This window comes from Bufo gargarizans, chromosome 2, assembly GCF_014858855.1.
Source record: "Bufo gargarizans isolate SCDJY-AF-19 chromosome 2, ASM1485885v1, whole genome shotgun sequence".
NCBI classification, from domain to species: Eukaryota; Metazoa; Chordata; class Amphibia; order Anura; family Bufonidae; genus Bufo; species Bufo gargarizans.
In genome coordinates, this window is record NC_058081.1 from 685,436,837 (window position 1) to 685,508,925 (window position 72,089).

At 44.4% G+C, this 72,089-nt stretch overlaps 1 protein-coding gene across 2 annotated transcripts; it reads right to left on the minus strand.

Moving 5' to 3' along the window:
* Positions 1 to 8,979: 8,979 nt before the first annotated feature.
* On the minus strand, positions 8,980 to 39,403 carry LOC122928973 (phospholipase A2 inhibitor gamma subunit B-like). 2 transcript variants are annotated; one of them, XM_044282336.1, is made up of 6 exons: positions 39,240 to 39,403; positions 32,567 to 32,683; positions 30,382 to 30,519; positions 27,685 to 27,825; positions 9,496 to 9,641; positions 8,980 to 9,228 (listed from the first exon to the last, which is right to left on the minus strand). In XM_044282336.1, exons 1-6 carry the CDS (start codon positions 39,295 to 39,297, stop codon positions 9,166 to 9,168), a joined length of 663 nt encoding a protein of 220 aa, XP_044138271.1. In that variant the 5' UTR covers positions 39,298 to 39,403; the 3' UTR covers positions 8,980 to 9,165. The 2 variants fall into 2 exon arrangements, with proteins under 2 accessions (XP_044138271.1, XP_044138272.1); XM_044282337.1 differs by lacking the exons at positions 8,980 to 9,228; positions 9,496 to 9,641 and adding an exon at positions 25,561 to 26,709 and having other exon boundaries at positions 39,240 to 39,394.
* Between the last annotated feature and the right edge of the window lie 32,686 nt (positions 39,404 to 72,089).

The window sequence follows — 72,089 nt, forward strand, 5'->3', positions numbered from 1 at the left end:
AGACCGCTGTCTAAAATGCAGGTCTTAATTTATGACCCCCAATATATTTTTTAAGGTTTGATTCCTCCTAAAAGTGATCTTAGGGAGAGAGTGGGGATAAGGTCTTTAAGTAAAGGGTCACATTTAAGAACATTGTGAATGTCTTGAAATATTTTTTAATATGTTTTTGTGCACAATATTAGTGGCAGAAACTCTATTTCAGTATGAGAAAAATAATAATAATCTGAGACCCCATGAATTGGAATTTAGTAACTTTACAGAATCCATCCTTTCCATCCCCAATCAAATAATGAAAAGGTCATCTATGAATCTATGAAAAAAAAAAAAATAAAGAAACATATCTTAATGTAAAATTGAGAGATATGAAGGGACTCCAGGCACCCCAAGAACAGATTAGCATAACTTGGGGTGACTGGAATCCTCTTCGCACAGCCCTTTTCCTCCTTAACCTCTTAGGGACACAGCCTTATTTCACCTTAAGGACCAGGCCATTTTTTGCAAATCTGACCAGTGTCACTTTAAGTGGTAATAACTTTAAAACGCTTTGACTTATCCAGGCCATTCTGAGATTGTTTTTTCGTCACATATTGTACTTCATGACACTGGTAAAATGAAGTAAAAAATATTATTTTTATGCATAAAAAAATACCAAATTTACCAAAAATTTGGAAAAGTTAGCAAATTTCCAAGTTTTAATTTCTCTACTTCTGTAGTACATAGTAATACCCCAAAAAATTGTGATGACTTTACATTCCCCATATGTCTACTTCATGTGTGAATTATTTTTAGAATGATATTTTATTTTTTGGGGATGTTACAAGGCCTAGAAGTTTAGAAGCAAATCTTGAAATTTTTCACAAATTTACAAAAACCCAATTTTTAGGGACCACTACAGGTCTGAAGTCACTTTGCGAGGCTTACATGATAGAAACCACCCAAAAATGACCCCATCTAAGAAACTAAACCCTTCAAGGTATTGAAAACTGATTTTACATACGTTGTTAACCCTTTAGGTGTTGCACAAGAGTTATTGGCAAATGGGGATGAAATTTGAAAATTTCATTTTTTTGTCTAATTTTCCATTTTAACCCATTTTTTCCACTAACAAAGCAAGGGTTAACAGCCAAACAAGACTGTATCTTTATTGCCCTGACTGCCGTTTACAGAAACACCCCATATGTGGCCGTAAACTACTGTACGGCCACACAGCGGGGCGTAGAGTGAAAGGTGCGCCGTTTGGTTTTTGGAAGGCAGATTTTGCAGGACTGGTTTATTTACACCATGTCCCATTTGAAGCCCCCCTGATGCACCCCTAGAGTAGAAACTCCCTAAAAGTGACCCCATCTAAGAAACCTTACCCCTCAAGGTATTCAAAACTGATTTTACATACGTCATTAACCCTTTAGGTGTTGCACAAGAGTTATTGGCAAATGGGGATGAAATTTCAGAATTTCATTTTTTTGCCTAATTTTCCATTTTAAGCAATTTTTTCCACTAACAAAGCAAGGGTTAATAGCCAAACAAGACTGTATCTTTATTGCCCCGACTCTGCCGTTTACAGAAACACCCAATATGTGGCCGTAAACTACTGTACGGCCACACAGCGGGGCGTAGAGGGAAAGGTGAGCCGTTTGGTTTTTGGACGGCTGATTTTTATGGACTGGTTTATTTACACCGTGTCCTGTTTCAACCCCCCTGATGCACCCCTGGAGTAGAAACTCCCTAAAAGTGACCCCATCTAAGAAACTACACCCCTCAAGGTATTCAAAACTGATTTTACATACGTCGTTAACTCTTTAGGTGTTGCACAAGAGTTATTGGCAAATGGGGATGAAATTAGAAAATTTCATTTTTTTTGCCTAATTTTCCATTTTAACCCATTTATTCCACTAACAAAGCAAAGGTTAACAGCCAAACAGGACTGTATCTTTATTGCCCCGACTCTGCCATTTACAGAAACACCCAATATGTGGCCATAAACTACTGTACGGCCACACAGCGGGGCGTAGAGGGAAAGGTGCGCCATTTGGTTTTTGGAGGGCTGATTTTTATGGACCGGTTTATTTACACCGTGTCCTGTTTCAACCCCCCTGATGCACCCCTAGAGTAGAAACTCCCAAAAAGTGACCCCATTTTGGAAACAACGGGATAAGGTGGCATTTTTTGGGGGACTATTTTTAGGGTACATATGATTTTTGGTTGCTCTATATTACATTTTTGTGAGGCAAGGTTACCAAAAATTGTAAATTCTGAAATTTCATCTCCATTTGCCATTAACTGTTGAGGAACACCTAAAGGGTTAATAAAGTTTGTATAATCAGTTTTGAATACCTTGAGGGGTGTAGTTTCTTAGATGGGGTCACTTTTAGGGAATTTTTACTCTAGGGGGCATCAGGGGGGCTTCAAAAGGGACATGGTGTCAATAAAAAAGGCCATCAAAATCGGCCTTCCAGAAACCATGTCGGTGCTTTCCTTTTGCAGCCTCCCTTTTACTTTACTTTTACTTTTTTTTTACATTTAGGTTTTTGACTATATTTTCCTTTTTGAAACAACATGTGGGGGCTCATTTGTTGCGGGATGAGAGGATGGTTTTATTGGCACTATTTTGGGGCTATATGACTTTTTGATCGCTTGCTATTAAACTTTTTATTACCGTATGTAAGGTGACCCCAAAAATATTTTTTTGCACCTTTTTTTTTTTTTTCTGGACCGTGTTAATCTGTCATGGGGTATTTTTATACAGGAGATTATTACCGACGCTGCGATACCTAATATGTCTACTTTTAATAAAAAAAATTTTTTTTTTTGGGTGTCTCAAGTCTGAGAACCAGTTTTTTTTATCCGATGTCAGTGCTAAGTTGGGATATAAATTTAGTACTAGTGTGATACTCCCTGAAGCAACTGTCAATGCAGAGGCCCGGATGATCGGGGCACGTGTCGCACTGAGTAGTGGTGTCCTTACGTATCCCCCTCCTGCGATACACTCTGCACTTTTTTGGGGTTCATCTCTTCTTTCCAGTATGGGGGACCACACCTGGAAAGTGTCGGCCAGGGATGCACCGGGCGCCTACAGTTCCCGAGGTACTCCGGCCTGCTCTTTCCCGGTCCGAAAAGATCAGGGGCTTAAGGACTGCCTCATAGAACTGGAGGAATGTCCCTGTGTTGCCAGCGTTTCGGGACAGCACAAAAGAGTTGTACATGGCAACCTGCACCAAGTAGACTGCAACTTTTTTGTACCATGCCCGGGTTTTGCACAAGGCGTTATATGGCTTGAGGACTTGATCAGAGAGATCAACTCCTCCCATATACCGATTGTAGTCGACGATACAATTGGGCTTGAGGACCGTTGCCGCGGTACCTCGCACAGGGACAGGGGTGATGCCGTTACCATGAATTGTGGACAGCATAAGGACATCCCTCTTGTCCTTATACCTGACCAGCAACAGGTTTCCAGTGGTAAGAGCACGGGTCTCACCCCTGGGGATAGGTACCTGGAGGGGGTGGGCAGGGAGGCCGCGCTGGCGGCAAGGGACTGGAACAAGGGGATACTGGCATAAAAGTTATCCACCTTGGGGGGGGGGGACATGCTGCATTATCGGAATAATGCAGACATTTCCGGATGGCCTCAAACCGGGAGTGTGTCATGGCCGTACTGTAAAGTGGGGTCTGGTAGAGGACGTCCCCGCTCGAGTACAGCCTGACACTCGGTTTCTTGACCAGGCCCATATGCAGCACTAGGCCCCAAAATGTCCTCATTTCCGCTGCACTGACCGGCGTCCAGCCACCGAGCCTGGCCAAAAAGGAGCCCGGGTGTTGAGCGACAAACTGTTGGGCGTACAGGTTCGTCCGCTCCACCATCAGATTTACCAGTGGGTCACTGAAAAAATGACAAAAAAAGTCATATTCAGTGTAGCCCACTGTGGAAATCTGGATTCCTGATTGGCCTACAAAATCAGAGCTACACGAGACTAGTTCTGGGCTACACTAGACTACACCAGACTAGTTCACCCGCAGGTGGATTTAACTGGTGGGCCGGGAAACCAGTACGAGCCCCAGAGCTGCTCGTACTAGGCTGGGCCACAGGGTCCCTAACATGGCGGTCCCCTTGCTCCGCCTGGCGGCGTCTCCGCCACCTTGGGGGCTCATCATCATTGCTAGATGATGAGGAGGATGCGGATGACAACAGGAATGTGGGATCATCCTCCTCCTCACTGGGACTCTCGGAGTCAGAGGCAGGCTGGGCATATGCCTCCTCGGCCGAGAAGGTCCGGCGGGCCATAGGGGAATGTGTGTCTGCGTGTGTATGTGCGTGTGTGGAAATCTTTATTTGGTGTGCGTGTGTGTGGGGCACGGGTGTTCACGAACTCACCCTAAAACTAACAGAAAAATAAATAAATAACTAAAAAAAAGGGCAAAAAATGTGATTATTTTTTTTTCAAAACCGTTGATCAACCGTCCGAAGTTGATCAGCGGTGGGGTGTGTGATGCGCTAACAGTGCCGGCCACAGTCAGCGTATACAAAAAAATATAAATAAATCCTGCACCCCAAAAAAGTTTGGGGGGGGGGGCAAGCGACAGCACCCCTGGGGGGTCTAGGGTCACACAGTGTGCTATGGACCCCAGACACCCTAACTTAGGGTGATGCAATAAAAGTTAACAAAACTAACTTTCCCTTTAGTTTCCCTGCCTAACCCAAACTTTCCCTATGCTTTCCCTATGTACCTGATGGGGGGTGCTGGGGCACAGATCGGGTCCTGGGGGCACAGATTGGGTGCTGCTGGCAGCGATCCACGAGACGGGTGGAGGCAGCTCCTCTCTCCTTCGGCTCCGGAACACAAAAGGAGGAGGAGGAGAGGAGCACCTGCATCATTTGAATTTCGTGCCGTCCCGCCCACCAACCAATCAGAGGCGATCCTGAGAGGTGATGTCACCATCACCTCTCAGGATCGCTGGATGGTGATTGGTGGGGTGAAATCACACCACCATCACCATCTTGTTCTTCAGAGACCCGAATAACCTGGAAACGCAGAAAACCGCAGGTCTGAATTGACCTGCGGTTTTCTGCGATCACATACATGGGGGCTCACAGGACCCCCCGGCACATTTGCCCCAGGTGCCTGCTCAATGATTTGAGCAGGCACGGGGTTCCGATCTCCGCCCGCAACGCGGCGGTGATCGAAAATACACTTAAGTCCTTAAGTACCAGGACATAAGGGCGTACCTGTACGCCCTATGTCCTGAAGAGGTTAATAAAGGACCTTTAATCGAAAAAATACTATAATAGTGAGGATTAATTTTTATTCTTCAAGAAAAACTTAGGTCTGAAGTGGGTGACTGCATATATCGTTACACCTCTGCCGGAACTATGCCGGTGGTGGGAAACTTGCCTTATTTAAAATTCCTAGTGAGCCGCCGTAGATATAAATTGATTGCACTGCAATAGTAAGTAGTGGGATCCTCAATCACCCATGAATAGTATTGAATATCGGATAGAACGCGATGAGGTTCCTTCAGAGTGTCCTCCTTTTTTAGTATTACAGCGACCTCCTCCCCACTGGCTCGTTGGAACATCACTTCAGAATTATTTGATATACGGGCTTAATCCACATTCTACCCTATTCACCATAAAGGTCACTTCATTGAAACCTTGCATCAGTTGGTTTTTAATGATTTTAGAAGCCTTGACAAAATCACAGCCTTTCTACACATTGGGCTATAGCCCATAATAAGGGTTCATCTCAATTAAATCTGTATACATTAGGAAGGAATCCCGAGAATGTCAAACATCATTCTGAAAGATTAGTGAATTGTGAATAGTTTTAGACTTTTAAGTTTCATTCCCCCGACCCCTGATGGGTTAAATGAAACTTGAGAGGCGGAAACATGGAGTATTCCTGGTATTATACTGCCATCTACTGGTTATTTTTGTTCAGAGCTGTGACTTAGTATCCAAATTCAATAACTTATTCTTTCTGCCGATTTGTGATTTTTATTGTCATATTTCTTCAAAGTTTTGGTGAATTTTTAGATGTTTATGTAACTGCTTAAAGTATAACTGTCATATTTTTTTATTTGCTAGATTTTTTAAAGCTAGGCATGTATACCTGAGTCAGTCTGTCAAAAGATCTGTAATTGCCTTATAATAACAGCTTTCATTAAGGCTACTTTCACACTTGCGTTGCCGGAACTGCCTGCCGGATCCGTAAATCCGTATCATCCACAAAGACAGATACAGTATTTTTTTTTGCACATTTTTAAAGGTCTGACCGGAAAACCAGATCTGTTAATGCAGCAATTTTAATGCCGGATCCGGCACTAATACATTTCAATGGAAATTATTGCCAAGTAATGGCAAGTGTTCTGTAATTTTGGCCGGAGAAAAAAACGCAGCGTGGTTCGCCATGGTGTCCCATAGTAAAACTTAAAATGGGGACCTATCTACTAAATTTTTTTTTTCCCCCCTCCATAGTCATGACTAACTGCACTTTATACAGTATCTAAGTAAAAAGGGAACCTTGCACTTGTTGAAACCCCTCATATTTGGTATAAGTGTCCTCTAATTGTTTTCCTTTTTGGGAAAAGATTAACAAAATTGTTAATGAGGTTTTTAAAACTAAAACAAGTTTTTCTCTACATCTGATTTTGTTTAATTGGTTTGATGTGTGTCATGCTGATATCAAGTCAGAGTTATGTATGCTTTTCCTCAATGCGGCCAAGATACTAATACCGAGGAAGTGGCTGCAGAAAGAACCCCCAACGCTGAAGGATTGGTTTCTGGAGGTCAAGAAAGTACAGAGTTTTGAAAAAATGAGGTGGACTTTAGCCCATAATGTGCAAAGATTTGAGGACACATGGGAAAAATGGACTTCATATCTGACACCAGAAAAGACAAATTTGTTCTTAGGGGACTGTGTTTAATTGTTTATTTGTGTTTATTTTGAGTCGAGTTAAACATACCATTCTATGTTTCTATGTTTCTTAGAGGTCTGTACATAGACCATTTTCTAAAAGGTTTACTAAATTGCTATTTTGACTGGTAACCATTATCTTCTCCTTTACCTGTTTTTCCTTTACCTTTCCTTCCCTCCTCCCTCCCTCCTTCCCTACTCTTTCCATGTTTGTCCTATTTTATTTGTTCATGTATCAACGATGTTACTATTTAATATTTTTTTTTATATGGATATATATGTATATTATTTTTCAGATATGTAGAGAAATCTTTACATTTATTCATTTGGAGTGATGTAACTCCACAGCATATATCCTTGAAATACCCTTAAAAATTAAAAATTTACACATAGCAGCTGCTATCAGGGGGGCCTGGGCTGCTCAGCATAGCCTGCCATACATATGTGCAGTGGCCAGGTACGGGGGGATAATATTCTGTATTTGTCGTGACGCCAATTGCAAATATATAATACAAAAGATAACTCATTTTTATTAGACTAGTAGTTTAAAATATAGTTACATTTACATACTGTATGTTAGCAGCATTACATTTACAGAAAAAAGTACCCACAGGACCACTACCCATAGTACATACAGGTAAAATGATCCTATAATTGCAGGGATAAAATAAATCCCAACAACAAATAAGTAAAGTACAAAGTGCTCCAGGCTGGAACGCACAGCATCCCTTCCGGCTCCTCAGGTGTCCGGACACATATTTCTTTGATATCCATCATAAAACACCAAAGAAAGTGGAGGAAATAAAACATAATTCACATACAAGCTGGGTCAAATAGAAATAATAAACCAAACAGAGAGATGGATCCGGACACTCCACGGAGGACCGCAGAACACAGACAGGAAATCCGGTCTGCGGTTCACCGTGGAGCACATTATCGCGATCCGCCCCTCCTAGTGTATAGGAGTGAATGCTGTCCCGCGAGAACACGGTGTCACGGAAGGTGTACAGGAAACAAGACAACACAAAATGAATATACGACTCACTGGATCCAAAACTAAGGAACAAAAAGGGAGACCCCTGCATAGACCTGGCACTCTCCCTGACTGCTCAGCCTATGCGAAAATCCCAATGGTAGATGATCGCATATCCTCGTTCCTCGACTGTATAACACCTGAACACCCTATAATAGTGAGGGGACACGACCACCGGCTCCCTACACTAGATACGGAGGGAGTCAGGGTCACCTGGGATCCAGCAAACAGAAAAACACAAATTAATGCACAACACTTATCTTGTAAAAGACTGGGAAGTAGGATCAGCATGCACACACACTCCAGGAAGTAATATAAACCGCAAACTGATGCACTATGGGGAGGAATTTAAAGGGATGCAATCAGTACAACTACATGACAGCTGAGAGAGGCTAACGAGATGAGGAACTGAAAGCAAAGCAAAGGAAGCTCAAGGAGGAGGTTCTGAAAGGCTTCTGTCAGAGCTTCTCAGATGTCTGGTGGTGACACACGGGAGCACATCAAAACAACCTTAGTCACGCGATCTCGCGAGATCACGGACCCGTGCCAAGAGATCTATCGGATTGCGTTCCACAATGGGACGCATACATTAGATGTGCCCTATATTCCCAATCCTTGTCTGGTGACAGAGCACCATTGATGGGGGACAGTGAACCAAAACCTATAGGCAAGGTATACAAAGTATCTAGAGAATATATAACTTGAACTTTAATCCCCAGGCAATGTTTCGACCTACTCAATGAGGCCTTGACAAAGGCCTCATTGAGTAGGCCGAAACGTTGCCTGGGGATTAAAGTTTGGGGTCATCACCATTTGATGACATTTGAATATATAACTTGGTGATATACAAAGGAATCAATACACACATTTAATAAGATCATAAAAGCACAATAAAAACAAGGGGGGCAAAAAAGAGAAAAAGGGGATATATAATAAAATAATGATGAAATATATATATATAAAGTGAGACATATAAAAAGGCATGATCAAACAAGTATGACATTCTAAGTGAAAGTGCAGGTGCAATACACACGTGAGGTGCCCCGTGCCAAGTGAAAAACACGTGATTATAATAGATGTATCCATAGATGGAATACCCTCATTTTACACCACCATTCAGGAATATTAAATATACAGCAAAACTTCTTTAAACCCATCCTGTTAAAACGACACTGATATTTTCCACGATCAAATACCGTACACTCCTTCAGAATATTTTCATGATCATGTACCAGATATTTTATTAGTCCACATAAAATATGTGCCATTGAGAATCCAATATGCAACCTAATGAAACAAAAGCATGAAAAAATATATTAAAAATTGACATAAAAACTATATAAAAAGGTCAAAATAGATGACCAGTAGAGGACAGAAAAAAAACGGGAAATGACAGAACTTATCCAAGAAAAGGAGAAAAACTAAGGGCCTCATTCAGACCAAACAGTATTACTGTGTTCAATTCAAAAATCCACTTGACCTCTTTCTGTGCTAGGAGTTTTTTTTCTAATCTCCACCGCTCCCGCCAATCAGAGCTCTATCAATCCCTCTTACCTTGAGGAGTGAACCATTACAGTTATGATATGCTTTAAAATGTCTGGGGATGGTATTCAAATTAGAGAGATCTTCTTCATCTTTAGCTCCAATGATCCCGAGGACGTTCTCTCTAGTGCGTCTTTTCAGTTGTCTTGTGGTCATGCCTACGTAAAGAAGATTACAAGGACAGCTTGCTATATATAACACACCTATCTTTGTACAAGAGATTGTGTGTGTGATCTCATAAGATCTCTGATCCGTGTTAACTGTGAATGTGGTCGTTCTCAGAATGTTCGGGCCGGCTACACAATCGCCGCACGGGCGGCATCCCTATTTTGGGCCTTTGGAGCCTAACAATTTGTTAGGGTTCTACCCAGGGGTGTAGCTAAAGGCTCATGGGCCCTGGTGCAAGAGTTCAACTTGGGCCCCCCTTCTCTCAGTGCTTTGTGGCCAGGGGCAGGGAAGCACATTGCCTTCTTGCTGCCTGAGGCAAAAATTGAAACTGCACCCCCTATCATGCCAAATTCTTGACCTAACCCCTTCCCTCCAGCCAAAGGTGTAACTTGACCAACATGCACTTTCTATAAAACAGGTGTCTTCTTATGTGGTTCAAGGGTCTTTGGGGCACCTCAGGCTCCTGGGCCCAATAGCGACTGCTACCTCTGCACCCCCTATAGCTACGCCCCTGGTTCTACCTCCATAATACCTGTGAACCAAGATGTCTTTGAGATTTTTTTTGCGTCTATATGCTAAATCTGGATTGGCAGGAAGATAATTGCAAAGTATGGTCCATTCGTAGAATGTTCCAGTGTTTCCTAAGAATAGAAACAATTTCTCTGTGCCCCGAATTATATGAAGTGATATATCTCACCATTTAGTCATCTTTATTCTGTTTAATCAGATTTTGTAGCAATTGGTCTCTTTTAGACGCTTTGCCGAAAGGTCGCTATAACCACGATCCCTGAATCTCTTGTTCAGATCATTGGGCCGCCTTTCAAAATATTCAGAAGAATTTGATTCCTTGTGGCCTGAGGGTGCAGGTATTTCCCTCCCATAATTTGGGTATGGAACAGCTAAATACTAAATAGGAAGAAGCCTGCAACCTTTGCTCCAGGACATTTATGCGGTTACTCATTACCACTAATGACATGATGCTTTCTGAAGTCGATAAGGAGTTGAGAACTTTAGATGAACATCTGAACCATGTTGAATGATACCGATCGTGAGACTTTTAAGTGTGAAATAGATGAAGCCTACAAAGTATGGGAAAAGCAAATAAAGCAACAAAAAACTAATACATTTCAAAGAGATTTAGAGTTCTGATTGGCGGGAGGGGTGGAGATTGGAAAAAACTCCTAGCACAGAAAGAAGTCAAGTGGATTTTTGAATTAAACACAGTAATACCGTTTGGTCTGAATGAGGCCCTTAGTTTTTCTCCTTTTCTTGGATAAGTTCTGTCATTTCCTGTTTTTTTCTGTCCTCTACTGGTCTTAGTGGCGTTCTCATCTATTTTGACCTTTTTATATTGTTTTTATGTCGATGTTTTATATATTTTTTATGCTTTTGCTTCATTAGGTTGCATATTGGATTCTCAATGGCACATATTTTATGTGGACTAATAAAATATCTGGTACATGATCATGAAAATATTCTGAAGGAGTGTACGGTATTTGATCATGGAAAATATCAGTGTCATTTTAACAGGATGGGTTTAAAGAAGTTTTGCTGTATATTTAATATTCCTGAATGGTGGTGTAAAATGAGGGTATTCCATCTATGGATACATCTATTATAATCACGTGGTTTTCAATTGGCACGGAGCACCTCACGTGTGTATTGCACCTGCACTTTCACTTAGAATGTCATACTTGCTTGATCATGCCTTTTCATATGTCTCGTTTAATATATATATATATATATATATATATATATATATATTTCATAATTATTTTATTATATATCCCCTTTTTCTCTTTTTTTGCCCCCCTTGTTTTTATTGTGCTTTTATGATCTTATTAAATGTGTGCATTGATTCATCTTTGTATTTCACCAAGTTATATATTCTCTAGATACTTTGTATACCTTGCTTATAGGTTTTGGTTCACTGTCCCCTATCAATGGTGCCCCCCTATCTAATGTACAGTTGTACCATCGCTAACGCTCCTTTTTTTCGCATAACGTTACTACTAAAGCGCGAGTTCTCACCCTTCGCTATGAACGAAACAATCACTGCAGCTGCAATACATAACGAAGCAAGTAGATGGCAGTGTTAATCTAAAGTTAACATCGGAACTCTGGATCTTGGGAGATTGTGCTATGGTGGGTTCAGGCGGGGAGAGTTTTCGATGGGGACATATTTATATATATATATATATATATATATATATATATATATTTGTGTGAGGCACTTACGGTAGTACAGTGAAGAACCTAGGAAATCAGGGAATAAGCGTAGTCGGTTGTGGTGTGCCGAAACCGAGGATGAGGTAGGCCTGAGAAAGAAGAGGGCCCACCCAAGGAAAGAGATGTGGAAGAAATGAGTTTGTTAAATGAGTGGAGTGGTGGGAGGGTCAAAGTTCAGACCTCGGACGGTGCAGGAGTCAGGTAGAGGGGTGCCCTAAATAGGCTGGAGGCGGACCTCAGCCCCTCCCACAAATCCAGGCCAAAGCCTTCACACTTGTGTGAGGCACTTACGGTAGTACAGTGAAGAACCTAGGAAATCAGGGAATAAGCGTAGTCGGTTGTGGTGTGCCGAAACCGAGGATGAGGTAGGCCTGAGAAAGAAGAGGGCAAAAATGAGATAAACCGTTTATTGTATTCGATATACAGGAAAACTCAACCCGACATGTTTTGGAAAGCATTCCTTAACTCCCGTGTTGGATTGGGGATGTAACGTGCGAAAGCGGACGACTTCCAGCGCCCCAATCTCTTAATGACATGAGCCGGGATGTTGGCACTGGAGGCCGTGGACGCGGCCCCGATCCGAAAGGAGTGCCCAGAGTAGTTGGATGCGTTGAGGCCTAGTTGAGTGAGGGATGACCTGACATAGGTCATGAAGGTGGTGGTGGTGAGTACAGACCCACGCAGTTGAAGTAGTGGCTGACAGGGTAGGAACTTGTGATGCTGTTTGTATGCGTCCAGAACCCCGACTGGGCACCATCTGTTCTGCGTAGGGTAGTATGGAATGTTCACGGGTGAGAGCTGACTGCTTTTGGAGTGAGGTAAGGTTAGGATATAATGATCCCCGTGTTTCGTCAAGTGGGAGGCTAGCAGACAATGTGTAGTTTGGGTCGCCGAGGTCGTGGTGAATTCCCCGGGCCTCAGGAATCCGTAGAAGGCCAGGTACATCGCTGTTTTGATGATGGAGTTGGTATCAGCTTCAAAAGGACTGGAGTCTAATAAGTCGGATAGTGCTTTGAAAATGTGACTGTTAATGGGCAGTCTCTGTGTCGGCCGTGCGGGTTCTGTCTTCTGAATGCCCTTGAGTATGGTTTTGATCTGGTGTGAGGCCATGAAACTGATGTTGTTGGGGTGTATGATTAGCATGTGATGTTGGATACCGGTGAGATAGAGCTTGATGGTGTTGTATGACAGTTTGAGCTTGAGGTGGCAAAAAGAAGCAAATCCTAGCAGGGAAGTCATGACAAATGGGTGCGTGATGCTGTGTTCCAACAGGAATTTGTTAAACAGTGCGAATGCTCTGTTGTATGACCTGCGTGTGTTGTCTGATAGTGCAGAGTGGGATAATGACTGGCTATGGCGCATGATGACATCTAATCCAGAATGAGCTGGTGAAATGACGGGGTGATGGAGGCCGTGGGTGACGCTGACGGGAGAGCCTGATGAAACGCCTGAAATTGGAAACGAGACAGATTGTCAGCTGCCGTATTGCACCTTCCCGGGACGTGGAAGCAGTGTATGAAGAAATTGTTGCAAGCTGCCAACCAAGTAAGCTTGCGCAGGAACCTCATGATTGTGAGGGATTTGGACCGACCCTTGTTAATGATCTGGCAGGTCGCCTGGTTGTCTGAGTAGCATCGGACCGACCTGTTTGCCCATGAATGACCCCACGCCACGGCGGCCGCCACGATAGGGTAGATCTCGAACAGAGCCGAGGTAGTGGAGAATCCTTCCAAACCCTGGACCGCAGGAGGCCAGCTACCCCACAGCCAATCGTTCCCACAAATGGCCGCGAAGCCTGTGGTGGATGCCGCATCCGACCAGACAGATGGGGAAGAGTCCGATAGCTGAGGGAGGAACATGCTCCTGCCGTTCCAGGCGGACAGAAATCTCCTCCACATACCCAGATCTGCAGTGGCGTGGGCATCCAGGGGCAGCCTGTGAGAGTCGTGAAGAAAAAGGGGGAAAAGGTGCAGAAGCCGTGAAATGAACGAGCGACCCTGGGGAATGATGCGCATGGCAAAGTTCAGGGACCCCAATAGGGACTGTAACTCCTTGCGGTTGCAGTTGCCGAGTTGAAGGTAATTGTCTATGTGGTTGAGAATAACCTGGATCTTCCCGAGTGGCAAACTGGCTTGCATGGAGGCCGAATCCAACTGAATGCCCAAGAAGGTGATGAATGTGTCCGGCCCTTCTGTTTTCTTGGAGGAGATGGGTACCCCAAGTTCCCCGAACAGCTTGATGGTGGCCCTGAGGCTGGCGGGAGGGGAGCTGTTTTCCTCCACGAGTAGAAAGTCATCAAGGTAATGCAAGACCATCGGGCATCTTGCTACGTTCAAGAGCAACCAGCATAGTGCCTCCGCGAATGTGTCAAAAATGGCCGGGCTACTCTTGGATCCGAAGGTCAACCGGGAGAAAAAATAATAGTTTCCGGACCACTTGATGCCATGAAGGTGCCACAGTGACGGGTGGATTGGTAGCAATTTGAACGCATTGGCGATGTCGGTTTTGCTGAGCCATGCTCCGACCCCTGCTTGCTTGATGGCGGTGATGGCGTGATCTATGGTGGTGTATTGGAGTGAGAATTCTTCCGATGGAATGAGGGAGTTTAGACTGGGGTCGGCTGAACCGTGTGGTGCCGATAAATCGATGATTAGCCTCTGCTTCTGGGAAGACTTCCCGGTGACGATGCCAATGGGATTGGTGCGCCATGTGGTGAATGGGGGTGTCTTGAATGGTCCTAGCACGAAGCCCTCTGCGACTTCCAGGGCTATGAGGGCGTCAATTGCGGTGGGGTTGCCTTGGGCGGATAGGAGATTTGGACATTCCAGGGTACCTGTCGGCATGTGCAGGATGCCCGTGTGGAAGCCTTCGGTCAGACCTGACACCAGGAAATCCGTGAGATGTCTGGATGGGTGCTGAGACATGAATGCTGTAAAAACCGGCATATTTATGGTCGATAGATACTGTTTGGAAAACATTTTATTTGGACACATTGATTTAGCATGTGCCCGGAAACAATTGGTACAAATGTGCAACAACTTACACCCGCTGTAATTGCAGGATCCCATATTGAAATTGTTGCAGATCTGGGACTTGCCCAGAAACTTGATTGGCCGCCCCAGCTTGTCCCGGGTTGATTTCTCCGTGACCCCGGAGGGGCCGGCCGTTTGAGAGGGGGCTTGTCTGTCCGCCGCATTCGGACAGAAATTGGTGGTGTGGGCCGTGGAGGAGCAGTGCACGCAAGCTGGCGTCCTCAGGCCTGCGAAGTGTCGGCAAAAAATGACGGTGTCGATTCTGGCCCAGTTGGAGCGGACTCCGTACTGGGAGAAAGCCCCCGCCACTTTTGCCGAAAAAGATCTATGGTAGTCATAGAATGCCGACCCTCCATATTTGTTGCCCAGGTCCACCAGCTTGTGCATGTAGAGGTCGAGCTCCTCCCTTCTGTTGGGGTAGACCGTGCAGATGACCTCCCTGTAGATGCCGAAAGCCAACACAAATTCTGGAATAGACAATTTCCTATTGAGGCGGGCATCCCTAGCTTTGACCACAACCGAGACATCGTCGTAGGCATACGTTTTGTTCTCGACAATGTCTTGAGAGGCAATTAGGAGGGAGGCCAGGTTCACATCCTTACCTTCCAGAATGTCCCTTTTCAAGTGCTCCGGTATCATGTGCGCCGGGCTGACTTCTTGGTCATCTGGGTTGATGGATGGCACGGCCACTGGCAACCCGGCTGGTGCCGGTGGCGCCGCCGGTGGTGGCACTGCCAAGGAGAGGGATGTGGTGACCGACTCCAGCTTCTCTAACCTGTCGTTGACCCTGGACATGGACGTCATCAAAGAGGCCAGCATGGCGTGTATGTCCCCCGTGCTGGACTGGCTGGGTCCTTCCCCTGCCTCCGCGTTACTGGCTGACGTGCGCAGTAGACGGAAAAGCTCAGCTTTCCTTGCCGTGGCGGGGAAGGGAATCTGCCGTCTCCTCAATTCTGTCGTGATATGCGGAACTGTCCAGGATCTGATGGCTGCTGGGCTGGAAAGATCGTCTCCCTGGGCTAAGGTGATGGATCTGGCCGGAGTGCCAGGAAGGGAAAAGTTCTCACTTCCTTCCAGAGACATGCTAAAACAGAATAGTTTGTTAGTGTGGGGAAACACAGGATCGTGCTGGCAAGCTAGCTATGCCGGATGGCGAAATAATTAAGCCTAAGATGGTGACAGATGAGGCCCTGCTACTTGCCGAGCGGCTTGAGAGGCACTATCTATGAGTTGGCGCGAGGGGTTGATGAGGCCACTGACGTGGTGGCAGGAGTGTGAGGCCTCTCGGTGACTTGTAAGACAGGACTAGGGAAAGGGAGTGACAGGTGAGGCCCTCTCTATGCAACAGCGAGGCGGCTTACTAACGAGTGGCGCGATGGGTGGCTGCCTCCGAGCGTGTGAGGCGGGGTGTTGGCCTCGCGGACCACTGACTGATGGCGGAGCCAAGAGGGGGATACTCTAGTGGGATTCCGATACCCCTAATGCCAGCACGCTGACCCTAACGGGATGGAGTGAAATGTAGGAAAAATAGACGATTGAGCAGGTGTACGTACCTGGTAGCCAGAAAAAAATCACAGGATACGTGCAGCGTAAATAAGAATGAGCTTGACCGCCTAAAAGAGGGGTAGACAGAAGTGTTATGACGAGAGTTTGACAGCGGTCTGGACGTTAGCATGACCTGAGAGGATTGCGCCGTGAGTTGCCATGGTGACCCGGTATGGTGGATGTGGTGTGAAATGTAGAAAAGAAGCCGGGGGTAGTTTGACTGTGATGATTCCTTTTATTTATTTTCCATATGGCGTTTTTTTTTTTTTTTTTTGGCGGGTTTAAAAATTGTGATGATTCCTTTTATTTGTTTTCCATATTGGTTTTTTGTTTTTTTTCCCTGTGGCGGGGTTTTGTTTTCCCATATGGCGTTTTTTTTTTTTTTTTTTTTTTTTTTCAAGTGGGGGTTTTTTTTTTTTTTTTTTTCATGTGGCGGGTTTTTTTTTTTTTTTTTATGTGACGGGTTTTCTGTTTTCCATATGGGGTTTTTTTTTTTTTTTTTTTTGTTATGTGGCGGGTTTCTGTTTTCCCATATGGCGAGTTTATATATTGGTTTTGTTTTTGTTTTCCTCTATTTTCCCATGCGGGTGTTCTGGTGCTTTGTGTGAACGTTTGAGGTTTGAGGATGTGGCGCCCCCCTCCTGAAGGTGCTGGCTGATGGAGGGGAGCGGTAGCCGAATCTTGAGGTGCCTGGTGCAGGGGTGTATGTGCGGCACCCCTCGGCTCCCCCTCCCCCCCGCACAGCGCACGTGCGCGGCATCCGGCCGGCCGCCGGTCACTGCGCATGCGCCGCGGCCGCGCACGCGCCGCGCCCCCGCCGCGCATGCGCAAACCGGGCGTCGGGACGCGGCGGACGCCATTGGCAGCGCGGCAGGAGGACGGAGATGCGGGGAAGAGAGGAACCGCGGCGCTGGTGTGGTGTGTGGAGGGGGAGCATGGAGCGGTCGGGTTGCGGTGAGCCACTGGTGACTGTGGGAGGGCGGGCGTGCCGCTGAGCTGGGCGAGGGGAGCGACTTATCCAGCAAAAGTAACAGAATGGTCCCCGCAAGTGACAGCATGATACATGTACATATTTGTGTGAGAGGGGAAGGAAAGTGTGGGATGATGGTGAGGAGGGGAACGGCGTTGGAGGCTGCCATGGGAGCCCGGTACAACGTGTTTTGGCAGCGCTGGGAGTGGGGATGTGGTGTGGTGACCGTGTGCATGCATGATCGGAAAACGTAGTAAACATGAAACCGTGACTGGAGTGAAACTGTGACATGGTTTGACAATGAAAAGGTGAAATGAACGAGCTGGTACAGGGGCAGCCGTGAGGCCCTGTGCTGTACCGTATGACAAGACTCACAGTTTAACGGGCAAAACGGGACCCGCAAGGAACCAGGTGAAGTCGGACGGATGGAACCGGAAAGCTCCAAATCCTGGACCCGCAAGCAATGAACCTCAGAAGAAAAACAGCAACTCGTAAGCAACTTCTCAGTTAACTCCACAAGTAACTCTCTCTCTCTCTCTCTCAAAGTTCAGACCTCGGACGGTGCAGGAGTCAGGTAGAGGGGTGCCCTAAATAGGCTGGAGGCGGACCTCAGCCCCTCCCACAAATCCAGGCCTAAGCCTTCACACATATGTAGCTGGCAATCGTGGATCTTGTGTAGTGGTTATCTGCTCACTACAGTGCAGTATAGTGTTGTATACAGATATGTAATAGAGCAGTGTACAGTATACAGATATATAATGTAGTGGATACAGAGTGTAATCCAACATTTAAACCTTACCCAGCACTGCTGCTGTATTGGTTTATTAAGATACTACTCCCACTATGATCCTGCGATGCTACTGTATTGATCAGAGTGTTTGGAGTGTGCCTTTATGATATTAATAAACGCTATAGCGAAGTTATATTACTGCCTCTGGACTTTTATCGTATTCTTATACAGTATGCACATATACATTCAACTCTTAAGTGCACAGACTGAATTATACCAGAATGTAATATTACGGATATTGAATCCACTTTGTCATCACTGCCTACTGACCATCACCCAATTCTCTCATCTCCAGGTATGTCTTGTCTGAAGCTTACTGCTACACCCAGCTTTTCCACAGTCTGATATTGTCCATCCCTCTCATCTCTCCTTCTAAATCCTGGTATGTCTTGTCTGAACTATTAATGTCTCTTTCCCTGCTGGATTTATTGAGTATTTGTTTACATTGACTATTTCACCCCTGTATCTGGTCCTCCTTGATTAGGACAAATGTAGCCCCCTCCCCTCTTGGTCACACCTGATTGAACACTGAGTGGTATAAATCTAAGGTCCTAGGTCTTTTCAGACCTTGGTCTTTCCAAATGCAACATCTCTCAAGTGCAACTCTTAAGTGCACAGACTGAATTATACCAGAATTGGACCAGAAGGGGACCACAGGTAATTACAGACATAGTCAATGCTAACAATGTTTACATTTTTCCTCTTACTCCTCCTACTTTTCCACAACCTCCTGAAATACCCCCACATCCATTCACCCAGCAAGGAACTATTCATCTCTTCCTCCATCTTACCTTCTCATCTGACCGCTTGCACAAACCTGTTTGCAACATAAAACACTTCCTTCCCAAACACACACAGACACCTCATGCCCTCTCTTATTCTCATCTATTAACACTTTCTCTGCTTCTCCTTACTGCTGGTGATATCTCTCCAAATCCAGGACCCCCTCAGCAAATCCCCACTATCACCTCCATGTCCCACTACAAATCTCCTTCTACAAATTTCTGCAACCCCTTAAACCTAATTACCATTCCTCTGACCCCTGCTCCTTTGGTTCCTCTTGCAGGAGCATTATGGAACGCGCGCTCTGTCTGTAACAAACTGTCGTACATTCATGAACTGTTCATCTCTCAAAACCTTTCCTTTCTGGGTCTCACAGAAACATGGCTGACACCCTCAGACACCTCCTCCCCTGCTGCACTCTCTTATAGTGGATTTCAATTCACTCACACCCCCCGCCCCGGCTGCAAACATGGTGGAGGAGTTGGTCTTCTCCTATCAGACACCTGCTCCTACAGCCCAACTCCACTGCCACCCTCCATTACGCTCACCTCATTTGAAGTACACTCTGTTCGCATCTACTCTCCCTCCAACCTTCAAGTAGCCGTCATTTACCGCCCTCCAGGCCCAGCCACCATCTTTCTTGACCACTTTAACACCTGGCTACTACACTTTCTTTCTGCCGACATCCCCACTATCATCATGGGTGACTTCAACATCCCTATTGACACCTGCCACTCGGCCGCCTCTAAACTCCTGTCACTCTCTTCCTCCTTCGGCCTATCACAGTGGTCTTCAGCTCCCACCCACAGAGATGGTCACACTCTGGATCTGATCTTTACCCGCCTCTGCTCCCTATCTAACCTTTCTAATTCGCCTCTCCCCCTATCCGACCACAACCTACTCACCTTCTCTTCACTGGTCTCTTCTGCAGCTCCCCCGGTCCACACACTAGCACACCCCCGCAGGAACCTCAAACATCTCGACTTTCGCTTGCTTTCTGACTCTCTTCTCCCACTCTCTACCATCTGTTGCCTCCAAGACCCAGAAGCTGCTACCACCCTATATAACACCACAATAAGTACAGCTCTGGACACTGTTGCCCCCCTCACACACAACAAAACCCGAAAATCAACAGACAACCCTGGCACACCAACCTGACCAAAAAACTCAGACAAGCTTCCAGGGCTGCTGAGCGGCGATGGAAGAAATCCCATTCTAAAGATCATTTCACCGCATACAAGCAATCCCTTCTCATATTCAAATCCTCACTCGCTGATGCAAAACAGGCCTACTTCTCATCTCTCATATCTTCCCTGTCACACAGCCCTAAACAACTTTTTAGCACTTTTAACTCCCTTCTCCGTCCCCCAGCGCCCCCACCCTCTCCTCTCTTCTCAGCTGAGGACTTTGCCAAATATTTCAAACAAAAGATAGTCAACATCAGAGAAAGCTTTACTACACAGTCCCCACAGACCCTCTACACAACTGCTCAGTCCTCTTCTCCCAAAACCCGCTTCTCCACCATTACAGAAGAAAAACTCTCCACTCTACTCTCCAAATCTCATCTGACCACCTGTGCACTTGACCCAATCCCATCCCACCTCATCCCTAACCTCACCACAGTGTTTATCCCAGCCCTAACTCATCTCTTCAACCTATCACTAAACTCTGGTGTCTTCCCCTCTGCTTTTAAACATGCTACCATTACACCCATCCTCAAAAAGCCTTCACTTGACCCATCTTCCTTGTCCAGTTATCGCCCCATATCACTTCTTCCGTATGCCTCAAAGCTACTTGAACAACATGTCCATTCAGAACTGTCCTCCCACCTCTCCTCCTGCTCCCTCTTTGACCGCCTACAATCTGGCTTCCGACCCCACCACTCGACCGAGACTGCCCTTACCAAAGTCACCAATGACCTACTGACAGCCAAAACCAAGAAACAATACTCTGTCCTCCTTCTCCTTGACCTGTCCTCTGCCTTCGACACTGTTGACCACTCCCTTCTGTTGCAAACTCTCTCATCTCTTGGCATCACTGACCTGGCCCTCTCCTGGATCACATCATACCTCACAGACCGGACTGTTTAGCGTCTCCCACTCCCGCACCACCTCCTCGTCTCATTCCCTCTCTGTTGGTGTCCCGCAAGGCTCTGTCCTAGGACCCCTGCTCTTCTCTATCTACACTTTTGGCCTGGGACAGCTCATAGAGTCCCATGGCTTTCAGTATCACTCCTACGCTGACGACACACAAATCTACCTCTCTGGTCCAGACATCACCACCTTACTATCAAGAATCCCACAATGTCTATCTTCTATATCATCCTTCTTCGCCTCTCGCTTTCTAAAACTTAACATGGATAAGACAGAATTCATAATCTTTCCCCCATCTTGTTCAACCCCCCCAACAGACCTATCTATCATGATCAATGGCTGCACACTCTCCCCAGTCAACAAAGCCCGCTGCCTTGGAGTGACCTTGGATTCTGCCCTTTCCTTCCGACCGCACATCCAAGCCCTTTCCACCACCTGCCGCCTCCAACTCAAAAACATCTCCCGCATCCGTGCTTTCCTTAACTTTGAATCTGCGAAAATGCTTGTACATGCCCTCATTATCTCCCGCCTAGACTACTGCAACATTCTCCTCTGTGGCCTTCCATCTAGCACTCTCGCACCCCTCCAATCTATCCTCAACTCTGCTGCCCGACTAATCCACCTCTCACCCTATTACTCCTCTGCCTCTCCCCTCTGCCAATCCCTTCACTGGCTCCCCATTGCCCAACGAATTCACTTCAAAGTACTAACAAATACATACAAGGCCGTCCATAACCTGTCCCCTCCCTACATCTCTGAGCTACTTTCCCGATACACCCCCACACGCACTCTCCGATCCTCACAAGACCTCCTTCTCTCCTCTCCTCTTATTGCCTCTTCCCACAATCGACTCCAAGATTTCTCCCGTGCATCCCCCATACTCTGGAACTCGCTACCCCAACATATCAGACTCTCACCTACAGTGGAATCCTTCAAAAGAAACCTGAAAACCCACCTCTTCAGACAAGCCTACAACCAGTGACCCTGCTGCCTCTATACCGCCATGACCAACTTAACCCGCACCTACTGTGTCCTTCTCCCATACCATGTAGATTGTAAGCCCTCACGGGCAGGGCCCTCTCTCCTTCTGTACCAGTTTGTAACTCGTCTTGTTTATGATTAGTGCAATTGTCTGTATTATGTATGTGCACCGCTTATCATATGTACAGCGCTATGGAATGAATGGCGCTTTAATAATAATAAATAATAATAATAATTCATATGCAAAAATATATCCATGATTTTATTTTTATTTTTTCTGTACGGTCTGGACTTAAAATAAAAATGCAAGTGTTCACTCTGGAAGCATCCCATTGTAATTTCCAATTTGAAAGGGAAGCATTATGGATTAATTGTAAGAAAATGACAGTTAGTTGTTGTAAGGATACAAAGATGCTGCCATTTAAAAAAAAATATTAATTAAAAACAATGACCCTAGGTGTTTAGGAGTGCCCCAGTGACCTCCTGCTCCTTAACATTTTTATCCCCTTTCCACTAGCATTGCTTTATTTGATCATGGATGAAGTGGTGATGTAGAAGAGGAAAGTGATTTACAGTACTGTACTGTGTATGGTTCCACTCAGCACTTCTGTTTTTTTAATTATTCATTAAGTTAATAATACTGAACATATAATTCATTGGAAAAATAATTATAGGTAATAATTCATATTCCCTTTGCTCTTTTTAAGACTTTGGTTGTGCGTTGTGCCAGCAGCAACATACTGTCCTGCAGATAGTGTATAGTATCTACAGATACTACAATATGTAGATACAGTACAGTACAGTATGTTCAGCATATTTACTGTATAAGGACGAGGCTGCAGGGGTGTGTGTGGTATCCTGATATACAGTACTGTAGCGATACTGTCGTTTAGGCAAAATGGGACATAAAGTAGATACTGTAGAAATATATATATATATATATATATATATATATATAGTGCTCCATGTACTGTAGGGTCAGTAGTTTGCAGTATGTTATTTATTTATAGGGTGTCTCCTCCTAGCCTTGTATTTTGTAACAAATCCCTGTTAGGGGAATAAAAACGGGCACAAGGACAATCCATAAATTAAAAAGGTATATTAAATGTAATATAATACATTTTATTTTAAAGCAAAAAAAAAAAAACATTTAAAAAAATAAAAATAGAGCGGGGAGCCCGTTGTAGGGATGAGGGTAGCTGGTATCAGGAATGAAGCCGCTCGGTCACCACTTGAGATACTGTAGGCATATTCCATGCGCCATCTTGTGTTCGAAACCTAAATTACACCCTGAATTTAGTCACTTGTCTATTCACGCGCTTCTGGCTTACTAATGAGATTGGATAGCGCTGTGCGCTCACGCGACTCTGGAGGGAGCGCTAGCGATGACAACTGTATGTGCTTCGTTGTGGAACGCAATCCGATAGATCTCTTGGCACAGGTCCTTGAACTCATGAGATCGCGTGACTAAAGTATTTTTGATGCGCTCCCGTGTTTTCGCAGGACCGCACTCACGCCTATACACTAGGAGGGGCAGATCGCGATAATGCGGATTTCCTGTCTGTGTTCTGCGGTCCTCCGTGGAGTGTCCGGATCCGTCTCTCTGTTTGGTTTATTATTTCTATTTGACCCAGCTTGTATGCGAATTATGTTTTACTTCCTCCACTTTCTTTGGTGTTTTATGATGGATATCCAAGAAATATGTGTCCGGACACCTGAGGAACCGGAACTGATGCTGTGCGTTCCAGCCTGGAGCGCACGCTACTTCCTCTTCCTCTTTTCACACTTTGATCGTATCAGGTGTTCTCCCCATGTGCATCTAATCAACTTAATGAATAAGGTATATATAGGTAGTGAGCATACACCACACATATCCCTTGAGAAAGCGACCGCGAAACACGTGCCGGGATTCAGGGTTACTTTGGTCTGTACACTTTATACTGTTGTCTCCTGTATGTATTGATTTGTACTGTAGCACTTTGTACTTTACTTATTTGTTATTGGAATTTATTTTATCCCTTCAATTATAGGATCATTTTACCTGTATGTACCATGGGTAGTGGTCCTGCGGGTACTTTTTCCTGTGAATGTAATGCTGCTAACATACAGTATGTATATGTAACTATATTTTAAACTACTAGTCTAATAAAAATGTGTTATCTTTGTATTATATATTTGCTGTTCTGTTGTTTTTGGGGTTTACTTGAAATAACTTGCATCCAAACAGTATACAGCTTTGGTCTCTTGGTCCCAGCAGGTTTTGGCAATGATTGGCAGGAATAAGTACTTCTGCTTTAAATGTGGAGCTTGCAGGATAAACGTCTGATAGCTCTGAAACTGTGGCAGGGTTAGCTTCTGTACTTATCTGTAACTCTGCAGTGTGGGGACAGACTAGCTGAGGAGGAATAGGCTTCTCCTAGGTCTCTGGACTTATCTCACAGATGGTTTCTCAGGGGATGTTTTTTCCCTAGAACTTTGGAGTTTGCCTGTAGTTTCTGCTTCTTCCTCCAGCAGAGCTGAGGGTGCTCAGACTGGGTATATGGCCACGTCTACTTTCTTCCCTTGGTGCAGGAAAAAGGATTAGCCCAATTCTCTCTAGAAGGGGGGGGGTGCGTGGCAGAATAGAACAGGATTGTTCCACTCTGAACTGCCATAACATTAAGACTATCTCTACCAATGATGCTGCCACCTGCTGGTAACCAGGATAATTACATGTACCATTACATTAAACATAGTTTTATATGTACTTTTGTGGAGGACATGAGCAAAATCCTATCTGATGACAGTATGAAGGCTCTTAGATGATAGTAGCGGGGTAGAGGCATGTAGTAACACAACTCTGGGGTGTTACATATGTATTGTAGTAGTCAGCATCAGGACATCCTCAGGAAGAGGACTGAGCGTGGCCCAACGGGTGGATGAAAATGGAGGGAGCCCCTGCTGCACAAAGTGTAGCAGAAGCTGCCCTTCAGCAGTTTGCTAAGGGGCCCAGGCTTAACCAGTTGGTAGTTGAAGGGTTATTCCTATCGGCGACTTTTAGGTACTACTGATGCAGCTTCAGATGCTTGTGGCAGCTGAGAAGGTGGTGGGAGGTGTTTGACTCTGCGGGACCTGAGACAGTCATCACTTTCAGATACGCTAAAAGTAGGCATCTGCTCTTGAACCTCTTGGCAACTTTTAGACCTGTTCCTTTCTGAAGAACAGGACCCTGCCATGAAATGTAGAACAAGACATGCATGTGAGAACCAGACAATCTTCCGGTGGGCCCAAGCTCTGGCAATAATAGAGCCCTAATTATACAGGTCCTATATACACAGAGAGCGGGCCCACGCCCCACAGAATAATTTCCTCTGGTGGGCCCAATGGACTTTAGTCTGACAATGTTAGTGGCCACCTCTCCAATCACCGCTGTGGGACTTCTCAAAATACAGAATACCTCTTTTAGTCCATGCTCCAGTGAAACAAGAAAACAGCAGTATTTTTTTTTATTTCTATTTTTTCTAGCTTTATACATTAGTAGAAAAGGAAACATTGTGTAATTCAGAATCAGTACAAGAAATGTATGTTTTTTTTTTACAAGCTTACTCAAGATCTGAAATAGATCTTAATATTTAATGTAACTTTTGCCTCGGCTCTGACATTTCTTCCCCACTTCAGTTTATTCAGTATCTGTGACTGAGGTCATTGCATCAGATGTTATTGTTATTGTTCCAACTTTCCTCTGCAAATGACATAACTCTTGAAAATTGTTGGAGGGAACAACAGCGGAGCAACACCCAAGTACTGAAGGAAAAGTCCAAACAAGAGTGAACATTCTATAGTATCTAATAAAGTAGCTGCAATTTGTGTGTGGCACATTCTATAGTATTATTTTCAGGAGGGGCAGCATGTGACACTATTATTAGATGCAGTGGCATAGCTAGAAATGACTGGGCTTCACAATACATTTTTTAATACCCCCCCATCCGAAACTTCTTCGCAACCCCCTCCTCCCATGCAACCCCCACTCCTGTGGCTAGTCAAGATCTCTCTCTCAGACGAGGCCCGGCAGCCGCTCTGTTCATTTCCTACAGTGTCTCTCTGTATAATGTTATTTTATAATACTGTGGAGGGGCCCCTGACAATAAAATCTTTTAGTCCTCCTCCTGGGTGGGCCCCTTCTGAGTTTGGGCCCCAAAGCAGCCGCTTCTCCTATAGCTACGCCAGGTCATTGTGTGTGTAGAGCTAAATTTTCAGGGACCATCATATGTGACGTGATTGTATTCAGGGGCAAAGTGTGTTGTGCTACTCTATTGTACTAAAAAAAACTGAGTGTGGCAGCAAAAATGAGTCATGTCAACTGATATAACAATATAATAATATAAATATATAGTAATATTTAATATACTCTTTGTATCACCTCCGACCATATTTTAATCTCAGTTTATGTTCATTTTTGTGATGCGAAATATTTTACTACTGCGAGTGCAACAGTCAAAGGAGCGACCAATCCGTTTTGCAGATGTGTACTTCCGGCGAATACACATGAATACTTGAACTTCATTTTAAGGGTGCCAAATTCTATCCTCTGGGTGCCGAGAGAGCAGATACTTTTAGTGGCACATCCACGAATTGCTGCTGATCTCCTTATGGGAGCTACAAAAAGAACCGCCAAAATATCAGCACATAATACTTTCAAATATAAAGTAACAAAATGTAATAAATACATAATAATTTACAGTTCTCTGCTTTAGAAAATGCATCACAAAATACTCAATTAGGGAGTAGGTGGTACTTTTTTCAGGACCATCCCCACTTAGATAGAGTGGCTATAGACAGTATCTTTCATTCTGGAGGCCATCTATGACTTTAACGGGCACTGTGAAAAGCTTCTCTTCTAGGGGTGAGGGAAATTGAAGACTTGCTGTCAGGTCTCCCCAGAAATAACAGCTGATTGTCAGGGGTTCTTGAGATCTGGTAGTTGTTTTAAGAGGCCACATCATGCCCTTTTCATGGTCTCTTGTAGCCTATCCAGGTTTAGGGGCTCCATGACCTTTCTTATTTCTGATGAAGAATCAAATTATGATTTTGGGGCTTGTTACTTCTTTAGCCCAAATTTAGATGAAGACTTCAAAAGGACTGGTCTACCTCAACTACACTATGGTTTCTAATCTGCTCTTCAGTGTTGGACACCTCTTATTTAGGCTCAATGGAAAAGACCTAAAACAGTGATGTCCAACCTGTAGTCTTAGAGCTGTTGCAAAACTATGCCTCTCAATATGCTTGGAGTTGTAGTTTTGCAACAGCTGAGCAGTTAGAAGAGTGGCAAGTTGAGGTCAAGTTCTCTCTTGACCAAGGATAAATGTACCATGGAGGTAGACCATATGATTACTGATAAAAACTTGGCGAAGGGTTGGCTTGTGATAACTGCACAGAGGTTATAGCCAGCATGGTTGCTGTGAGGGCTATGAGTGAATGGGCCTAATAATGGTGGTCCAGATGGCAAGAATTAGCACAAAAGATGGAGCACCATTTTAGTTTTGCGAATGTCCATCCTCTTTTATCTGTAGACCACTTTTGGTGGGAATATTTGTTTCATTTTACTATATCTATCTATTTTATCTAATTTACCATAGTATTGGCTGGTTTGGAGCAAGCAGGCATCTTCCTCTCCAGTACAGTCTATGGTATGCATAGAGGAACACCACTTTGAGGAGACAGATAAGCAGGTTTGGCAGGTTAAGCCATTTGGCTGAAAATTATAATCGGGTACTAAAATAAAAAAAAATAAAAAAATAAGAATTGAATAAATAAATAATGAGCAGTAAAAAAAAATAAGCTAGAAAAATACAAATAAATACATAAATAAAATTTAAAAAGACAAATAATCATCAATACTAAATAGAAATGATAAATACACAAATAATTATACTGTAAATAGCAAATTAATCATCAATAAATAATAAATAAGAATTATAAATAATTAACAATTAATTATAAATATCAAATAAATAATTAATAAGTACAGATGAATACATATTAAAAATAATCAATACATAAATAAAAAGCACTAAATAATAAATGCTAAACTGAAAAAATAAATCCATAAAAGAAAAGAAATTAAAAATATAAATAAATACTCAAATAATAAATACTAAATAACAGGAAATAAAAAAGATAATCAGCAATTATTTATAAAAAAAAATAAGCAAATAAACAAATAGATATAAAACAAATATTAAGATGTGATCAACAAATAGTAAGAGTAAAATAATAAATAATTAAATAAATATGTTCATAAAATAAATTCATAAAAAATTAAAAAGTCAAATAAATAATCAACAATAATAAAAAATAAATAAATAAAAAAAGGATATATAATCATCAATTATTTATAAATCCCCAAAAATATACAGTACAGACCAAAAGTTTGTACACACCTTCTCATTCAAAGAGTTTTCTTTATTTTCATGACTATGAAAATTGTAGATTTACACTGAAGGCATCAAAACTATGAATTAACACATGTGGAATTATATACATAACAAAAAAGTGTGAAACAACTGAAAATATGTCATATTCTAGGTTCTTCAAAGTAGCCACTTTTTGCTTTGATTACTGCTTTGCACACTCTTGGCATTCTCTTGATGAGCTTCAAGAGGTAGTCACCTGAAATGGTCTTCCAACAGTCTTGAAGGAGTTCCCAGAGATGCTTAGCACTTGTTGGCCCTTTTGCCTTCACTCTGCGGTCCAGCTCACCCCAAACCATCTCGATTGGGTTCAGGTCCGGTGACTGTGGAGGCCAGGTCATCTGGCGCAGCACCCCATCACTCTGCTTCATGGTCAAATAGCCCTTACACAGCCTGGAGGTGTGTTTGGGGTCATTGTCCTGTTGTAAAATAAATGATGGTCCAACTAAACGCAAACCGGGTGGAATAGCATGCTGCTGCAAGATGCTGTGGTAGCCATGCTGGTTCAGTATGCCTTCAATTTTGAATAAATCCCCAACAGTGTCACCAGCAAAGCATCCCCACACCATCACACCTCCTCCTCCATGCTTCACGGTGGGAACCAGGCATGTAGAGTCCATCCGTTCACCTTTTCTGCGTCGCACAAAGACACGGTGGTTGGAACCAAAGATCTCAAATTTGGACTCATCAGACCAAAGCACAGATTTCCACTGGTCTAATGTCCATTTCTTGTGTTCTTTAGCCCAAACAAGTCTCTTCTGCTTGTTGCCTGTCCTTAGCAGTGGTTTCCTAGCAGATATTCTACCATGAAGGCCTGATTCACACAGTCTCCTCTTAACAGTTGTTCTAGAGATGTGTCTGCTGCAAGAATTCTGTGTAGCATTGACCTGGTCTCTAATCTGAGCAGCTGTTAACCTGCGATTTCTGAGGCTGGTGACTTGGATGAACTTATCCTCCGCAGCAGAAGTGACTCTTGGTCTTCCTTTCCTGGGGCGGTCCGCATGTGAGCCAGTTTCTTTGTAGCGCTTGATGGTTTTTGTGACTGCACTTGGGGACACTTTCAAAGTTTTCCCAATTTTTCGGACTGACTGACCTTCATTTCTTAAAGTAATGATGGCCACTCATTTTTCTTTACTTAGCTGCTTTTTTCTTGCCATAATACAAATTCTAACCGTCTATTCAGTAGGACTATCAGCTGTGTATCCACCTGACTTCTCCACAACGCAACTGATGGTCCCAACCCCATTTATAAGGCAAGAAATCCCACTTATTAAACCTGACAGGGCACACCTGTGAAGTGAAAACCATTTCAGGTGACTACCTCTTGAAGCTCATCAAGAGAATGCCAAGAGTGTGCAAAGCAGTAATCAAAGCAAAAGGTGGCTACTTTGAAGAACCTAGAATATGACAGATTTTCAGTTGTTTCACACTTTTTTGTTATGTATATAATTCCACATGTGTTAATTCATAGTTTTGATGCCTTCAGTGTGAATCTACAATTTTCATAGTCATGGAAATAAAGAAAACTCTTTGAATAAGAAGGTGTGTCCAAACTTTTGGTCTGTACTGTGTATTAGAATACTCTGGTCCAGAAATTCAGATAATATGCCACATATTTTCTATTTGAACATCTGTTATAATATACATACTGTAGAATAGAACTGCATATGCCAACTTTCAACATAAATAATGTACCCACTATAGTGGACTAGGACCCTCCCCTTAGTAATGCAGAGGGCACTGAAGGGGCCATTGGGGCCTCCAGCTTGGGCACATGGGATTTTGCAATGTGTTTGCTTTGTATATAGTTAAAGGTCAGGGGCTGTAGCGATGATTCATGGTGGTCGGTGATACTTACATGTGGGGGGCGGTGGAGTACAGTTATCTGTGTCACAGCAGGTTGTGCTTCTCTGGAGTCGACCGCTGGATGCACTGATACTGCCGGGGGCATCACACTGATGTCTGGGAGCACACAACATGGAGAATATCGCCCCATCTATAATAACAGACAATATAAGGTATTCTATATTACTTCTGACTTTGCTTCTGGCTATTCTTCTTCATACAGAACTACTAAATGACAATAATCCGTGCCCTGCAGTGCTCCTCTAAAAATAAGGAGTTCATACAGATCTAGCAGTTTCATGATCAGAATTCCAGAACTACAGTGAAGACTGGCAAAAAGACAAAGAAGTAGAAGAGGAGAAAGTAATTCATCATAATATTGCAGAATTATGTATTATTTAAGGTCCCAGCATGATGGCAACCCCTGCGAGCAGTGTACAGGAAGTGCAACGTGCCGCCCCCCAGGACCGATTGTGTCCCAGGTCTATAGGAATACCAAGTGTTGTGGTGCAGCCCTAATTGTCTCTGTCTCTGTATGTGTTACGGTGGTCCTACCTGGATACAGCCGATCCCCAGGGTTAGCTCCGAAGCAATAAAGGGGATGAGTAATGGTGGAGGTCAAGACTAAATATGGAGTCCAGACTCTTATAAGGTTCAACAGCTTTACTTGCATCCAGAAAATAGTCAGGCTTTCTCTTGGTTCCAGCAGGCTTTGGCATAAACTGACAGGCAAAGTTGATAACTCTGCTTTCTCTCTCTGCTGTCCTAAACTCTGCTTTAGTCTGGTAGCTGGACTTTCGGTCTGTTTTCTATCTGTGGAGTGGGGTGCCTTTGCATGTTGACCCCCTCCGGACACATTGTAAATCTGCAAGGAGTCAGGGTGTTTTATGAGTAGTGTTGAGAGCGAATATTCTAATCGCAAATTTTTATCGCGAATATCGGCACTTCTAGAATTCGCAAAGATCTAGAATATAATGCTATATCTTCGTAATAGCAAATATTCTAGATTATTCTTTTCTCACTTATTATAAATAACTTCTATTAGTCCTCATTATACTATCAGTCATACCTTCTTATTATTTATAGTGCAACAGCACTCTACAAACCAAATAAAGTACAAATTCATTTGAGCCCGTCTGCCGCACGCCAAGGCGATCTCTATAAGACCATTTTGGCACCACACAGATATAAACCAAAAGGGGCCCAGCATGCATGTGGGACGTGCACTTCCTGAATTTCATGATCGCTGTCATAGCACATAACAGGTGAGTTTTAGTGTTAGGACCCGTCTTATAGAGATCGCCTTGGCGTGCGGCAGACGGGCTCAAATGATTTTGTACAAAATGTATTTGCTAAGCATCTCTAAGTTATTAGCATAGCATTTGCAATATAATATACCTTTGTACTTTAGTTGGTTTGTAGAGTGGTGTTGCACTATGTGTTTTTCATATATATATTTGCAGCCACAGCAACATGCACCTACGCATTGGGATGTGCTGACCCTAACCACCCCTTTTTTGGGGGACCTGAGCACCTAGATCATTATCATTAGGGTGACAAAAATTGTTAATTTTTTTTGGGATGCCAGCTAACTCTTCTCTCACTGCTTAGGAGGGCTGCATAACAATTTTCAGTTTTCTAATTGCCCTAACATTATATTCAATAACCTTTCCATACTGTTTTGTCATGTAAACTCATTTGCATAAACTTGGGCATATGGAAAAGACATGCAAATTAGCTGAATCTGCCTTGTTTTTCAGCTGAAACACTATTTGCATGTATTTCCCATATGCCCAAGTTTATGCAAATGAGTTTACATGACAAAACAGTATAGAAAGGTTATTGAATATAATGTTAGGACAGGACTGGCCCACTTCTGCCCAAAGGGTAGAGAATGGAATGGTAAGTTCTATTCTATCTAAATATCTCTCTGCGATATAGCTGCTGCCTCCTGCTGGGGAACCAGGCACAGTACATGAACATAACAGTAACATAGCAAGATTATGAATACACAATGTGAAGGTCCTGGAAATAAATACAAAGATGACATTTATGTTAGACCATTAGAGACAGTAGCGGAGTGCAGAAATGGTAATACCACTCTGGGGTATTACAGATGCCATAGGTGGTTGTCAACCACACAGTATAGGGGATGTGATAAATATCTGCCGCATAAAAAGTATAATAAAGTATCGCACGTGTATTCGTCAGGGTGTAGGAGGAGGCGCAGACATGATCCTCAGGACAGACCACGCTGGAGGCATTGCAGAATTTAGCATTGGCAGTCGTACACACTTTGCAAGTCAGAGCGCCACCTGTGGAGACAGAGAGAGCGACTTAATGAGCATCTTACAGCTTCACACAATTTTAGAACACTATGGCCCTGACTTAAAGTAGTTGTCTCATCTGAGACAACGGGGGCATATCGCTAGGACATAGACCCATTGTCTGATAGGTGCGGGTCCTACCCCTGGGACCTGCACCTATATCGAGAATGGAGCAAGCCAAAGTGGTGGCTGAAGGACTCCTAGCGATATCCCCCCATTGTCTTTAGATGGGAATACCTCTTTAAGCCTCATTCACACCTCAGTGCTCCCCATGTGCTGTACATGTTCTCCACTGACAGCACACGTATCCATTCATTTTAATTTGTGTATTCACACGTCCGTGGTTTTAGCACAGTCTGTGGTTTTAGCATGGAAGCATGCTCTATTTCGTCCGTGTTCACAGATCCATCACGCCCATTATAGTCCCATTTAAACCTATTCACGGATCATTGGGAAGTGATGCTTTGAAAATTCTTTTTTAGCTGCATCGTGTCCATGAAACACAGATAACACATGGACAGCATAAAATGGACACATGGATCCTTCACAGGCATCTTCACGGAGGCATCACTGACCACCTTTTCATGGATTTGAGCACGGACAAGAACGTGTGTGTGAGGAATATGGATTATCATTTATTGGCAGCCCTGATTGTCATTTGATTCACCTTTTGGCATGTACACAGTCAGTGTACATGAAAAATATGTTCGTACCCCCGGCCATCTACGGTCAGCAAGCAAGAAAGGAAGCTCCAGGGGTCCAGGCTTCAAGGAGGCCCCAGGTGGATAAAATCACACCTCAACCAGCCAGTTTGGAGGCAAGCTGATCCTGCATGAAAACCCCCAGCAGGAGGTCTCAGCTCTTGCCCAGGATCAATGATACCTCCCAGACATGTTGGCACCTACATTTCATAAGGAATTATGAATCGTCCGTCCATGCCAGGCATAATTCGGTTATCTTTTTGCGACCCTGGGGCAAAGCCAAGCATCCATGTTCTACTGGCTTGAGGCTAGGATGCCACAGAAACCAAATAACGGTAGCATGTTTGGACTCTAGTTGTAGCTGGAACCCAGGCGGATCAATTGGGCCCAGAGCCATATTCCTGCGACATTCTGGTCTGGGGCTATGAGCCCTAAGGGGTTTTATGGGTCATTTGCTGCCAGCACCAGAGTAGGAGAGGTGGACCCTACCCATAATCAGGGAGGGGAGCGGCGTCTTTTCTGAAGGGGGTCACATCATGCAAATGTGTTTGGAGAGACCTGGAAACTGACATCACCGCCCCCACGTGACTGCAGCCAAGGACTATTCCACCATCATAGACCTTTCGACTACCCGGTAACTGACTTCTGCTCTGCTTAACCCTGTTGTACCTATATCACCTGTATCTGTAACCTTAGACCACTGTATATATTCTCTATGTGTATAGTGTTATATTTTGTGTGCCCTTAAGGCGATTAAATATATAATTTAATCTTATGCTGTCCTTGTATCTAGATCACGAATCCCCACGTCCGCGTTGTGGCCTAGTTATAAGCTACCACGGGTTGGTTTCTCATCCTATGTAATCCCGTTAGTGGACCGGCTTATATCAAACGAGAAGCTGGTGGCAGATACCCGGGCTGAGGCAGTGAAAAGGCTCTCTCAGCTTGTTGCCTCTCTGTGCCCGCGTGGACAGGAAGTATCTGTGTAAACTGTACCAAGCTGACCTTACCTGCTTCTCTGGAGGGCGTAATGTCACGCTTTGGTAACAAGTGACCATACTGCGTCTCATGAGCTTGACGTAGGTGACATCAAGCGGGCGCGAGGCGTAGTATTTGTCACAGTGTGAATGAGGCTTTATCCAGGCTGGGGTGTGCTATCCTGGTCTTGATAGGATTTGCGTTGCCGGAGGAGGCATGTCATTTATGACGAGCATAAATGACCTGCCTCCTCCGGCAGTCCGTGCGCCGTAATGAGATCTATGACAGCTAGTAGCTTCCTAAGATTTCAGTAGTTATTTATGCCACTTTCTGGTGTAATTAATGATGAATTAGCCGGTGGTGGTCGCCCCACACTTGCGATGCCCTCATCGTACCGCTTTTTATAGACTTGCAAAATACATTAAAAAGTTGCAAACCTGGTGGATTTTCAACTTTTCCACACCAAAAAGAGGCGTATGGGGAATAATGAGTTTCCCCCTATGTATTTCCATCATTGTGAACCCCTCCCTCTCGAATAATACAGTTTAACCCCTGAACCATAAAAGTACCTTATGGCAATCAGCTAGTTAGTGTGAGGCTCCCACCTCCCACCCTTCACCACTATCTCCCCCGAGACATGATTGCTGGGTTCTGATGAGTCATTATGGCGGCCAGGGACCCAACAATCCCCTCCAGGGCTGCCGGATACGGTTTTACAATGACAGACATCTTGGATTGTAACAGTAGCATTGCAGTGTATCATATCAGTGATATCTCAGATCTCATGTTCAGGTTCCCTGTTTAGATGGTAAAAAAAAATAATTAAAAAGCGTGAAGAATAATAAATAAAAAAAATCATTTTTTGGAAAAAAGAAACCAAAAAAAAAATTCATAAATTGTTTTGTCAAGTCTGCAGTGACAGAGAAAGTTTTCACAATATTTACACCACATTGCGAACATTGTAAAAATAAAGAAAGAAAACAATGCTAAGGCCCCTTTCACACTAGCGTTGTTGGATTCCGGCAGGCAGTTCCGTTGCTGACAAATGCATTGAAATACCGGATCCGTCTCTCCGGTGTCATCCAGAAAAACGGATCCGGTATTTATTTTTTCACATTTTGAAAGGTCTGCGCATGCGCAGACTGGAAGACCGAATCCGTCAATGCAGCAATTTTAATACATTTCAATGGAAATGAATGCAAGTGTTCCGGAATTTTAGCCGGAGAAAATACCGCAGCATGCTGCAGTATTTTCTCCAGCCAAATACCGTAAAAGGGACGGAACGGAAGATATCCTGATGCATACTGAACGGATTGCTTTCCTTTCAGAATGCATTAGGACCAAACTGATCAGTTTTTTTTTCCGGTATTGAGCCCCTATGATGGAACTCAATACCGGAAAACTTTAACGCTGGTGTGAAAGTACCCTGAGTTTGCAGTTTTTTTCTGCATTCCGTCATAAATGCAATAAATAGTGCTCAAAAAGCTGTACAGCAAAATGGCAGCAATGGGAACCACAACTCATTTTGCACAAAAAACATAAGAAACGTAAAAATCTTACAGCAACTTGAATGTGATGGACACTGAAAAAGAAAGTGCAAAAATAGAAACATATTAAAGAGACTATACAAGGCCGTTCCTTTCATAATCGTAACAGAATGCAGAGTAAGGTTAGTGTGACACTTATACCGCGTGGTGAATGCTGTAAAAGCCGAGCACTTTTTCCACCCCGTTCCCCCACAACAAGTTATACAATACATTAGATGTATCCCAAAATGGTGCTACAGCTCGTCTTGGAAAAAATGACCTCTTACAGCTATGGTAAATAATTTTTTTAAAAAGATATGGCCTCAAAGGGGTTGCCCAGGATTTTACTGTTGATGGCCTATCCCCAGGACAGGCCATCCCTATCTGATCTGCAGAAGTCCAACATCCTGCATCCAGCAATCAACTCTTCTGCAGTAGTTTCAGTGCTGGAAGTCGGGACAGAACTCCACAGCGCCTTTGATTCTGTAGTGGACAGAGTTGGTAACTGCGGCATTCGCCTTAGTGGGAGCATCACTGCATTTACCAGCTCTGTCCCCTGCAGAACAGATGATTGTCAGGTGTCTGGGTTGTCAGACCTCCATTGATCAGATATAGGCGGCTTGTCCAGAATAAAGGTCATCAATATTGAAATCTCAGACAATCCCTTTAAAGGGGTTAACGGGTTTAAAAAACATTTCTCAAAAAAGTAGCTTTGTCTGCACTATTTTTTTGTGGTAACTAAATGTACAAAAGCAGCAAAGAAAGCAAAAACAGCACAGGTAACAGAGGCAACACAAACAGCAAAGGAAGCACATACACCACAGACAACACAAACAGCCTTTAGCAGCAAAGGAAGCACAAACAGCACATTCAACATAAACAGCATAGGTGGCAAGGGCAACACACACACAGCACAAGCAACACAGACAGCATAAGCAGCAAAGGAAGCACAAACAGCAAAGCCTGCAAAAGCAACACACATCACAAGCAACACAGATAGCATAAGCAGCAAAGGAAGCACAAACAGCATAGACAGCAGAAGCAGCAAAGGAAGCACAAACAGCATAGGCAACACAAACAGCAAAGGCAACACAAACAGCAAAGGCAACACAAACAGCAAAGGCAACACAAACAGCAAAAGCAGCAAAGGAAGCACAAACAGTACAGATAACACAATCAGAACAAGCCTCTATTTTTTCTGTTCTTCTAATGGCTTAGAACAGGCATCCCCAAACTGCGGCCCTGCAGCTGTTGCAAAACTACAACTCCCAGCATGCCCGGACAGCCTACAGGTATCAGTCTACAGCAGGGCATTGTGGGAGTTGTAGTTTTACAATAGCTGGAGGGCCGCAGTTTGAGGATGCTGCCTGGCTTAGAAGAACAGAAAATGAAATGGTGATGTAAACCCAGCCTAAGGGCTCATGTACACGACGGTCAGCTGCTTTGAGGTCCACAAATTGCAGATCCGCATAACACAGATACCGGCAATGTGCCCCTAACAGAACAGTCCTATCCATGTCCGTAATGAAGACAATAATAGGACATGTTCTATTCTTTTGCGTAGCGGACATTCAGAAACGGAATGCACACGGAGTCATTTCAGTTTTTTTGCAGACCCATTAAAATGAACGGTTCCGCATATGGACATGTAAAGAAACTGAAATTGTACATGTAAAGAACACTAATTGTAGGAAGAAAAAAAAACTGTAAAAGGAAAAAAATAATAATAAACGCAACAATTCCACCAAAATGGCAGCGTGCAAACCTTCAACCATAAAACATAAATTAAAAAAATGATGGCGATTGATGAAAACCATAAAGAGGAAATAGAAATCCCTGCGGAATAGTCATACATTGTATCCTGCAGTACAGCATTCTGCCAGCAGGTGGCGGTCAGTGACCAGCTGTGAAGTCCCTGAAGTTACAATGTTCTAAGCCTTCGCCCTGTGCGCTCCTCCTCGGGTCACGTGTCCCCTCATCATACAGTGAGTGTACAGCACTGTGTATGTCATGTGCGCTGCCTCCAGCCCCACCGCGTCACATGGAAACATCTGTTACAAACATCTCTCCTCATTGGATTTGTTTTGGTCTCCAGGACACTGTGGGGCGGGAGGGTCCTCCGCGGGCGAGGTCATGAGGAATGTTCTATCCCAGCAGGACTATTACTTCCAGCATTGTAATCTTTGTAGATTGCCGTACTACCTCACCCATCATGTTACCGTGGATTTTGAATATGATTTGTCGATTTGAATACCTTGTTTTAATGTATATTTCCATTAAAGAGGAACTCTGACAGTAAGGGAAGGGGAGCCCCTATGGTACACAGATCTAGCAGAGCTGGGTCTCTCATAAGATGGCGCTGGTCCAGTGTGCATTGCATGGGACTGCACGTTAACGTCCTGATCTGCACTCATCAGGTGTGAAAGGAAAGCATGACATCGGTTCTGCTACATCAGAAGCTCGAAATGTGACGTCTTTTATTAACAATGTAGCAGACTTTGCCCACATCACATCATCATGGGGGTGGTTTTCCATAGGACTGCAGGTACACACACTACATGCCCGCTGCACGAGAGCCAGCTCAATGAACACTGCTACATCTGCATATGAAATACTTATCTTTTTAAAGAAGAAGAGCTGAGTTTGTTATTCGGCATGAACCACATAACATTTGTCACTTGTTTTACATAGGACTGCCAGTAACTACCATAGATTGTCTTTATAAGGAATTACAATGAACAAAAAAAAAAAAAAAAGCAGTTCAGCTCTGCTACATCTCCTTGTAAACATGTGAGATTTCTTCAAAAGATGTAGTAGTGCAGCTGATGTTATTACAATGGTTTTGCATAGGACTGCAGGTAATGTATACATTACCACATTGTACAAAGTCACTTCTGCTACATTTCTTTGTGTTGTAGGACAGAAACCTGCTCCCCCATCACCTCTGGTGTCCCTATAGAAAACTTCCTGTCATGGGACCCCCAACCACCCACATCAATGTCCACATAGTCACTGCCACCACAAGTCCTGCCATCGCTGGGTTGTGTCCTCCACAGGAGAACGCGCTGCGCAGAAAGGTGTCTCTTAAAGGGGCCCCACTTGTAGGAGTTCTCCCTTAAAGGGTCACATACAGTATCTAAGAAGCTGCATGATCTAAAAACAGTGGATGCGGTTGTCCGGTGGTGTCCTACGGGGCAGTAGGGTACATGACAGTAATCCTATGCACAAGACACTACAGATTGTCTTAAAGGAACAGTACACCTACAATAGAGCTGCTGGCAGGGTATACAGCACATTATATACAGATGCAGAGGTCCAGTGGATGTGAAGAAGACTTACCGGGAGTGACTAGGACAGAGAGAACCCATATTATTCCGGGGAGACGACCCTTCTCCATCCTGAGAATCCACACTGACAGTGAATCCTCAGAAACAGCCTGGGATTGCGAGAGCAGCGAGGCTGGGAGGGAGGAGAGGACTGGATGTCACATTTGGCAGGGAATTCAGTAATATGTAGTAAAGTCAGAGCAGTTAGAAGCTCGTTATCTTTGGACAATCCCTTTTTCTTGGAAGGCCCCCTCATTAGAGATGAGCAAAACTTTTAAGATTGGATTCGTTTCAGGTTCTTTTCATCAACTCAGGAGAAGATACCAAAAAGGAAAAACAGTCGGCACTCCTCTGTTCAGAGTCGTGGTGCTCGCGTCCAGGGTATGAAAAGCCCACTTACAATATGGAATAGAAGACCGGCACTTCACAAGTAGAATCTTCAGATTTTTATTTCAGCATAGGAGGAAATAGCGCAGAAGCGACAAAATCTGAAGATTCTACTTGTGAAGTGCCGGTCTTCTATTCCATAACTCAGGAGAAGAGAAGGATCTGAGGTTCCCTGCCAAGCTTCAGGAGGATGAGATACATGGAACCGACCTCTGTTTTTGGGTCTTATATTTTTGCCCCCCTCCTGTGTTCTAGGCCATATGAGACTTCTCTCTATCCAAGTTGCACTTGTTATGCCCTTTCTGCTTCCTTTCTAGGGTTTTTTAGAATCCATTTTGCCAAGAGGAAGGTTTGCAATGTTCCACAATGGGATTTTGCCCCAGGAAGAGCCTCACATGTACCTGAGCTTCTTGTGCCCCTCACCTGTGCTTCCAGGACTCTTTGCTAAAGAGCCAGATGTGAGGGATTCTGTTTCCCACAATGTTTTAAAGACCTTACCCCCCATTCAGGACTCAAGTGCACCCGACTAAGAGTTGTGTTTGGGATCGGTGTTTCTGGGACTCAGACCCATGTATTTTACCCCTCGGTGGATTCCAAGGATTCTGAAATTGTATATTGTTATGTAAAGTATTTTATTGTTTGCTTGTAATAGTTGTTTCCAGCAAGGAAAGAATGGCAAAGGTTGGCAGGAACAGAGTTAACCACCCTGTTCCACCCACTTGGTTACAGTGGGCTAGTCCTCCTTCCTGCCAAGATGGGGTGTTCCTGGTAACACAGAAAAGGGAGAGGAAGCAGACTGCTGTGCTCCTGTTACAAAATTCTCCAGAAAGAAACACTTCAATTGCCCTGAGAATCATGTTGAAGAGACTGCTGCGGATTCTACTGCTTGTAGCAGTGGAGAAGGTGGGAGGTGGGTGACTATACATGGGGTGGAGGGGCCTCCCTTTCAGACATGTTGGAGGCAGACTTCTGCTTGCCAAAAACTGTATGCTGGTAATACATAGTGTATTACATAGTAATGCACAGTGTTTCCTGGTAATACATTTGGCCTTTTCAGAGGGAGGGCAACATTCCACTATTTTGCTTTGATAGCAAGGGTCTAAAATCAAGGCTCTCCGGCAATAATCAGACTGCTTCATGTGAATGATACGCCTGTCAGTACGTATGCAAGCAGTAAGAAGGAGTTAGTGGCTGAATAAAAATAGTAACTAGAGATGAGCAAATTTCTAAAAAAATTGGTTCGGTGAGTTTTTTTTTTTTAAATCGTTTCGATACGAATTTATTTGCTGCGAATCAATTAAAACAAAATGGCTATTTAATGGCTGCAGAGCGCATTTGTAGTTGTGTAGAACACTGTGCCTTGCAGTAACACACATAGGGAGTCTGCTGTGGTAGTGAAATAATACTGTGAGTCTGTATGACATGCAGAAGACAGGCGTCGCTCTTAGAATCACTGCACACTTCTCTTATTTGGGCAGTTACGGGGCCAAAACTGACCAAATAACTCAAGTATGAGCTCAGCCTTACAGGTCGATATTAGCGCCAACAAGAAGCGCACTCCTTTTACACCATCATCAGCTGATTCCACATAGATGTCTACAGAACATGTTCTATTAAACGCTTATACAAGTAGAGCCCCCGACAGAGTGGAGAGGGTGTCAGCAGTAAGCTTGTGTTGACTTCACTGATTATTTTGCCCTTCCTCTGATCCGTCAGAACAATAACCCACAAAAAACTGATCCTGTCTGTGGAGCATCCGCCTTCACTCGGTCAGAATTTAGTCAGTAATCCATCAGTATTGCTAATGCCAAAAAACAGGAGTGGATCTAAAACAGAGATGACACGTGAATGGAATATTTGCATGTCTTCTGTGTTTTGTACCCACTCCTGCTTTTGGCTACCAAATCATAAGCCAATTCTAAAAGGGCCATACAGGCCTTACAGCTGCTACACAGACAGGATCCGCTGTGCGTCTCATTTCTCCTTGCTTCTGACAGATCAGATTAAAGGTCAAATAAATGAACCAAAGGCAAAATAGTGGCCCAGTCATGAAGTGGGGAGGGTAGGAAAAACATTAGAAGTCCAAAAAGTGGGCGTACGACAGTGAGGAGGTGGCGGAAGCATGAGGAGAACACAGATCAGTACAATTACAGAGTGTGGAGGTGGTAACAGCATGAGGAGACCACAGAGCGGCACAATAACAGAGTGTGGAGGTGGCATAGCAGCAGCATCAGGAGGAGGCCACAGAGTGGCACAATAACAAAGTCTGGAGGTGGCGGAAGCATGAGGAGAACACAGAGTGGCACAATGACAGTCTGGAGATGGTGGTGGTAGCAGCAGGATCAGGAGCAGGCCACACAGTGGGACAATGACAGAACCTGGAGGTAGCGACAGCATGAGGAGGCCACAGAGTGGCAAGGTGACATAGTATGGAGATGGCAGCAGCCTCAGGAGACCACAGAGTGACCCAGTGACAGAGTGGGGAGGTGGGTGGCACTACCAGTATCCGCTGACAAAGGTGGGTGAAAGATGAGCACTTGGCATCAGATGTGTGGCATCAGGCGGGTCAGAATAGTAGCTGAGGCAGGTAGCCAGAAGAAACCGGTCTCTTTTGTCAAGGTTTGGGTGAGGCAGCATGGATGATCTCATCTGATGCATCAGGCATTGATGAGTGGAAATCCTGGCTGATCCACGCCCGATTCATTTTGACAAAGATCAGTCTCTCCAGATTTTGGATGGACAGGCAAATTCTTTTTGTTGTAACTATGGCCCCCGCAGCACTAAACACCCGCTCTGAACAGCTTTTCCAGCGCAAACTCTGCCAGTTACGGACACAAATCCAGTTTGGCTGCCCAGTAGTCCAGCGGATCCTCAATGTGGGGTGGCAGGGTGCTGTCCAAGTATGCCACCACCTGCTGGTTCAGGTCCTGCTCCAGGTCTAGCTGCTGCTGCTGCTGGTGAATAGTTTCTTCACTATGCGGGTGAAGAAAGATGCTCATCAGTGACTCTGCTGATGCAGATTGAACTGCTCCCCCCCCCACCCTGCCACAGCAGCCATGGCAGAGGAACGTGAGCGCAGAGGGCCCCCCAGTCAGACCTGTGAGTATGGACGATGGCGCAGATAGGCAGCGGCCAACTGACTACACTACATAGGATGTCTGTGGGTGTAAAATAGGCCCCCATTTTTGACCGGTAGCGAGGGTCCAACAAGGTGGAGAGCCAGAAGCCATCCCTCTGCCGAATGGTGACAATTCGGCTGTCACTACGCAAGCAAGCGAGCATGCATCGGGCCATTTGTGCAAGTGACTCGGAGGGACTCCCTGCCTCCATTTCCACTGCATACTGCCATGGTGTGTCTGGGTCCTCTACCTCATCTTCCTCATCACCCTGTAGCTCCTCTGGCTGCTCCTGGTCCTCCTCTCCTGTCACCTGAGTAGAAAAACCACCATTTCGCTACACATTGCTTGTGCTTCAATGTCCTCCTCCTCCAGTTCAGCCCCCACAGGGCTCACGTGGCCATGAGATCTAGGCACCACGTCTCCAGTCCCCTGTGTCCTGACCAACCAGATTTACCAGCATCTGTTCCAGGACATGAAGCAGTGGAATGACATTGTTAATCCTGTAGTCCTGGCGACTGAAAAATAACATGGCCTCCTCAAAGGGCCTGAGCAAACGGCAGGTGTCATGTATTAGCTGCTACTGGCTGACATCGAAGTTACACAGGGGAGTAGTCCTATCCGCTTGTATCATCAAGAAATCGTTTATGGCCTTTCTCTGTTCGTATAGTCGGTCCAACATATGGAGGGTGGAATTCCAACAGGTGGAAACGTTGCATATCATCCTATGTTGGGGGATGCCATTCTGACGCTGCAGCTCAAGGAGGGTGTGCTTGGCGGTGTATGAGTGGCTGAAGTGCATGCAACATTTCCTGGCCATTTTTAGGATGTCTTGCAAATGGGTGGAAGATTTCAGGAACAGCTTGACAACCAGATTGAACACTTGTGCCATGCAAGGCGTATGGCTCAACATTCCTTCACGCAGATCCAACACCATGTTCTTCCCATTGTCGGTCACCATGGTTCCGATTTTCAGTTGTCGTGGAAAAAGCCAGGATTCAATTTCTTGATTAGGGTCCATTCACACGTCCGTATAATGGGTCCGGATCCATTTCGCAACGTTGTAGAACGGATCATGACCCATTCATTTTCAATGGGGCCGGAAGAGATGCGGACAGCACACAGTGTGCTGTCCGGATACGCATTTCTGGTGTACGGCCCCGATCTTCCGGTCCGCGGCACCCCAAAAATAGCGGACAAGAATAGGCATTTCTATAGGGGTGGTGGCCTGGTGTATTGCGGATCCGCAATACAAAACGGACGTGTGAATGGACCCTTAATCACATGGAGAAGTTCCTTCCCTGTGTGACTCTGTTCACCCAGGAAAACGAGGTGCAGAACAGAGTGACAACGCCGTGCCCTGCACATGTGGTATGCTGGAGGAGCACTGTGAATTGTCCCTGCAGTGGAGACTAAGGACATGGTTGAGGATGAGGAGGCAGAAGCAGACATTGTCGCAGGAACAGCGGCGTGAGAACATGGAGGCGGAAGCGGCGTCACCTGGCCAAGTTGCTGGTGTGGATGTACAGGAACCACATTCACCCAGTGGGCCGTAAAGGACAAATATTGTCCCTGACTGTAGTTACTGCTCCACACATCGGAGCTGCCGTGCACTTTGGCAGACACCGACAGGCTCAAGGACTGGCCCACCTTCTGTTTTACATGTGTGTGCAGGGCTGGTGCTGCCTTTTTGGCAAAGAAATTAAGGCTTAGGACTCTCCACTTTTGCTTGACACAAGCCATCAGTTCTCTGAAAGGTGCAGAGTCCACCGCTTGGAAAGGGAGGGACTGCAGCACCAGCAACTTGGACAGGAGCACATTCAGCTTGGGATAAAGTGGATGACCGAGGCAACCATTCAAGAACTGCTGGGTTGCTGGTCAAGACACGACCGCAAGATGATACCATGAGATCAGGCCTCTCGCTGTGACTCCTACTACCACGCCCCTTTACTCTGTTGCGACCTGTGCCAGAAATATTTAGGCCTCTGCCCCTCCCCTGTGCAGGGCCTGGCACTTCTCTGTCTGCCATACTGTTAGCTGAAAAAATTAAATAAAAAGGAAATTAAAATGCCCTTAAAAGCTCTGCATATATTTTTCTTTTTCTACTGATATATGCCACTAAAGGCTTTTCAACAGATAACTGCAGCGCTGAACGCAGAATATATTTTTCTTTTTCCACGTACAGTAAACAACATCACCCTTCCCTAACCACCATCAATATACAGTCCCATGTAAATAAAATGACATCACTCACTCCCACAGCCACCTTCAACATACAGTCCCATGTAAATAACTTCCTCCCTTGAACATTTAGTCCCATGATAATAACATCCCTCCCTTCAGCCCTAACATACAGTCCAAGTTAAATAACCACAACTTCCAGCATGGCTCCTCCTCTCCTCACTTACCTCTCCTATCCACCGTTTTTTCTCCAAGAGTTTTCCTCCTCAATGCTGAATGCCCTCCTCTCCTGCACTGGTCACATGATGGTGACATCATCACAGGTCCTTCTCAACACCTGCCTTCTGCACTGATCACATCAACTGTGATGTCATCATCACAGGTCCTTCAGATCTTGCAGTACATTAGATTCAATTGTATTGCTGTCCTGAGGATGGCAATACAGTTGTATCTATCTGGCAGGTAGGCCATTTGGGGCCTGGGACAAAACATCTGGGTCCCAGGCTCCAAATGTTTTAGCCTAACAACGCCCCTGGTCTACAGAACTAAATTCCAAGGTGCATCACAAAATACTGCCCTAGCAGAACCAGATACGACAATGCAGCACTAAATACTTCCCTAGCAGGTCCAGATACCACAATGCAGCATTAAACACTGCATCAGCAGGACCAAACAGCACAGTGTGGTACAAAATACTGCTTTCTGCCCCACAGTATGAATTCAGCAATATAATGTAAGGAAGACAGCAATATTATCAAATTCAGGAGGGCACCTGCATCCACTGGCCAGGTGCTTGAGTGCCAGATGCTCCTACATTAATAATGCTGGGAGCATCAGATCTTTATTTAATTGGCTGAGGGACAAGATGGGAGATTAATTGGCCTCCTGGGCATTGGTCCATTGGAAAATTTCCCTGTAGGATCTATGGCCAATCCACCAATGGAGCCTTGCCACAAGCTGGGGTTACATAGAGACTAATATGTGATAGCTTCCTGTCCCACAGAAGGACAGAATCTGCCGCATACATGCTCCAGCTCCGGCATTCCCTGCTGGGGGGAGCCAAAGCACACTTGGAAGTGCACGCTTGCGGGTTTTAAGGCATCCAGATGTGATCACATTTGACCATGGCATCTGAAGGGTTAAAAGTCCATGACCGTTATTACCGTCAGTTATTGACAGCAGACACCTGGTGGCTATGGCACCCGCTGTATAAGCCAGCAGGCAGTTAATTTTAAATGCCCAGCGGCCATGTATATTTACCTTGGACGGTCAGGAAAGGGTTTAACTGCTCCATGCTCTCCACAGTGCTGCACTCTCCTATATCTCCTCCCCTCCCACCAATCATATATACAGTAGATGACCTATTCTGAGGATAGGTCATCAATATTATGGGCTGAATAACCCCTTTAATTTTGGACATGTCCCAAAAATTTACTTGTGTGACTCCTGATTGATTTAACACTTTATGCATAATGCATCTGTTGCACATATGCTGAAAGTATGGTCAATAATTCCAATGTGAAAAGATACGGGCTGGGTGAAACCAGAAGTGTTTTTATTGAACATTTTTCTGCAATGACAAACCATAACCTTCAGTCTGCTAGACGGGATAGTAACAGTATATTCTGTCTCTATAGATTAATGCACAAAATGTGATGTCGTCCCTGACATACGCAGACTTTAGTATGAGAACCACATTCTCGTACTCATCTTCCAATAACCATAGGGAGCCAAGGTTAAGTAGTAATACCATCACTTGAGGAACTGTCCTCCCTGTAACATCTACTCCCAGTTGTCACAGCTTCCCACCCAGCCCACAGCGCTATGAAGCATGGTGGGATATTGTTGCATATTGCCAACCATTAAGAAACTCCTTTAACATAGGTTTGTGTATGGTACTGTGAAGACAATAGTTGATGGAGAACTAGGGGACACCTATTTACTTCTGTCCTTTTTTATAAGGGGAAATACCCATGGTACAGCATAACCACCACCTATTATTCTCAACTTTTTGTTTTTGTCGGCCGACTTTCCCTTCTACCTAGTTCCATTCACTTGAATCTATTTTACCTGGAATGTCTGCAGTAAGAGTGCAAGAAATTTCCTTTTATTAACCACAGAACATAACATCTAACCTTTTTTAACCTAAGTAGACATTAATAAACAATAGCATTATATGCATGAATACGGTTACCAACTTTTAGAGTCCTCAGCAAAAACCACTCTGAAATTACGTACCAGCTAGGGCAAACCGGTAGTGTATCAACACAGTCTATGACCTGTTCTACTGCATTCCTGGCAACACTACTGGGTTGACCTAAAGTGTTGTAAGTCAGAACTTTCAGCTGTCTCCTGTTCCTGCTGGGCTGTATACTGCGTAGCGGAAAGGCATCCGAAGCGTCTTCAAACTCGCCTTCGTCACTGTCAACTGCCTCTGTTGGTTTTTCTGGTGAAGAGTTTTCTTTTTCTGCGTTTCCTGATGGAACTGTAGTGTGTTCAGGTTGAATCACAGGCTCGTCCTCAGTAGGTTCCAATGTAGCTTCCTCTATAGCTTTTGATGTACTTTCCTCACTCGTTTCCAACTGGCAAGGGTAGAACTCTGTTGCTTCAGGATTCAGTTCTATGTTTTCCCTTGTGTGATCTCTTTGGGTTAGCCTACATGCACACGACCGTTCCGTTTTTTTGCGGTCCGCAAACTGCGGATCCGCAAAAAACGGAAGCCGCCCGTGTGCCTTCCACAATTTGTGGAACGGAATGGGCGGCTCATTGTAGAAATGCCTATTTTTGTCCCCAAATGGACAAGAATAGGACATGCCAATCAACAAGCGGTAAACTGTCCGACCTTAGAAGCCATCACAGCCATGCCTACTAATGGCACGGCTGTGATTGGCCAGAGCAGCATGTGACCCAGGCTCTATATAAGCTGCAGTCACGTAGCGCTGCACGTCACTCTGCTGTTACAAGTGTAGGGAGAAGATGCTGCTGGACTTGTGATTTTAGGGAGAGAATAGGAGAGAAACTAACTCAGCGATCTACAGAGAAATAGTTGTGTGGGTGCAGGACACAATCGTTTTACCCTGCCCTGAGGCCATTGACCAAAAAAAAAAAAAGACTTTTGTAATTCTGTTAGTTAGGTGGGCGGCGGCCATTTTATGCAAGCTCAATGCACCAGCACTACATCTGAGCTTCTGGGACATTGCAAATCACCATTTTTTTGGGCAATCTACAACATCTGGATTAGTCAGTGTGCAATTTAAGGTAGAAATACACCCATCATTTTCTGGGGTTTTAAAAGCACACTATTTTGCCCAAAAAACTGTATTTTCCTGATCTGCAAGTGTTAAATTCAATTTCAATATTTACAGCTTTCATATTCTGTTACCAAAAAAAAACACTTTTTTGGCAATCTACAACATCTGGATAAGTCAGTGTGCAATTTAAGCTAGAAATACACCCATCATTTTCTTTCTTTTCTGCCAAAAAACACTATTTTCAGGCCTTGCAGCATCAGCACGTGTGAAATTACAGACTTATATACTGCTGTCAAATTCAGTTGTTAAACAAACATTCTTTGGGGGAAAAAAAAATGTAGTTGGCAGCCTTTGATGCAGATGTCGAGATACACCCTTAATACATTTGGGTTAGATTCAGAGATTTTAAATACCGCCATTTGGTGCACCAATATTGAATTCAGACCTACACTGGTTTGGGCCGTGTGAGATACTCCCTCTACATACAGGGGTTTGATTCAGGCATTTGAAATACAGCCATTTTGTGCAAAGAAATATTTACTTCAGGCCTAGTCTGGTTCAGGCAGTGTGAGATATATGCTCTACATACAGGGGTTTGATTCAGGCAATTGAAATACAGCTTTTTGGGGCAAATAAATCTTTAATTCAGGCCTAACCTGGTTCAGGCTCTGTGAGATACACCCTCTACATACAGGGGTTTGATTCAGGCATTTGAAATACAGCTATTTGAAATACAGCCATTTTGGGCAAAGAAATATTTACTTCAGGCCTACACTGGTTCAGGCCGTGTGAGATATCCCCCTCTACATACAGGGGTTTGATTCAGGCATTTGAAATACAGCTATTTTGTGAAAATAAATCTTTAATTCAGGCCTACGCTGGTTCAGGCCCTGTGAGATACACCCTCAACATACAGGGGTTTGATTTAGGCATTTGAAATATAGCCATTTAAAGCAAATAAATCTTTAATTCAGGCCTACACTCATTCAAGCCATGTGAGATAGACCCTCTACAAACAGGGTTTTGATTCAGGCATTTGAAATACAGCCATTTTGTGAAAAGAAATCTTTAATTCAGGCCTACGCTGTTTCAAGCCATGTGAGATACACCCTCTATGTACAGGGGTTTGATACAGGCACTTGAAATACTGCCATTTGGTGCACCAATATTGAATCAGGCCTACCCTTGTTCAGGCCATGTGAGATACACCCTCTACATACTGTCGTTCTATTCTACTAATAATTAAACACCCATTTAGGGCAAGATCCTAAATTCAAAAAATATGAGAAGATTATCAAATAAGGGACATGGCCCAGGTCGTGGTGCTGCTGGTGGAGCTCCTGTTGCAGGGAAATGACGCGGTCGATCTGTGCCAGCTGCACCCACAAGTGAAACCCCTTTCTCAGGTGCTAGTAGGCGACAAAACATGCAGCGGTATTTGGTCGGGCCTAATGCTGCTCTATGAATGGTGAGGCCTGAACAAGTACAGGCGATAGTAGATTGGGTTGCTGACAGTGGATCCAGTTCCTTCACATTCTCTCCACCCAGTCTCCTGCTGAAAGACCACAGATGGCACCTGCAGCCGATGTCCATCAGTCTTTCACCTCACCCCCTTCCAAATTAGCCAAGCAGTCTGAGCCCCAAGTCATGCAGCAGTCTCTTCTGCTTTTTGATGACTCTGTTAGCAGGGTTTCCCAGGGCCATCCACCTAGCCCTGGCCCAGAAGTAGAAGAGATTGAGTGCCCTGATGCCCAACCACTTATTTTTCAAGATGAGTACATGGAAGGACCATGGCAGCACGTCTCGGATGATGACGAAACACAGGTGCCAACTGCTGGGGCTTTCGAAAGTGTGCACATCGCCAAGGAAGTCAGGGGTAAAGACTGGGTGGAAGATGATGTAGAGGACGATGAGATCCTCGACCCCACATGAAATCAAGGTCATGCGAGTGAACTATGTAGTTCGGAGGAAGAGGCGGTGGTCGCACAGAGCCACCAGCACAGCAGAAGAGGGAGCAGGGTGCAAAAGCGGAGCGGCCGTCCTCTAGACTGTACACCTGCCAGGCACAGACTGGCCAACAGGGGTACAGGTGAATCCCCCGGTGGGCCCCTGAGCAAGGTGGGCCCCTAGTCTTCCACCCCCTGGACAAGTGGCACATAATACAGTAGACTTACTGCACTATTTAAATATATTCAAAGTAAGGCACCTCAACCAGCCTGTGTTCATATAAAAAACCTGATAGATTATTAAAGAAACTCCCCAGTTTATTATTATAGACACGATCAGAGCTGAGAGGACTTCTAGGTGTAGAGGAAAGCTACCAGTGTCCAGTGTCTTCTCCCCAGGACCTACCTTCTCAAAGCTGCTGCAGGGACCTCCATATTCAATCATCTGGTAGCATCTTGCTGCTGTGTGAGCATGTAATATTTGAATGTATCCGTATTGTTGGCCCCCATAATAAATTTTACTGGTGGGCCCTAGGCACCCCAGTCCGACACTGACACCTGCTACTGCCCTCCGCAGCAAGGGACCGAGCACACCAAAGCCATCTCCAAGGAGTTCCCTGGCGTAGCAGTTCTTAAGACAATGTGCTGATGACAAGACATGAGTGGTTTGCACACTGTGCAATCAGAGCCTGAAGCGAGGCATAAACGACCTCAACCTGAGCACAACGTGCATGACCAGGCATTTAAGTGCAAAGCATGAGCCGCAGTGGAGTAGACACCTCAAAAAACAAGAAAGGTCTCTGGCTCCTCCTGCTCCCTCTTCTGCTGCAGTCTCGGCCTCTTCATCCACCTCTGGAGTGACAGTGCCACCTACCACCCCGCAAACAGAGGTTCTGCCAGTAACACCAACACCTGGGTCACCAAGCATCTCCACAATGTCCCACGGAAGCGTTCAGCTCTCCATCTCCCAAACGCTAGAGAGGAAGAGGAAGTACCCCCCTACCCACCCGCGATCCTTAGTCCTGAATGCCAGCATTTCAAAATTACTGGCCTTTGAAATGCTGTTATTCCTTCTGGTGGAGAGGGATAATTTTAAAGGCCTTATGGCGGTGGCTGTCCTACAGTACGTCGTGCCCGGCCACCACTACTTTTCAAGGTGAGGCATCCCTTCCCTGCACAACCAAGTAGGGGACAAAATCAGGTGTGCACTGTGCAACGCCATCTGTGGCAAGGTGCACCTCACTACGGATACGTGGACCAGTAATCACGGTCAGGGCCGTTATATCTCCATGACAGCACACTGGGTAAATGCAGTGGCGGCTGGGCCTGAGGCGGATAGCAGTTTGGCGCATGTCCTTCCACCACCGAGGATGCAGGGCGCTTCAGTTTGCCTCCTGTTGCTTCCTCCTCCTACTCTGCTTCCTCATCCTCTACCAGCTCCTCATCCGGTCAGTGTAACACCTTCACCACCAACTTCAGCACAGCCAGGGGTAAACGACAGCAGGCAGTTTTAAAACGTATCTGTTTGGGGGACAAACCCCACACCGCGCAGGAGTTGTGGACGGGCCTTGAACAACAGACCGACCTGGTGGTGTGCGATAATGGTCAAAATCTCGTAGCAGCTCTGGGACTAGCCGGTTTGATGCACATCCCTTGCTTGGCGCATGTGCTGAATTTGGTGGTGCAGAGATTCCTTAAAACTTACCCTGATATGTCAGATCTGCTGCATAAAGTGCGACCGTCTGTGCGTGCTTTCGGCATTCTCACCCTGCTGCTGCTCGCCTGTCAGCGCTGCAGTGTAACTTCGGCCTTCCCGCTCACCGCCTCATATGCGACGTTCCCACAAGGTGGAACTCCACCTTGCACATGCTGGCCAGACTGTGCGAGCAGCAGCAGGACATAGTGGAGTTTCAGCTGCAGCACGCACGGGTTAGTTGCTCGTCGGAACAGCACCACTTCACCACCAATGACTGGGCCTCCATACGAGACCTGTGTTTCTTGTTGCGCTGTTCCGAGTACTCCACTAACATGGCCAGTGCCGATAACGCCATTCTCAGCGTTACTATCCCACTTCTATGCGTCCTTGAAAAGATGCTCCTGGCGATGAAGGAAAAGGATGTGGCACAGGAGGAAGAGGGATCATTTTGTAGGATTTCCGGCCAGTCATTCCCAAGTGGCTCGGATGGTGGGTTCCTGCACCCACAAACTCAATGTACACAATTGTCCAGCCAGGGCACAGTTCTGGAGGATGACGATGTGGAGGATGAGGAGGAGGAGATGGAGGAGGAGGAACCATGTTCACAGCAGGGTGGCACCCAGACTAGCTCATGGCCATCACTGTTGCGTGGATGGGGGGATACAGAGACACAGACGAGACACCTCCCACAGAGGACAGCTTTTTGTTGCCTCTGGGCAGCCTGGCACACATGACCGATTACAGGCTGCAGTGTCTCTGCAACGACCGCCGAGTTGCCCACATTCTAACTTGTGCTGATTACTGGGTGGCCACACTGCTGGATCACCGTTACAAGGACAACGTACCATCCTTAATTCCCTCACTGGAGCCTGATCGTAAGATGTGCGAGTACAGGTGCATGCTGTTAGACGTGCTGCTGGTGGCATTCCTACCTGACAGCGGGGGCACAGTGGAAGCACAAGGTGAAGGCAGAGGACGAAGAAGAGGTCGCCAACGCAGCTGGGGCACCACCAGCACCTCAGAAGGCAGGGTTAGCATGGCCGAAATGTGGAAAAGCTTTGTCAGCATGCCACAACAACCAGCACCACCAGCTTATATGGAACGTCTTAGCAGGAGGCAACATTTCACCAACATGGTGGAGCAGTATGTGTGCACACGCCTACACGTACTGAATGATGGGTCTGCCCCCTTCAACTTCTGGGTCTCCAAATTGGGCACATGGCCTGAGCTTGCACTTTACGCCTTGAAGATGCTGGCCTGCCTGCAGCCAGTGTATTATCTGAATGTGTGTTTAGCACGGCAGGGGGCTTCATCACAGACAAGCGCAGTCGCCTGTCTACAGCCAATGTGGACAAGCTCACAATCATTAAAATGAACCAGGCATGGATCCCTTTAGGACTTGCCTGTACCTTTTTCAGAATAGACATGTATACCGGCACTAACCAGCCATTATTATACTGCAGCACAATTGCTCATTCTTGTATTTTGGTAATTTCACTCTTTTAGAGTGTACCCTAATTTAAAAAAATTAAATTAAAACCAAAAACCTGTGTTGGCTACCTCGTCCTCCTCCACCACCGCTTCCACCTACACCTCTACATCCACCGCCTCCTCAAACTCCTGCTCCATATGGAACTCCACCTCATAAATCAAATATTTTTTATTTATTTGTAGTGACGAGCGGCAGGGGTCATATTCGAATTCGCGATATTTTGCGAATATTTTGTAGAATATTCGCCGAATATTCGCAAATTCGAATATTCGTTATATTCTACGATTTTTTTTTTACTCGAAAAATCGGCAAGGTAATGATTGTGTAATATGCAAATTTTCGTAATTCGAATTTTCGTAATACAAATTTTTTATTGCTAATTTTTTAACTTACAACTATTAGACAAAGAAGATTATAGCACTATATTAGCTAAATTGCTCTATATTCGATTTTTTTTAAATATTCGCTATATTGCTATAACTTTGTTTTTTCGAATATTCGTAATATTCTAAAACAAGAATATATAGCAATATAGCAAATATTCGAAAAAAAACGAATAGAGAGCAATTTAGCAAACATAGTGGTATAATCTTTTTTTTTATAGTTTTTTTCCAATCTGAACTTCAAATTACAACTATTAGACAAAGAAGATTATAGCACTATATCCTACAGCAACCTTCTCCCGTTTAACTGGTTTGGTCTGGGCGTTTGGCAATCCCTTGCTCTATGTCCAGATTGTCCACAGTTGAAGCAATGATCACAGGCACTTCTTTGAATGGTCCTCTTACAGGATTGACAACATCCATTGCGCTGTTGAAAATAGGAAAATCCAGCTCACCCGCTTAAATTCCAAATAATCCACCCTTGGTGCACGGTAATGTAGGTAAGACCTCAGCAAGTATAAATATGAAAGAATTCCAGCACTTGCAATCTTTGAGTGACAATTTCTTTATTCCATCAGTGAGTACCCACTGTTACCTGAGGCCCTCGGAATTCTCGTTCTCGTCGGGTTCTCGAATCTTGGAGAAGTGTCTTCATCTCCATCATCTCTTTTTGCAACTGTAGCATCAGCTTTTCCAGTTCAGAGTTGCTCTTAGACAGCTGTTGAATCATTGGGCTACTTGCCTGCGATGGAGACCAAGGTGTTGTGTAGGCAGTTGTCGTATGAACACTCAGTTCCTGAGGACACTGTAAGGTGTTAGACTGACATTCTTTCCCTTTGGTTGAACTGTTGTGGTGAGATTTCTTTTGCTTCTGTTCCCTTTCCATCTCCATGTTAGCGGCTTCATTCGTTTTCTCTATGAGCGCCTTAAATGGAATGGAAGGGTCATCTAAATACTGCTTTAATTGGAATTTGATGTGGTAATTTCTCAGTCCAGTACCCACTGATCTTAGAAATTTCTTCTGTATCAGCTCAGTCCAGAAATGTTAATCTGAGCCTTCTCCTTGGGAGACAAATAGCAACCGATCTTTCAATTCAATCGCTCTGAGCAGGACATTCTGGGGAGCTTCATTGCTCTTCTGGGAAATGTTGAGGAGTTGCTGGTACAGTTCGGAGGCTTGCAGTGACTTTTCAAGATTCGTCTAAGTTGCACTAGTCAGTCCATTTTTCATCTCGAGCATACCTCTGAGGCTTAGACCAGGGCTAATAGCTTTGACCACTGCTTCAACAAACTCTGTTTAAGGATTCCCTTTCTGTAGTCCCAAGTTGAGTTGGTGCATCAGATTTGTGTAGGACAGCTTATCCTTCTGCTCTTTTTCTCCAATCTGGCCTGTGATCTTGAAGTCTTTTCTGATTGTCACCTCTGGCAAGCTACAATGGTGTAGTCTCTGAGTAAGCAGAGCTGTCTCTGGTTTTGGCTGACTGTCACTCGAGTCATTACTTTTGGTACTCAGCTCTTTAATCTGTTCCTCAATTATTCTGGACATTTCCTGGAACTTCTCCTGCATAGTGTGATACTGTTGTTTCAAGTTGGCTAATTGCTGTTCTGGTTGGGGGTCTCTCATTGAAGCTTGGGACTTCTGCATTGTCCCTCTTCTTCTCTAGCTCGCAAATGAATCTTTTTGTTGCTTGCAGAAATTGTGTCACTGTCTCCTCACTTTCAGTTTCGACCAGCTCATCCATTACCCCATTAATGATCCGCATATAATGGAGCCGGGTTTTTCCCTTCGAAATGCTGGCGTCGGAGGCTTTAACCGCCTCCCGACTGCCTAACGCAGGGATGTGTCCTGCGGGCGGTCGGGTTGTTCCTCGTTGATGCATTGGCACGTCATCTCGCGAGACGCGAGATGACGCACAAAGCTGGCCCGCACATGCGCAATGTGGGCTGGGAAAAGTCGCAGGAGAAGTTCGTCACCAGCCTGCCAGCCAATGATCTGCGCTGGCAGATTGGTGACTTTTAAAAAATCGAATCACAAGCCATTTAACACATTATATTTATAAATATAATGTGTTCAATGGCTTCTGTGCTCTCTGCTGGTTCCTTTTAGTCGGTTGGTCCCAGCAGAGAGCACAGATCACTGTGAGTACACCAAGCACAACACATTTAGCCCTAGATCACCCCCCCATCACCCCAATTAACCCCTTGATCACCCCTGTCAATCACTAGTGAAAGGGAAAAAAGTGATCAGCGTAAACTGTCACTTTTTTTTTTTTCACCAGTATTGACTGTTAGGTTTTAGGTTAGTTTAGGCCCCTTTGGTAGGTAGTTAGCTTAAGTTAGTGCCCAGCCCATCGCACCGCAGTTACTGATTCGCTGATTAGCGTATCGCTAATCAGCATTGGTACTTTTATAGTATCTGTAAGCGATCAAAACTGATCACAGTCAGATCTATAATAGTATTAGTGCCACCTTAGTTCGCCCTCCACCCAAAACGCAGTGTTTGCCCGATTAGGCATTATTGGACGTCCACACGTGCGTTTACCCACGCCCGCCCTGCCACAGTGACAAATATATATATTTTTTATCACTGCACAATCACTACACAAGCGCTGCGGCGATTAAAAAAATCTGTTTTGATATTTTTTATCAATCGCAGCGGCTTCCTGTACTTCACTAGCCTCCCATTTGTAAGACAGGCTTGCTTTTTTTCTTGGGTAGTGTCAGGGAATACACCCTAAATTTAGTTGACCAAATGGCAAGTAAGGGGTATTCTTCTGAAGAGGCCTACAGGCTTCTGACCTAGTTGGATGAGGAATGGGAACCCTCATCTGACGAATCCAGCGGGTCAGAATACAAACCTGTAGAAAGCAGTGGCAGTCTGGCCCAAAGTTTGGACGATGAGGTTGAGGTCCCTGATACCACCAGGCGTACCCGGCCCTGTGTTGCTAGACCACAGGTTGCGCAGGATATGCTTCAAGGGCAGCAGAGAGGGGCTGGCACTGTCGGATTACATGGTGAGGCATACACCAGCAGCGCAGCCCATCCTGGACCTAGTACCAGCACTGCCGTAGAACATGGTGAAGTAGCGAACCAGAAGGGCAGTTGAAGCTGGTACGGTGGCACGTGCAGTAGTTCCCCCCATCGCAGTCACCGCACAGACAGGCCCGGAGAGCTCCTAGAGTCCCTGAGGTGCTGGCAAACCCTGATTGGCAGCCCCCATCTTCAGCCGCACCAGTAGTTCCCCCTTTCCCTGCCCAGTCTGGAGTTCGGGTTGAGACAGCTCAGATTGGATCGGCACTGGGGTTTTTTGAGCTGTTCTTTACTGCGGAGCTCTTTGACTTAGTCGTGGCAGAAACAAACCGGTATGCCACTCAATTTATAGCCGCCAACCCAGGAAGCTTTTATGCCCAGTCTTTATGGTGGAAACCCGTCCAAGTTTCCGAATTTAAAACTTTTCTGGGCCTTCTCCTCAACATGGGCCTGACAAAAAAGCATGAATTGCGCTCATATTGGTCCATGAACCCAATTCATCACATGCCCATGTTCTCTGCTGCCATGTCCAGGACACAATTTGAGACAATCCTGCGTTTCCTGCACTTTAGTGACAACAGCACCTCTTGTCCCCGAGGCCACCCAGCTTTTGACCGGCTCCACAAAATTCGGCCCCTCATAGACCACTTTAACACCAAATTTGCAGATTTGTATACCCCTGAGCAAAACATCTGCATAGACGAGTCCCTGATACATTTTACCGGGCGCCTTGGCATCAAACAATACATCCAAAGCAAGTGCGCCCGGTATGGGGTAAAAATTGTATAAGCTCTGTGAAAGGGCCACAGGCTATACGCACAAATCTCATGTCTATGAGGGTAAAGATCAGACCCTGGAGCCGGTCGGTTGCCCTGACTACCTGGGGAGCAGTGGGAAGACAGTCTGGGACTTGGTGTCACCCTTATTTGGCAAGGGGTACCATCTTTATGTGAACAATTTCTACACAAGTGTGCCCCTCTTCAGGTATTTGTTCCTAGAACAGATTGGCTGCTGTGGCACCGCGCGACCTAGTCACCGGGGCTTCCCCCAACGGCTCGTTACCACCCGTCTTGCAAGGGGGGAGAGGGCTGCCTTGTGTAACGAAGAACTGCTCGCGGTGAAATGGAGAGACAAGCATGACGTTTACATGCTCTCCTCTATTCACGCAGACATGACAATCCAAATTGAACAAGCAACTGGAGTCATTGAAAAGCCCCTCTGTGTCCACAACTATAATTTCTCATGGGAGGGGTAGACTTCAATGACCAGATGTTGGCTCCTTATTTACTCTCCCGCAGGCACATATCTGGCATAACCACTGTGAGGGGGCACATAATCTGGCATAACCACTGCGAGAGGCACATAATCTAGCATAACTACCGTGAAGAGGCACATAATTTGGCATAACCACTGCGAGAGGCACATAATCTAGCATAACTACTGTGAAGAGGCACATAATTTGGCAGAACTACTGTGAGTGGGCACATAATCTAGAAGAACTACTGTGAGTGGGCATATAATCTGGCAGAACTACTGTGAGGAGGCACAAAATCTGACATAACTACTGTGAGGGGGCACATATCTGGGCATATCTACTGTGAGGGGCACATAATCTGACATAACTACTGTGAGGGAGGCACATATCTGGGCATAACTACTGTGAGGGGAACATAATCTGGCATAACTACTGCGAGGAGGCACATAATCTTGCATAACTACAGTTAGGGGGCACATATGTGGTCATATCTACTGTGAGGGGCACATAATCGGGACTGAGAGGCATAATGAGGGCTAATGAGAGGCATAAGGGCTGATAATGGGGGCTGATGTAAGGCATGGGGCTCTCATCTGAGGTCTGATTGGGGGTAATTTACATTGGGGTCTGAGCTGAGGTCTGATTTGAGGTCTTATTTGGGTCTTATTTTATATTTGGGTCTTATTTACATATTTATTTTCTTATTGTCCCCCTCTAAAACCTAGGTGCCTCTTATAGATCTCCTGAACTGCAGAGCAGTGCCCCCTTCCAGCCCTGAGTCCAGCTGCCCCCTGCCCAGAGCACTGATCCTGAGCCTGCAGGAGTCTTCAGAACTGTAAGTATTTACAGTAATTCACTGTAAGCTATATTATATATAATAAGAGTGCTGGGTGGTTGGAGAAGGTGGGGGGGTGGTAAAGAGAAATTCAGTACCAAGTGTAGGTGATGCGGGTGGTGCAATATGTGGGTGGGGCTGTGTGTGGGTGTGACTTGAGGGTGGGCGGGTCACAGGGGCCCCATAATCTCCTATTGCCCTGGGGCCCCATGAGTTGTCAGTCCACCCCTGGGTGTGATATAGACTCCCTGGATTCTGCCATCATGCAGCAACACCAACCAGAACATTGCTCCTACACCGTAAACTTTGGAATTTGAGGTGTACGCAGATCTCATTAGGCCTCATAGTCAAAAATTAGTTTATTAGTGTATTAATTTACACCAGATAACTGACAGAAATACAATAATACATCTCCAGCTTCCCTTCACAGAGCACATTATACAACTGGCTGCCTTCAGCCATCACTAGGGGGAGCTCAGTACATAGGAATTTAGACAGATACCATTGATAACAATGGAAGCTGTGAAGAATCTTTTTCTCTAGTGGTGACTGCTGGAAAATTCAGTGATTCTATTTCGGGAACAGGAAAAGTAGTTCAGCAGTTGGGCGCCGTGTACCTGGGTGGAGGTATTATTTGAGTAACGTTTATTAGTATTGTACGAGCACTCTATGGAAGTAAGCAGACTTTTTTCCCATCTAAAATAATGGAATAATGGCTCAAACTGATGCACAGGATCCGTTTTTTACAGAGTGTATTTTTATATTTATTTTTCTGTTCTTTTGACGGATTAGATGAACGGAAAAATAACTGAGTGATATGAACTCCCCCCTAGTTAGACGCTTGTTGGCCAAGTATGTGCTGTAGTAAATGGTAGAACATGTGATTAAAAGGCCATGGGCCTGAACGGGGACAACGAACGATAATGTTTGAAAGTGGTGGGAGGCTTTTTATTTTTTATATATATATATTATGAACCTGCTGAATATGCTGCACGTATGCTGAAGGATGGATGTGATTGCTGAGAAATGACCCGGATTGACTAGTCTCAGAGATTAACAGTAAATATGGCCCTGCCTTTATGATATGCAAGCAAACCACATACCAACCCCTAGAGATCTAGATTTACTGGATAAATGTGGATGGGGAAGATTCCTTCCTTGAAAAGTTTCGATTTTTTCCTGTTCATCAAGCACAAAAATGTGATAACAGGTGTAATAATGTGTGAAGGGATGTTTTATTTTATTATGAGTTTACGTGAAGAACACACCCAAACAAACAAGAAAAACAAAAAAAAAATTCATTTGAAAATGACGCATATTCTCCTACGTCCCACCTTATTGAAACCTGTATACATACCCCCAACCAAGTTCTTCATCACAGATGACAACACGAGCCGGAAAAGTTCATCATGATCTCTCCTCTTGGATTTCTGAGCCTCTTTTCAGTTCTTGCGGCAACAAGTAAGACTTTTTTTTCTTTGCTTTATAGTTGTAAAGAATGATCAGAGGCTGGACCGGCCTTAAAGCATAACTTTTATTGAAAACCCATAAATTCCATCGATATAGAAAGAAGAAAGTGGGTCCAATCAACCATTTCACCTGTAACCACTAAAGGGCCAAGAAACCCAACATTTTCTCTTTTTTTTTATTCATTACATCGCTAGATCCATAACATTATATAAAAAATATACGATAACTCTAAGGCTACATTCACACAAACGTATTTTGTTTCCCTTCCCTTTTTTTTGTGGATAAGATGTGGACCCATTTAATGGGTCCGCAAAAAATTGCGGTTAGAACACTGTGCTATCTGCATCTGTATATCCGTTCTCCAGCCTCGCAAAAAAAAATAAAAAAATAGAACATGTCCTATTCTAGTCAGTTTTGCGGACAAGGATAGGCATTGTTACAATGGATGTCAGACGGTCGTCATCCTTTTTTTTTGGACGGACGCGCAATTTGCGGACCGCAAAACACATATGGTCGTGTGAATGTAGCCTTAGGCTACTTCCATATCAGTGTTTTGGCAATCCGATATTTAGATTGGGCAGAGGATCTCAAAACTGACCAAAAAAGGGATTGGTTTTGTACCCATTCAACATCAATGCGGATAAAACTGGTCAGTATGCCGCAGTTCTGTTGTGTTGTAGTTTGTGATCAGACACAAAATGGTAGCAAGCTGTGGTTTTGAGTCCGGCCTGCGAAACTGAACAAACTGGATCCAGCATGGAAATCAATGTACCTCAATAGTGTTGAACCATTACAAAAAAAACAAACAAAAAAACATTGACTTACAATTATTTTCATGATGGATCCGGTTTGTTCCGTTTCGATTTAATACAACCAATGGAACCCGGGCTGTATAGTCGGAGTCCATTTTGGTGGAGTCGGAGTTGTTATAAAAATGGACCGACTCAGACTCCAAAAATATATAATAAATTGGTACAGTTAGTTCAATGCAGTATGTGCTGAATATATTTTCATATGAATTTGGGAAAATGATGAAATGTCCTATAAATGTCTGCTCTATTCCTGATCTAAGGATCTAGGCTTTTAGTTGAGATGAATGTGTGCTGCCCTTTATGTAGGTGCTCAGTAGTGAAGCTCCTCCGCTACAGATCAGAGGAACAAGGCACTGGGAAGGAATGGCTGCACTCATCTCAGATCTGCTAGAGAAAACAGGATTAAAGAGGTTTTCTCACTAGTTTCAAAGATTATCGTTCAACAGAAAGTTAAAAGAAGACATTTTCTAAATACAGCTCTGACTGAGGTGACAATTTGGATGAGTGGGCTACAGGACTGCCAAGAGCAGGAGGAATTGGGTCCTGACAGTGCTACTGCTACCATATCTGCAGCCTCATCAGATGAGGAGTTTAACTTGACAAGTATTTGGATGACATGGAGCAGGCAAAGCGTTGCCACAGGGGAAAAGATTCCGCTCCCAAAGCAAACAGATTGACCAGTTTTCAGCAATATTTTTGACTTGCTCTCAAAGGAGGAGAAGAGTTCAACCGATCATCAAAACTGACTGTGCAGGAGGCAATTCCTTCATACCCTGAGATTGTTGGAGATGTTGCCCATGTGGTCACCGCTTTGACACCAACCCAAATTAGTGTAGAGAGGCTGTTCTCTAGACTTAAAATAATTCGATCAGATTTGAGGTCATCTATGAAGGAGAATCTCATGGAGGCAATACTATTTCTCAGAACAAATTCATAGACTTTTTGTTGAAAACAGTTGTTTTTTTCCCACTTGCTGCAGCGTTTTGCATATTTACAATTTATTAAAGTTTTTTGTGTTCTAAAGTTATATCCAATAAATAGATTTTATGTTCTACCTAAATAGCTTGATTATTGTATCATAAGGGTGATAAAAAGCTTAAATGAATTTACCGCTTGAACATGCGCCGTGTATGAGGGAGTGGGGATTCAGAGTCGGGAGTCAAAGTTAGGGGAAGTTGAGGAGTCGGGGCTTTGGCTTACTGACTCCACAGCCCTGCTCACAACTGAGCCAATGGAGTGCAATATGACCAGACGTATTTCTCTGTTTGCACAACCCGTGTATTCTGCAGAGACTGTGTCTAAGTTAGAACCTCAAATGTGTACTGTGTCCATAGGAGGTTGTACTGCTGAGGTGTTGTTGGACTCTGGAAGCTTGGTGACCCTGGTACATGGCTCTCTGGTAAACCCTGGGACATACAGTGGACATACTGTTGAGGTGCTCTGCATACACGGGGAGACCAGAGAGTATTGGACTTCAACAAAGCGGTATTATAATTGTCTCTGCTGTTAAGACTCTCTGCACTATCGGATATCAGTTCATATTTCGTGCCACTATAGCTGGTTACAGCAAGCGTGCTAAACTATGCCAGTGCCGGTGTTAGCACAGGCTGGACTCTGCTACATCTATTGTGTTCCAACTGGCACGGCTAGCACCTATTGCATTGACTGTTTGCATCTTGTCAGAGAGCGGACTAAATTCTGTTATATACAACCAGTGCCTCTGTCAGCACAAGCTGGACTCTGCTACATCTATTGTGTTCTAATCAGCAAGGTTAGCACTTACTGCATTGACATTTTTGCACCTTGTTACCACAAGTCAGAGAGCGGGCTAAACTCTGCTATATCCATCCAGTGCTTCTGATAGCACAAGCTGGACTCTGCTACATTTATTGTGTCTTAATTAGCACGGCTAGCACTTGCTGCATTGACCTTTGGGACCTTGTTGTGTCCACGCCCGGTACTTTGCTGCGTCTACTCCTGGTTTTGAGATCTGCGCTGGCAGGACTACACCACGTCGACTAGCACGTGGGACGCCGGGCATACATCGAGGAGAGGCATAGAGGAAGGGGCACGCAGACAAACAGAGCACTCCTAAGGGAGGAAGATTGAGAGCTGGCAAGGCAGCAGAGCCCAGCACAATCAAAGGAACATAACAAAGTACTAACTAGTGTTGAGCGCGAATATTCGAATTATGAATATTTATCGTGAATATTGCAACTTTGAGAATTCGCTAATATTTAGAATATAGTGCTATATATTTGTTTTTCGCATATTCGTCATTTATTTTTTTACTCGAAAGATCGGCAAGGTAATGATCACGTAATATGCGAATATTACGCGATCAATACAGGCGTAGGTCTAACAGTGCAATGTATAGTGTATATATAGTGCTATATATTAGTTTTTTATAATATTCCATCTGAAGTCTTGATTCCTCCCTGCTTAAGTTGCCTGACAAGCAACTTAAGCACTATTAAGTAGGGTGGAATCATGACTTCAGATGGAATATTATAAAAAACTAATATATAGCACTATATATACCAGGCATGTCCAAACTGCGGCCCTCCAGCTGTTGAAAAACTACAACTCCCAGCATGCCCTAATAGCTGTAAGCTATCCAGGCATGCTGGGAGTTGTAGTTTTTCAACAGCTGGAGGGCCGCAGTTTGGACATGCCTGATATATACACTATACATAGCACTATTTGACTCACGCCTGTATTGATCGCGTAATATTCGCATATTACGCAATCATTACCTTGCCGATTTTTCAAATAAAAAAGTTTAATATAACGAATATTCAACGAATATTCTACAAAATATTCGCAAAATATTGCGAATTTGAATATGACCCCTGCCGCTCATCACTACTGGTAACGTAGCAGTGCGGCCATAATTGAATACTGGTGATAACATAGCCTACAGAAAGAATTAAAAACCATATAAACCATACAAAGTATTAACTTTGCCGGGGAGACTAATAGATATAGATACATTTTTCTATTGTGGTAATATATTACCGTGAGAAGCCATAGTATATTATTGGAGTACTCCAAGTTTAGTTTTAATCATATGAGTGAGCTCCGCATTTTTATATGTTTATTGTTGCAAGAATGGATTAATGATCAATGACATGCATGGAATGATATGATGTTCATTTTATAATAAATGTGTTAGTATAAATGAGGTAACAATAAATGGGATTTGTATGCAAAAATACTGTGAGACAGCCGTTTATTATATTATTTATTTGTGCGATTACGTCCGCTGAGCTCCGGTAGTTTGCTGGTTGAGCTTCGCTATAGTGTACTAGCACAATAGAAACTCCATGTGGTGTATCATGTCATGAAGTGGGCGTTGTTAAATTACTAATGAATAGTGTGATACTGGTAACAGATTTTTCCTTATTCTGGGACTTATGGTAGAGCAGAAATTTAACCTGTGGACAAAATCTGACTGATAAGGTGTGTACTGAGGTTCAGTAATGGTCAGTTCACAGTCTTCGCCAGCAAACACATGCGGACTGCCATCTTTATTAAGGTAAACTCACCCTTCCGGTGATGCACAGGTAAGCCCTTACCTGTGCCTGTAATAAAGATGGCAGCCCGCATGTGTTCACTGCAAACTGACTATCACTGCTGAGGTTACCCCTAAATCTTATGACCCAGATTCTGAGGTTCCCGCGGTAGGGGTGACCACTGACGAAATTGATAATTTTCCTCTAACCGTACTAGCTGGTAATGCTGAAGACGTGGAGGAAGTTCCTGATATGCCTAATTTAGAGGTATCTTGTGACAATTTTGGGACTGCTCAGCTCAGAGACCCCAATTTGATCCGATCAAGGGAAAATGTGAAGGTGTTAAATGTTGTATCACAGTATCCAGGTGCTGATCATGAAATTCCACATACGGCTGTTAACCAGGATCTATTATACAGGGTAGATAAAATATATGGGATAATTGTTGAGCAGCTGGTGGTGCTCCAACCGTATTGCAGACAGGTATTGGATCTGGCACACAAGCATGTGCTGGGAGGCCAACTGGGGTCTGAAAAGACCAGAGAACACATCCTGCAGGGATTCTAAAAGAGGTACATAGGTTTTGTGAATCCTGCCCAGAGTGTGAACTAACCTCTCCTGTGTCCCATATTAGAAGTCCTTTGGTACACCTGCCCATTATAGAAGTACCACTTGAAAGGATGGCCATGGATTTGGTAGTCTCTGTTGTAAAGTCTGCACAGGAACATCAATATATGCTTGTAGTGTTAGATTATGCCACACGTTATCCTGAGGCAGTACATTTTTTTTTTACGAAACACCTATGCTATGCTTATAGCCAAAGAGCTTTTTTACATGTTCTCTTGCACAGGCATGCCAAAGGAGATCCTTACTGATCAGGGTACTCCTTTCATGTCCAAGGTCACTAAAGAAATGTGTAAGCTCTTGAAAATTAAACACCTCCGTACTTCCGCGTATCACCCTCAAACTGATGGCCTAGTTAAAAGGTTTAACCAGACACTGAAGGGCATGTTAAAAAAAAAGTGTTTAGCAAGGATGGAAAGGACTGGGATTGTCAATTACCTTATTTGATATTTGCAGTCCGTGAAGTACTGCAGTCGTCAACAGTTCTCTCTAACTACTACCCAAAGAAGTCAGCTATGCCTGCCGCTAGTATGGGCCTTAAAGAAGCTCAAAACCTATCTGTATGGTAGTTCTTTCACCTTACTAACTGACCACAACCCCCTAATTTGGCTCAACCGAGTCTCTGGAGACAATCCTCGCTTGCTCCGCTGGAGTATGGCCTTACAACCCTATAATTTCACACTACAAAATTCGCCCAGGCAAACAAAATGGTAATGCGGATGGCTTCTCACGCCAAACGTAACCAGAGTTATAACTATCCTGCCCGGACTTTCCCAAGCCAGCCCGACAGGGTCTAGGTGGGTATGCCAAACCATGGAACTAAGGGGGAGTAATGTGAGGCCAGGTTATGTTTTATTTTATTTTATTTATTTATTTAAATTCGGTAGAGGAATCTACCCCCCCCCCCACCTACCCTAACCCTACCCCCCCCCCCCCCACCTACCCTAACCCTACCCCCCCCCCCCCCGGCTCATTATTCTACAAAGGGAAAAGTGTGCAGTTAGTTTCTGCCTTTGAGTGATTAAGTTATCCCAGTGTGTTTGTTCATTCTATCACAGGTGGGTGTTTTCTGCCTCTAACTGCATGTGATAGTTTTTACATAAACCAATCTCAGTCTTCCACAAGGTCCCCATGGGAGTGTCCCTTGCTGGAAGACCTGCATAAAAGGCTGACATGTAGCCCCATTAAAAGGTTCCTGTTGTACCCTTCATGAAGTCTGGACTCTTTAAAGGTAACCATTTACTGGCTGTGGGAGGAACTACTTGGAAGCTGCATTCATCCAGCACCATTTCTATCCACACTCGAACTGGAACTATAATCCCTGAGGATCAGCAGTTTGTGAGGAATAGGTGAATAAGGTACTACAACTACCAGCGTTCGTAACAATTAGTAATGCCCAAAAAAACAAAACAGGAGTGGATCTAAAACAGAGATGACACGTGAATGGAATATTTGCATGTCTTCTGTGTTTTGTACCCACTCCTGCTTTTGCCTACCAAATCATAAGCCAATTCTGATGGGACTATACAGGCCTTACACAGACAGGATGCCTTGTGCTTCTCATTTTTCCTTCCTTCTGATCGATTAGAAGAAAGTTTAAATAAATGGTGATTTTTAGAATGCCAAACAAGGACCATAGCGACCCAGTCATAGAGTGAGGAGGGTGGCAACAGCATGAGAAGTCCACAGAGTGGCCCTATTACATAGTGGTGAGGTGGAAGCAGCATGAGGAGACCACCAAGTGGCACAATGACAGGGTCTGTAGGTGGCTGCAGCATGAGGAGACCACAGAGTAGCGCAATGACAAAGTGTGGAGTTGAGAGCAGCAGTATAAGTAGGCCACAGAGTGGCAAGGTGACAGTGTGGACATGGTAGCATCAGCAGGCCAGAGTGGCATGGTGACAGTGTGGAGATGGCAGCTTCAGGAGGCCACAGAGTGACATGGTGACATAGTGTGGACATGGCAGCAACAGCATGATACCACAGAGTGGCACGGTGACATAGTGTGGAGATTGCAGCATCAGGAGGACACAGAGTGGCAAGGTGACATAGTGTGGAGATGGCAGCAAACGCAGCATGATACCACAGAGTTGCATGGTGACATAGTGTGGAGATCGCAGCATCAGGAGGCCACAGAGTGGTGCGGTGACACAGTGTGGAGATGGATGATCTAATCTGAGGCATCAGGCATTGGTAGGTGGAAATCCTGGCTGATCCACGCCTGATTCATCTTGACAAAAGTAAGTCTCTCCACATTTTGGGTGGACAGGCGAGTTCTTCTTGGGGTAACTATGGCCCCTGCCGCACTATGCCACAATACTGGCCAGGCAGGACAGCTTTTCTAAGGCAAACTCGTCCAGTTGCAGCCACAAATCCAGTTTGGCTGCCCAGTAGTCCAGCAGATCATCTATGACAGCTGGCAGGGTGCTGTCAAAGTATGCCACTACCTGCTGGTCCAGGTTCTGCTCCAGGTCTACCTGCTGCTGCGTAGTTTCTTCACTATGCGGGTGAAGAAAACTGCTCATTAGCGACTCTAGACTCAGGCTGATGGTGCTTTTCTCACTTGCAACGAAGTCGAAGATCGAGTCAACCAATCAAGAACTTCTAGGTTGCTGGTCAAGACATGACGGCTAGCTGACACTGGGAGCCTGCTGCCCGGCCCCCTTATTCTGCTGCGACCTGTGCCTGAATCATTTACGCCTCTGCCACTCCTCTGTGCAGGGCCTGGCACTTCTGTCTGACATAATTTTAGCTGAGTAAATAAATTAAAAGCAAATTAAAACACCCCTAAAAGCGCCAAATATACTGTATATTTCTTTTTTTACTGAAATTGTCAACTAAACGATTTCAGCGTAAAAAGCAGCGAAAGTGAAGTGCGTATATATTTCTCTTATTGGACTGAAATAGGCCACTAAATAATTTCAGAGTAAATAACAGAGTGAACTGCGTATATTTTTCTCTTTTTCTACTGAAATATGACAATTAACTCTTTTAGTGCAAATGACAGCAAAAGTGACCTGCGTATATATTTCTCGTATTGGACTAAAAAGAGACACTAAATGATTTCAGTACAAATAACACCTAATGTATTGAAATAGGCCACTAAATGATATCAGCGCAGTTAACAGCAAAAGTGACCTGCATATATATGTATATTTTTACACAGATAAAAGCCACTAAATACACCCCAATAACTAATTGCTGGAATTACAGAGCTGTATTATATGACTGTCTGGATCCCAAAGAAAAGTTTTCCTGCACTTGTAAATCGCTTTTTTCCACAATGAGGATTTTCTTATGACTCGCATCTGCACACATCTCGCCCTGCCTGTGAAATGATTCCTCTCACTATCCTTTCCCTGAACTAGTAAATCACTTTTTTCCTTTTTTTTATTTTTTATTTTATAAAAATGTGTTTTTCGTTCATTCTCCCTGCATACACATCTATGCCTGAACAAAGTACGATGGTGAATGGCTGAATCTAAGATGGCCGCCGTACTTATAGGGCTGAGACATCACCGGGCTGGCTGGCTGCTGATTGGCTGCATGCATGGCATTATGGGTCATCTCGTCTTCCCACGGTTCCTTGCCCTATGTCCTCACATGTGTAGCCGCCACTGTAGCCACTTAGCCACCATGTTAGGAAAAATTGCGATTTGTTACCACGAAGTGTGAGGAAATTCGCATTTGTTCGATTCGCTCATCTCTACCAATAGGGGTCCAGCGGTGATCTGCTGAAACCAGTAATGCCATATCCGGTGAACACCAGCAGGTCGTTCTCTGCCAGAACAGCCTGCCGTAAACGTTCCCAGGAGATGTGAACACAGCTTTAATGGCCATTGTTAAGTCCAGAGGGAACGGGGAGGGTTATAACGGGATCTTATGCTTAATATTTGGGAAGCCAAATTGAACAGACGTCAACAGCAGAGTCTATCTCTGTGTCAGGTGGAGTGGCTTCTAAGACTCCAGCACTGCAAAGCAACCGTACTAACCACAAAGCTACCATCCCGTCCTTCATGTGGAGCTATTCCATTGATACAGTACAGTTTTCAGAGCCATCCGACCCCGAGTAATGATTGTAATAAGAGATCATTTATATATTTTCAGGTTACGCTCTCTCGTGCACAAAGTGTTATTCTGACTCTCCCACTACATGCTCAGGTGATAGCGTGCCTTGCCCTTCTGGTTTTCAGTGTGGATCGAGATATACAAAGGCTACCATTGGTGAGTTATGATAAAATTCAATCATTTGTCCTTTTTTTGTTACATTTATTTTCTGTTCTTTTACTGGAAATTCTTGTTGCAGAATAACTTTGACAGTCTGTGAAAAATATCTATTCTATAAACCACCCCTTTCTTTTTTACCCATATCTATAGTGTAGGCAGAGGTCACTAACTTTGTAATATATCACATAAAGGGGTTGTCTCACTTCAGAAAATGACATTTACCATGTAGAGAAAGTTACTAATGTATTGTGATTGTCCATTGTGCAGGCTGTGCTTTGGTAGTAGACACACTCCGTCTTGTTCTTGGATGGGCCATCTGAGTCTAAGATGTACCCATTCTCAGAAGAATACTCCCCAGCTCTGTGTAATATCATCTATCAGTGCGACTAAAAACTCAAGCATAGCATTTCTGATCATGCACCAGCGGTGATATATGTGGGGGCAAAAGAAAGTAGAGAAGTAAAATCTTTCCGGTTGAACCCCCATTGGCTGACGATGATCAAAGATAGAGAGTACTACATAAAAATAATAAAGGAGTTTTGGATAAGAAACAAAGGATCGGCGCATGTCCATTTTGAATGGGATTCCTTAAAAGCCTATTTAAGGGTAATTTCTATACAAAAAACACATGAAAAACGAATGGCATTTGTTAAAATAGAAAAACTAAGTAGGGATAAAGTGGCACAATGTGAAAGGGAGCCAAGTCTGCAACCTTCGGTAGAATTAGAGGAAAAATTAGGGAAAACAAGGGAGGAATATAATAAAGTACTAACGGAGAAAGCTCAGCAAAAACAGTTTTTTAATGGGCAGAAACATTTTGTAGTCTCAGGAAAGCCTGGTAAATATCTATTATAAGGAACCAAGAATTACCGAATGAGATAAATATAAGAACAAAAGAAGCGGTTGTTGTAAGGGAACAGGAAATAATTGAAAGGGAAATTTATAGAATATTATTCTGAACTCTAATATTAGATAAGATAAGGATGAGGAGATTGATAATTTTCTTAAACAGATAAAGTTAACATCTGTAAATGAAAAACAGAAAGCAGAATTGAACATCCCTATGACTTTGGTAGAGCTTAGAGAAACACTGTATAGTACTAATGGAAATACTGCCTCTCCTATTGGAAAGCATTAATGAATCATGTAAATATGGCTCCCTGCCACTATCCCAATCAGAAGCATTGATAACCCTACTGGGGAAAGATGGCTCATAAGTAGAATCTTATAGGCCCATTTTATTATTACATTTTTGCAAAATGGCTGGCAAACAGTTTAAAAAAGGTTATTGGTGAATTGATTCATCCGGATCAATGTGGATTTATCCCCAAAAAGGGCACCAAGATGAATATACTCGGAGCGCTGTTGAGTATCTGAAAAGGGGAAGGGGTGGACCACTCCATCCTGTCACTGGATGCTGCTAAAGCCTTTGACAGGATGCAGTCGTCCTTCCTTTGGAAGGTAATGGATATAATGAAATTGGAAGAAAACTTTATAAATTGGGTTAAATTTATATATCATGAACCCAAGGGAAAAAAAAAAGATTAATGGGGAACAAACAGCTTTAATATCAGTTGAGGTACTAGACAAGGGGGCCCTTTATCGCCAATGTTATTTCGCATTTTTTTTTTAGAACCGTTTGCCTGTAAAATTTGAAATGATGAGGAAATCTGTGGTTTTGGGGTACAATGGGAGAAGTAAAAAATGAGCTGATATGCAGCTAACACCTATTTTTAGATCACTCAGGACCCACCATTCACAAGAGGTGATGGTCACAGCTTACCTTCACAATGACACAGGTCAGAGCATGCCCACAACACTCTCCTATAGAAGCCAACAAACATCTCATGTCATCTCTTGTCATTGTGCCTATGTCTATGTGGCTGTTGTAGAGCATATCTGTAATGTAAATGTAAAATAACCTCCCCATAATCATGTTCAGAAAAAAAAATTACAATAAGAAAATTAGACTACTTTCATATCCGGCAGAGGCTCTCAAATCTGGAGGAAAATGCTTCAGTTTTGTCCCCACTCATTGTCAATGGGGACAAAACTGAACAAACCGGAACGGAGTGCACCAGAATACATTCCGTTCCATTTTGTTGCGTTTCCATACTGGACACAAAACCGGCATGGGAACCTGAACATACCGGATCCTGCATCAAAAACCATGTAAGTCAATGGTGCTGGATCAGGTTTTTTTTCGGACACAAAAAACTAGATCCGGGACCCATTGTTTTATAATACTATTGCTGCAGACCGCAAATAGAGGTCTGCAGTGCAGTCTCCGTGGTGCAGATGCAGACCCATTAACTTGAATGGATCCGTGATCTGCAAGATACGGCAAAAAATAGGACATGTCTTTTTTGTGGTGCAGAGGCACAGACCTGAAAGCCCACGGAAACGCTTTGTGGCACCTCTGTGGTCTTCGGGTCCATGCCTCCGTTCCGCAAAAGATACGACATGTACCATCATTGACCGCATCTTGCGGATTGCAGACCCATTCAATTTAATTTGCGGTGCGAAATACGGGCACGGAAACCTTCTGTTCGTGTGCATGACCCTAAAATTGATAGCTTATCTTACGGTTGTCTCGATGCGGCCACCAATCAGCTGATTGAGCGGGCTGTGGCGCTCTTGCAA

What these genes read in the sequence shown, in the direction of transcription:
- LOC122928973 (XM_044282336.1), bottom strand. Translation starts at nt 39,297, where the DNA reads ATGGAGAAGGGTCGTCTCCCCGGAATAATATGGGTTCTCTCTGTCCTA. An exon ending in CCAAACCAGCCAATACTATG is followed by an intron (nt 9,642 to 27,684) that starts GTAAATTAGATA and finishes TTCTTTACGTAG; the next exon opens with GCATGACCACAAGACAACTG. An exon ending in GTAATGGTTCACTCCTCAAG is followed by an intron (nt 9,229 to 9,495) that starts GTAAGAGGGATT and finishes TTGTTTCATTAG; the next exon opens with GTTGCATATTGGATTCTCAA.